At 40.5% G+C, this 71,746-nt stretch overlaps 3 protein-coding genes across 8 annotated transcripts in view; 2 read left to right on the forward strand and 1 right to left on the reverse strand.

Moving 5' to 3' along the window:
• Positions 1 to 4,380: 4,380 nt before the first annotated feature.
• Positions 4,381 to 29,884, forward strand: Cd244 (CD244 molecule). Its single transcript, XM_047559357.1, has 9 exons — positions 4,381 to 4,552; positions 18,296 to 18,631; positions 18,720 to 18,995; positions 20,508 to 20,612; positions 21,068 to 21,135; positions 23,410 to 23,463; positions 25,533 to 25,598; positions 26,937 to 26,993; positions 28,159 to 29,884. The coding sequence occupies exons 1-9, from the start codon at positions 4,492 to 4,494 to the stop codon at positions 28,237 to 28,239; spliced, it is 1,104 nt and encodes a 367-aa protein (XP_047415313.1). The 5' UTR covers positions 4,381 to 4,491; the 3' UTR covers positions 28,240 to 29,884.
• A 1,211-nt stretch (positions 29,885 to 31,095) lies between these two features.
• Ly9 (lymphocyte antigen 9) lies at positions 31,096 to 55,841 on the reverse strand. Of its 5 annotated transcripts, none has more exons than XM_047529869.1 (10): positions 55,704 to 55,841; positions 52,339 to 52,665; positions 47,537 to 47,812; positions 46,710 to 47,045; positions 44,991 to 45,260; positions 43,471 to 43,572; positions 42,496 to 42,549; positions 38,855 to 39,141; positions 38,425 to 38,496; positions 31,096 to 31,258 (listed from the first exon to the last, which is right to left on the reverse strand). In XM_047529869.1, the coding sequence occupies exons 1-10, from the start codon at positions 55,828 to 55,830 to the stop codon at positions 31,190 to 31,192; spliced, it is 1,920 nt and encodes a 639-aa protein (XP_047385825.1). In that variant the 5' UTR covers positions 55,831 to 55,841; the 3' UTR covers positions 31,096 to 31,189. The 5 variants fall into 5 exon arrangements, with proteins under 5 accessions (XP_047385825.1, XP_047385815.1, XP_047385843.1 ...); XM_047529859.1 differs by having other exon boundaries at positions 38,855 to 39,183; XM_047529887.1 differs by lacking the exon at positions 43,471 to 43,572.
• Positions 55,842 to 68,357: 12,516 nt separating this feature from the next.
• The window catches only part of LOC124960237 (T-lymphocyte surface antigen Ly-9-like), a 12,775-nt gene continuing 9,386 nt past the window's right edge, over positions 68,358 to 71,746 (forward strand). For both annotated transcript variants that reach the window (XM_047518929.1, XM_047518939.1), the window contains exon 1: positions 68,358 to 68,459. In XM_047518929.1, coding sequence (XP_047374885.1) covers positions 68,411 to 68,459 — 49 coding nt within the window. In that variant the 5' untranslated portion in view covers positions 68,358 to 68,410. The remainder of the gene's footprint in view (positions 68,460 to 71,746) is intronic.

Genomic DNA, 71,746 nt, shown 5'->3' on the forward strand with positions numbered 1-71,746 from the left:
AAAGACAGACACAAAATAGTACCGCTGCTCCCAGTTCCATTTCGAGGGAGAGGTGGGTCATCCACCTGCTTGGAGGGGAGGATGGAGATAGAATTGGGGTCAGGATTGGTGAAGCAGATTCCTAATTCATGTTGTTTATTAGTGGCTTCCGATAGTTGGACCTTGCCGTTCATTGTCATGCGAGGAAATTTACCTTCCTTTCATCAGGTCCTTGGCACCCTTTCTCAATAGCAAGGGCATTTCCATATCAACTCTGAGAACTCCCGTGGGTTGGGGGTTGTCCTTTGGGAAGAGATCATAGCCATTAGATTAAATAGAACAAGTGTGTAGACTGTGTTCAACAATGCTGTTTGGGCTGCTAAAAGAAAATACCAAAACCTGATCAGCTTATAAACAACATGAATTTAGGGTTGGGATTGTAGCTCAGTGGTAGAGCACTTGCCTAGCATGCACAGGGTCTGGGTTCCAACCCCTGTACCTCAAAAATTAAATAAACAACAACAACACAAATATATTTCTCATAGTTCTGGAGGCTGGTAAGTCCAGATCAGAGTGCCAGTGTGACTGGATTCTGGTGAGGGCTCCCTTCTGGAATGCACACTGCTGGCTTCTTGCTGTGTCCTCACATGGAAAAAGGGAAGAGCAAGGTCCCTGGAGATTCATTTAGTGTCTGTGCTGAGAAATCTGCTGATATCCATATTGGTTTCCCCCTATACGTAATCTGATGTGTTTCTCTCACAGCCCTCAAAATCCTATCTTTTTTGTGTGTGTGTTTGTGTTTTGTTTTTTATTTAAAATTTATCAATATAACTGACAAAATTGTACATATTCAGGGTATAGAACTGATGTTTTGATACGCACAAACAGCCTGAAACGATCACTGTGGTCCAGTGAAGAGCACATCCAGCCTCTCACACCCTTACTCCCTGTGGATGTGGGGTGAGGCGCTTAGAACATATTCAGTCCATGACACAGTACTGCCAACGCCAGCGCCTCACTATGCATTAGCTCTCTGGAGCTTCATCCTGCAGGGCTGGAACTTGGCACCCTTGGGCCAGCATCTTCTCATTCCCTGCCCCTCTCCCCCAACCAACTTTTTTTTTTATTTAGCTTTTAATTTTTTACAGACTGCATTTTGATTCATTGTATACAAATGGGGTACATCATTTCGTTTCTATGGTTGTACGCAATGTAGATTCATACCATTCGTGTCCTATCTTTATTTTGTATGTTAGGCAATTTCATTATAATGTGCCTCGGTGTGTATCTGTTGTGATTTTGTGCATTTGGTGTTCTGTAAGCCTCTTGTATTTGATTTTCCATTTCATTCTTCAGGTTTGGGAAATTTTCTGCTATTATTTCATTGAATAGGTAGTTCATTCATTTGGTTTGTATCTCTGTGCCTTCCTCAGTCCCGATAATTCTTAAATTTGGTCTTTTCATGATGTTCCATAGTTCTTGGAGATTCTGTTCATGATTTCTTACCATCTTCTCTGTTTGGGCAACTTTATTTTCAAGATTAAATATTTTGTCTTCATTATCTGAGGTTCTGTCTTCCAAGTGATCTAGTCTGTTGGTGATGCTTTCCATTGAGTTTTTTATTTGGTTTATTGTTTCCTTCATTTCAAGGATTTCCATTTTTTTTTTGAGAATCTCTATCTCTTTGTTGAAATGATCTTTTGCTTCCTGCACTTGCTCTTTCAACTACTTATTGATATGATCATTCATTGCCTGCATTTGCTCTCTTATCTCATCCTTTGCCTCACGAATCATTTTAATTATGTATAATCTGAAGTCCTTTTCTGACATTTTTTCTACCATACTATCACTGGATTCTATTAATATAGAATCGAGATTTGTTTGGATCATTTTCTTCCCTTGTTTTTTCCTGTTGTTCATGTATCTTCCCCCTCTAGCAGTGCAGATCTGGGGTATTGCAGTTTCACCCCTATAGGCTTATAGTGACCCTATAGGTTTCCAAAACCTTTTCTTTAAGGGGGAGATCAATATTAGCAGTGCCCAGTTCAGACAGTATGCAACTCGAAACCAAATAGCCCCTATGAGGACATTAACAATATTGTCATAATAAACAGAATGAGTTCAATTATTATCTTCAGTATAACAAATAGATTTGCAATAAGGTCTGCTGTTTCTAATGGAGGACAAAGAGAATGTGGAGGGGTGTAGGATGTACCTGTTAATGGGCTGAGAAAAGAATATATAGAAGTTCTATATCATAGAAAGAGTGAGAGTGTAATCAGAAGAATTTGGTTGTTAGCATGGGAAAAAGGAGAAAGAGACTCTGAGGGAACAGGTAAACAAAAGGAAAAGAGAGTGAGAAAAGTAAAGAAATAAAAACTTAAAATTTTTCAATAAGGAGAAAAAGAAAATCTATGCTGTAACAGTCATATAGTATTCAAACTTCCCAGTCTTCAGTAGCCTGATGTATGAGAGGTACCTGACAATGAGCTTCAAGTCTCCCGCAGGCATCTCAGGATGGGATTTGCCCCACCTAAAGATCAGAGCTACAGCTTCCAGGATTATCCAAGATAATCCAGGCCACTCTGGCTTCCAAATGTGTTGGCAAATGGGGAGCTGCAACTTGGGGTGTGGGTGTGGTCGACTGAAGGTCCTGGAAGTGGGGTGCGGTTGGTCGGGCAGGAGTTCTGGAGGTGGGGTGCAATCAGTCAGTCTGGGGGTCCTGGCGATAGGGCACAGTCAGTTGTCTGGGGGTCCTGGTGGCGGGGAGCAGTCAGTCGATGTGAGGACCCCAGAGGCAGGGTTGATCGGTCGGGCTGAGGTATCCTCGAGACGGGGCTCAGTCAGTCTGCCCAGGGGTCCTACAGGGCCTGGCTGTTGTCTCAAAATGGCGGCAGCCACGTGTAACCAAACCTGCAGGTACAGTGACAGTGAACTTCCAGGCAATAGCAGGCAGCTGGCGCTCCACTGGCAGTCTGCGGTCAGTTTGCTGACTGCTGTCCGACAATTGGGAGGTGAACCTCAGGCGGTGGGTGATGGGTAGGTAGGTGAAAGGTAGGTGATGGACAGGCAAGAGGCAGGCAAATGGCTAGAGATTCATTTATAAGGGCATTAATCCTATTGAAGAGGAATCTGTTCTTAAGACTTAATCAGATCCCCAAAGACTCCACCTCCTAATACCATCACAATGGTAATTAGATCTTTGGATGTGAATTTTTAAGGGACACAAACATTCAGATCATTGCACCAGTTTTACATAATACTCTTAGGGATAGTTGTTAATTTGATTCTGAAAAGCATTTTGTGAGGAAGGGGAACCAAATATTGTGATTCTGAAGATTCAGAAAGTAACTTGACCAGGATCACACAGGTTATAAATTGCAGAACTGAGCCCGAAGTCCAAGTTTTTAACTCCAAATCCAGTGCTCTGTGCAGATCACCACAGCTGCTTCCACTGGCACCTGAGGGTCTCATTCTGCCTCCCTTTTGTCCAGCTTCAAACAGGGTGACTGGAAAAGAATCAAAGGATGGAAAAAGAGAAAGGAGGACTTGGTGGGGGGCACTTAAAGTATTTTTTTCTAAGGGGGATAAAGAAGAAAGATGCATTAACCTTGGGAGATGGCTTTGAAGCAAAGTGCTCTGGGGGAGATTAGGATGTCACTCTCCCCATCCCTCCACAGAAGCCCAAAGAAATCCAGAGATGTCTGGTCTTTGTGGAGGGTGAAATCACAATGTGGCTGGAGGGCAATAAAAATGAGCCCAGGTCCTTTCCAGGAGAACACAAGAGGAGGAAGAAAGAACTACTATAGGAAAGTAGAGAAAGAGAAAGGGAGGGAATACTGATGTATTGATAGGAGACTTGGAGCAAAAGCAGATTTTTCTGAAACAAATATAATTTGCATGTGCTTAAACTTGGGTACCAATTTTCATAGAATCCCTGGGTCTATTAGATCTTTCTCTTGCCCAAAAGCTTAGGTCTTTTCCTGTGTCACCCCAGTTACTCCTTCTCTCCTTCAACATTGACTTATCCAGGGCTCTGCTGCTCAGTCAGCATCCTCCCCCGAACCTCTTCCCTCCACCCCCACAATATCTCCTGACTGGCACAGGCTGGGATAATGGCTGTTTGGTCCCTCTGTAGGTCTCTCCATAGTGTCACTAGGATGAAGGGAATTGGAACATTTCTTGGGCATCTGCCTTTTGAATGAAGCAGCTGGGTTGGAGCAGAGCAAGGGATAAGATTTTGAAACTGGTTTTGTGAGTCAGACTGAACTCTGAGCACCCACCCATTTGAGGCAAACTTCACTAGCTTAGCTTGTGGGAACTTTCAGAGCAGATCTGTGGGCTGGGACGTGCTCAGTGGCTTCATCAACTCACAGCAGAAGTGAACAGTCTTGAGGAAATTGTGGCTGGACAGGCAGCCAGGCACTTCTGCTCTCCATTACCCTCCTGCCGACTGGCGACTGCTGAGCCCTGCACAGCTGAGTGTCTGAGGGAGAGAGGGGCCCTGTGGGGATGGTGGGGCAAGTCATCACCCTGCTGCTTCTCTTGTACCTCAAGGGGTATCAGAGCGAAGGTAAGGATCCCCAGCTTGGTATGAGGTGAGGGCTGGCATGGACTCAGGGCTGTGTCCCTCTGGAAGATTAGAACCCAGACGTTATGTGATCACCTAGAAAGAAGGAGAGAGGAAGGGGAGGTGGCTCTGGTCACACAGGTCATGTAGGCCTTTGGAAAACGCATGGCTTTTGCTATGCATGAAATGAGAAGTCTCTGGAAAACTTGTGCAAAGCTGAAGAGTGATATGTGTATTGAGGCTCCTTAGCCATGGTTTTCTCTCCCTGGGGTGCTGCTTCCTCTGTGGCCCTGGGCTTGTTCCTTCAGCCTCTCATGCTTTTGCTCAAACACTGTCTTCTCGATGATGTCTGCCTCTTCAGTCATACTATTTTGCAGCCCCTCATCTCTCGCGTCTCTTGATTTTTCTCCATACACCCATCTCCATTTTATAGTCTACACTGTTTACTTATTTCTTCAGTCCACTAGGGTGTCATTTGAGACCAGGGATTTTGCGTGTCGTTCATGCTGTACCCTCGGCATCTAGAACAGTATCTGACACAAGCAAGACCTTCAATAAACATTCGTTTCCACACACCACCACCCTCTCTGTTCTCATTCCCTCCCTGAGGGTTTTGAGTGGCTCTGTACCAGCCACTGGGCTAGGCATTGAGAATTCAGAGCTCAGTAAGTCCATGGACCCTTTGTTCATGGAGTCTACATTCTGCCACCAGAATGAATAGGAAACTACAGCTGTGATCAACACTGAGCAACGGGCCTAATTTAGTAGGTGCTCAAAACATGTTTGTTGATTGAGCAAGTGAATTATTTACAGGCATGTTAGAGGCAGACTGGAATGATTTTGGGGTGAGATAAGTAGGGGCGCAGGGACCTTCAAATCACTGCCCACAGGGGTGAGCCTGGGCCATAAGGTTCATTTTGGGCCCTAGAGGTAGGTTTTAGTTGTCCATTCTAAGGAAACCCCAAGGGACAGGGTGGAGGCTGTGAATCCTGAGGTGCTTTGGGTTCAGGGTGAGAGGATATGCTGGACCAAAAAAGCAGGGACAGTGTCTCTCCCATTAGCTCTGAGGGTTGCCGGCTATGCCGGTTATTTATCTAGATCGTGTGAAAACTTTCCCTTGTGAGGGAGTGTTCTCTAATTGTGGCTGCTCTGTTTGGGATCCAGGTAGGCTCTAGAAGGCTGGAGTCATTTTTCCTTTCTCTTCCTCATTGCACCTCCTCTCAAAGTATGAATGATGTCATAGCTAGGGGAGAGACTAGAAGCCATAGAACCCTGGCTTCAGAACCATCCTGAGGGAATTCAGCTGTAGAAATCACCGTAGGGGTCACCTGGCTCTTGTCTTTATACTTAAACCCTATTTTTTTTTTAATTTTTGCAGTAGTGGGGCTTGAACCCAGGGGATCTACCACTGAGATACACTCCCAGCCCCTTTTATTTTTCATTTGGAGGTTGACCTCAAACTTGCAATCCTCCTTCCTCAGCTTCTTGATTAGTTGAAATTATAGGCTGTGCCAATAATCCCTACAGAAACCCTTCCTATCACGGTGTAAGATATGTACAGAAAACTACAAAATTATAAAAGTACATCTCAGTGAGTTATTATTAAATGGACATACCCTTGGAACTATTACACGTTCTTTCCCTTTGATTATCCACTTCCTCTTCTACAAATAAAACCATTGTTCTGAATTCTAGCATCACAGGTCAGTTTTACCTAGATACAAATGGAATCATATGGCATTCCTGTGCATTCCTGTGTCTAGCTTCTTTTGCTCAATATCTTGTAAAATTTATCTATGTTACTACTTGTAACTGATTATTTTCATGGTGGCCTAGTGTTTCATTATATGACTGTACCATAGTTCGTTCATTCTCTCCCTTTAATGAACATTTGAGTTGTTTCCATTTTTTTTTTTTCTGTTTTAATGATGCTGCTATAAATCCTTTTATACAGGCATGTCTGTTGGGAATACTCCCAGGGTGGAATTGTGGGGTATGTGTATATACCTGCAGCAGATGCTGTCAAACTACTTTCTTAAGTGGTTGAATCAAGAAGTGTGTGGGAGTTCCATGCCACTTCAGGGTCACTTTTTCTTTGTTCTGTAGGCCTGTGAATGGGGAGTGAAATTGCAGGGATATGGTGCCTACAAGGTGAGAGACCAAAGCTAAGGGAACCACATCTCTGTGGTTTCTCTGATATTATGTGTGAAATACCTACATTAGAGTCACTTTGGGGAGTTAAATGGAGAGTCACTCTTTTTTTTTTTTTTTTTTTTTTTTTTTGGGTACTGGGGATTGAACTCAGTGGCACTCAACCACTGAAGCACATACCCAGCCCTATTTTGTATTTTATTTAGAGAGAGGGTCTCACTGAGTTGCTTAAGGCCTCTCTGTTGCTGAGGCTGGCTTTGAATTCCTGATCCTCCTGCCTCAGCTTCCCCAGTCCCTGGGATTATAGACACTGGGCCTGGCTGGAGAGTCACTCTTGAATGAATTAAATGAACAGATTCATGAAACCCTAACAATGCTCCAGGAGCTGTGTGAGCTTTTGTGAGGAAGCAAATGAAGCATGTTAATTCTACTCAAGAGAATCTTTTGGACAGAGGAAAATAGGTGTGCACAATAACAGCTATGCAGGAAAACAGAAAATGCTAAGTGTCCCTGACAGGCAGGATCCATTCAGAGTGAAATGGCAGTTGAGAAGATGGAGAGTGCTTCCAGTAGGGACATGGGGAATTGGCCTTAGAAGATGAGGGTCTAGGTGGAAGGGACAAGGTAGACAATCTAAGCAGAGGAATCAGTCTAAACAAAAGTAAGGAAATCACAGGGTTTGAATGGGAAGCATGAAAGGCAAATGCAAAAGTTACCTGGAGAAAGATAGTTCTGCATTATAGATAAGATAATTCAGTTAACTAGGTCATGGGCTAGGCCAATTTAGATAGAGGGGAGGGAGTTGCTTTGTGTGAGAAGAGCAGTTTATGTGGTCAGTCTGAAGTTAAGTTGAGAGGAAGAGAGAAGTGGGCTGCAGGTCGTGGAGGATCCTTTGGGATATTATGAGTTTGGCTTGACTAGGGCTGGTCCTGCTCTGGCACTTTGAGATCTCACTGGACTCTATTCACTTAGTCCCCAGCAGAGACCTCTGTTTCCTCTCCCCCAAGCCTGGGAGCCCAAGCCCAATCTGAGAAAACCTCAACATCCTTGTGTCGGCTGGTGGAAGCTATGCTCCCTGTGAGTGAGACCTTCCTTTGCTTTTTGTCTGGGGACCTCGGGCCTCACACCTTCCTCTAATCAACAGGTCCAGGTTAGAGGAAGTTGAGCTGATTCTGGCTCCTGTCCAACTTTGGAGGCTGCAGGGCTGAGTGGGACTCACTGCGAGTCACATGGTCTCCTTGACCTCATCTGTATGTGCTGCCCACTTCTTCCGGGGGCTGTACTAGAGTTCATCACCTGAACCCTGCCCTTTCTTTGCACAGTTTCCATTTCAACTCTTCCTTTCCTAACCACTGGAAAAGGCCCCCCAAGGCTGCTGAGCAGTAGCAACGGCAGTGGCTGTGGCCCTGAGACCTTCTCGGTCATCCCAATCTGCTATGGCCTTTCTCTTCTGAACAACCAATCCTCAATGCCAATTCCTTTCATCTTTTGCTTCAAACACATGAGAACTTGTCTTGGAGTTACCTTTTCCTATTGGTATTTCCTGTCTCCTCACTTGGCATGAACTCCCCTCTGGGACAGGGACTGAGGTGTTTTTGCATGAGTCCTGACACTTGCCTTTCTACTATATCTGCCTTATATTCTGGCCCCTGTTCCCTTCCAGTCTATTCACAGAAGCTCAGTCCAGCCATCTTTCTTCTTCCTATACTGTATTGTTGAGAGCTTCAGGGGAAAATTCAGCATCAAAGAGCAGACACAGAGTCGCAGTCTCCAACCTTAGCTGGGCCCTCAGGGTCCTGGAATTCTTGTGTCTAATCCATGGCTTCTTCCATTCCCCAAAAGGTGATACCATCTTTTCAGGGCCCAGTTTCACCATCATAGCCTCTACCAGCTGACAACCTCCTTTTTTAAGAAAACAGGACCATGAGTCAGGGGTTCATACCTCCACCCCTGCCCAACTATTCCCCAAGTTAGCCTACCTCATCTGCTCCTGCAAATGGCCACATTTGCCTCTGCTCAGGGGAAGGGTGCTCTTGTCCTGGTCAAACCAAACCAATTGCAAGTTCAAAGTAACCTCAGTAACTTAGTGAGAACCTGTCTCAAAATAAAAAATAAAAAATAAAAAAGGGCTGAGGGTATAGCTCAGTGGTATAGTGCCTCTGGGTTTAATCCCCAGTATTAAAAAAAAAGAAAAGAAAAGAAAAGAAAGAACTAGACAAAACCAAAATGACACCTGGTCATCTTCCTAGCTCATTTTTTATTTGTAGAAAAAACTCATCTGATGTGTGTAAAGTAATTAATTATATAAAAAAATGGTATAATAAAAAAAATGAGTCCCAAGGCAGCATATCATTAGGACTCTAGATCACAAACTCAATTCTTTAAGTATTTAGCAGTTTAATTAATAACTTAACCATTTCCATGTATAATCCACACTTAGTTTTGTGATAGTAGAGAATTATATTTCTCTATGTATGACTGTATGTTCTAGTCTTTTGTTGGTAATATAGAGGTATACTTTATAATTTTTTTGGTAGATTTATATATTAAGTACCTTTTAATATTTGTGCTATCTCTTGCAAATATGTAAGGTAAAAATAAAATACCCTCCCACCCCCTTATGTCATTATCATACTTTGGGCGTACTTCAAGGCACATCTTATATCACATCTTGGCTGTTTTAGATTTTAAGAACATCAAATCAAGGATTAAAACATTTCCTTTATGTCTTGACTTGGTGCCCTTAATAACACCATCTTTAAAATATGAGTGAAGTTAAAAATATCTGCCTGTTGGTGCAGCGTGAGCAACAACCGATGCCGCCTCTGAGCAACATGGATGGCCTTACTGACGGGCATCGGTTGAACTTTGGCTCCACCTTTGAGCCAACATGGTGCACTCATGTGTGCTCCAGTGATGCTGGCTGTTCATAGTTCTTGGCTGTTACCCTTCCATGGCTTCTGGTTGGTTCTACTCCTCTCCTGTTAGTCTGGCTTCTATTTCTTACTTAAAACCCTGCCTGCCCTATGGGTTTTGGTTTAGTAACTAGCACTTCTGGCTTCTTTACTGGAGCCTGTGGACTTGCTTGTCTTGCTCTTGGTGTCTCTGCCTGTGAAATACTCAGGATCCATCTGTGGTCTCAGACCATGAATGCGTTAGGTGGGGTGGAGAAATGGATACCCAATCATTTGGCCTGCAGCCTGGCTCATGCGCTGTATATCCACTGAGGTGGCTCCCTTTCTATGAGGCCTTACTCTTGACCCCCCTGCATGCGACTGACACTGCAATTGCCAGTTAACCAGGGTTGGTTGTTTCATCTCCTCCTTTACCACTTGCTAGTTGTATATAAGGAGCATCTTTCTGGGTACCATTCTATTAAAAACTCTCCCTGCCTGGGTTAGTCTCTTAAATGCAATTTTGTTTAAAAAAAAAGAAATTTAAAAAAAATTCCCCAATACATTAAAATAACAATTAAATAATTAAACAATAATAAATTTATAAAGTAACTTGGTTGTTTTATTTTTCCTTTTCATAGACTTCAGAGGTGATGTCCTGTTTCTGGAAAATGAAGTCTTATGATACTTTATTTCTTTGCAAATGGTGCCAATCACTAAGCCTCCTATTCTTAGTCCTTCTATTCTTAATACTCTGCATAAGGTTTGTGGCTTCTGCTTGGTTGCCTACCCTCAGAGGGCCCTAAGGGGGCTGATCCACCTACCTACCTCTAGCTCCTCCCCTGACTGGAACCTTCATGTCTTCCATTTCTGAGTCCACACGTCCAGCTCCTTAGGAAGGTCTTTCTGATCTTGAATCTAAAGAAATCCCCGTGCTTCACCTGTTACTCTGTTATGTCACCTTTAAAAACTCTATCCACAGCGCTTACGCCTCTCTGAAAGAATCTTGCTTATTTTTCACTAATTTATGGTGTGTGCTCAACATGGGCCTGTAAACGCCACAAGAGCAGGGACCTGGTTTCTCTTGCTCACCCCTATGCCCTAATGCCCAGCACAGGGATTGGCAACTGGGACATTTCCCCAATCCCCAGGGGACATTTGACAATGGAGACATTTTGTTTGTCAGGACAGGAAAAGGGTTCTCCTGGAGTCTAGTGGGTAGAGGACAGGGATGCTGTTAAACATCCTTACAGCACAATGAAGAATTATCAGGCCCTGAATGTCAAGTGCCAGGGTTAAGAAATCCGACCCAAGAGCAATGCCTGACTCAGAGTGAGCATTAAAAAATACTATTGAATACAGGGCATTTCCTTATTAATCTGTGAATTTGCCTGGTGTACTTTCTTGTTTGTTTTCCTTAAATCAGCCTTCTGATTTAATGATTTCTATCTGCCATTTTAGTAACAGCATCAAGATGACTTTTCTGATATTTTTCTAAGAGATGGGTTTAGTTTGAAATCTTTTCTATCTCTGATTTTGCTGTGGCAATGTTTTCATAGTTACAACATCACACTGTGTTCTTATCAAAGTATGTCTTAGTTTAATGATCAGAACAACTTTATGAGAGATAGCCAATACTCCTTTTTATTTTTTTGTAATTTTTATCAAGATATAACAGTGTTGTGCGCAAAATTTAAGTGAACAGCTTAATGAACTTTTATACATGTGTACATATAAACTACCACCCACATCAAGGTGTAAAATATTTCTAGCACCCAGCAGGATCCTTTGTGCTTTTTCCAAGTTGTCAATAACCCCAAAGTAAGCAACATTCTAATCTTACTCACTATAGATTAGCTTTTCCTAATTTTAAATGTCACATAAATGGAATAATTCAATAGGAATTCTTTCGTGCCTGACTTCCTTACTAATCATCATTCAGGTGAGAGTCATTCACAAGTTTGCCTTAGAAATAGCTTATTTCTTTTTCATTGCTGTGCAATATTCCCTTATAAGAATATAGCATGATCTCTTTATTGATTTTCTGATGATAGATATTTGGGTTGTTTCTCATTTTGAATTATTATAAATAAAGTCATTATGAACATTCTTGCTCATTTATAGTGAAAAGAAAAAGTTTTCATGACTAGGTACAATTCTCCTGGATAATAGGGTACATGTAAATTTAGTTTTAGAAAATATTGTCAGTTTTCCAAAATACTCATACAAATTTATATTCTTTCTAGCAATAAATGAAAGTCTCATTTATTCCTTAATTTACAGAATTTTCAGTCCTTTAAATTCTAGCCATTTTGGTAAGGATGGGGTAGAATCTCATTGTTCTCTGATGACTAATGATGTTGGGCACTGTGTGTGTGTGTGTGTGTGTGTGTGTGTGTGTGTGTGCGTGTGATACTGAGTATTGAACCCTGGAGTGCTCTACCACTGACTTTCATTCCCAGTACGTTTTATTTTTTATTATGAGACAGGGTATGTAGTCTGTCCTTGAACTTGGGATACTCCTTCTTCAGTCTCCCAAGTTGCTGGGATTATAGGAATGTGTCACTACAACTGGCATATTGGACACTGTTTTTTTTTTTTTTTTGGTATGCTTATTGGCAATTTGGATATCCTGTTTTGTAAAGTGTTTGTCCAAATCTTTTGCCATTTTGGGAGGTGGAGTTATCAGTTTATTTCCTATTGATTTGTATCAAATATATGTTTTGAAAACATTTTCTTACAGTCTGTGGTTTGATTTTTTTTTTTTTTTTTGCAATGCTGGGGATTGAACTCAGGTCCTTGTGCTTGTGAGGCAAGCACTCTACCATCTGAACTATATCCCCAGCCCAATTTTTCACTTTTAATGTCCTCTTTTTATCAAACAGAAGTTCTAAGTTATAATGAAATCCAATTTATCAATCTTCTTTTATGGTTAGTTTTTTTTTTTGTTAAGTTAAAGAAATATTTGTCTTCTTCAAGTTGTAGAACATATTTTTCTATGCTTTTTTCTATATACTTTATAGTTTTAACTTCCACATTAAATTTGTCATCTATTTTGAATTAATTTTTTACATGTGGTATGAAGATGGCAAAGTTTATTTTTAAGATATTCAATTTACCCAACACAATTTATTGAAAAGATCATATGTGTGTCTATTTCTATTATATTATATTTCTTTGACTCTTTGTCTATTCTCATAATAATGGTATACTATCTTAATTTCTGGAATTTCACAATATTTCTTAATATTGGGTGGTGAAAAGGCTTTGGTCTTTCTAACTTTTTTCTTCAAGATTGCTTTAGACTTGGGCTGGGGATATAACTCAGTTGGTAGAGTGCTTGCTTGCCTTGCATGCATCAGGCCCTGGGTTTAATCCCCAGCACCAAAAAAAAAAAAAAAAAAAAAAAAAAAAAAAAAAAAAAAAAGATTGATTTAGGCCTTTTTCACATTTACATTAATTTTAGATTTAATTCACCAATTTCTGCAAAAGTAACTTTCTAGATTTTTTTTGTTGGAATTCTGTTGAATCTGTAGATTAATTTAGGGAGAATTGAAATCTTAATAATATAAGTCTTCAAGTTAAAAATGCATGCTATATCCCTCCCTTTACTTAGCTTTTTTCATCTTTCTTAGATGTCTTTTGTTACCTTGGGTGTCTAGGTCTTAAATATTTCTTGCTGAATTTTTTCTAGATATTTTAATTTTTTGTAGTGTTTTAATTATATTGTTTCAAATTTGATTTTTTGGTGTTTTCTTTAATATATAGAAATACATGATTTTTTATATACTGGTCTTATATCTAGCAACTTTTCTAAACTGGTTTATACATTTAACTGGTTTTTCATATATTCCTCTGTGCTTCCTATGTACACAATTATATTGTCTGTGAATACTCACAGTTTTATATATTCATTTCCAATTTTATTTTTTTTTCATTTATTTTTCTTGCTTTGTTGAATTAGCCATGACCTCTAGTAGGATGTTGATTCAAAGAGGTAATTATAGAATCCTTGTTTTAATCCTGAACTTAAGGGGAAAGCATTTTATTGGTTTCTATTCTTTATCAGATTGAAAAAAGTTTTACTATTGGTTGAAATTTTTAAAAAAATTATGAATGAGTGTTTTCACAATAAAGAAATGACAAATGTCAAAGAAAGTAAGATATTTAACTTGATTTAAACATGTATCAAAACATCCTTCCCCTCCCCACCAACCCCACCCCTCTGTACAATCCAGAGTTCCTTCATTCTTCCCCGGCTATGGATCAGCATCTGCTTATCAGAGAAAACATTTGGGCTTTGGTTTTATGGGACTGGCTTATTTCACATAGAATGATACTCTCCAGTTCCATCCATTTACCTGAAAATGCCATAATTTTATTCTTTGTATGTTGACTTTTGATATCCTGCAACTTTTCTCAATTCATTTGTCAGTTTTTGTAGTTTTTATCCCTGGAGTTTTTGGGGTTTTCTATATAGAAGATCTTGTCATCAGCAAAGAGTGACAATTCAACTTTCTCTTTTCCAATTTAAATGCTCTTTTTTTCTCTTGCCTGATTGCTGTGGCTGGGACTTCTAGCACCATGTTGAGTAGAAGTGGTAAAAATGGGCATCCTTGTTGTGTTCTGGATCTTAGAAAACTTTTGGGTTTTCCCCATTCAGTATAATTTTAGCTATTGGCTTTCATAAATGACTTTTATTATGTTGAGGTATGTTTCCTCTATACCTATTTTATTTAGCCTTTTTATGAAAGGAAATTGAATTTTATCAAATGCCTTTTTTGAATCTGTTGAGGTGATCATGTGACCTATGTCCTTTATTCTGTTGACATGATGTGTCATGTTTATGATTTGCATATATTGAATCATTCTTGCATTCCTGGGATGAATCTCACTTGATCATGATGAATAATCTCTTAAATGTGTTTTTGGATTCAGATTTCTAGGGGTGTGTGTGTGTGTGTGTGTGTGTGTGTGTGTGTGTGTAGTGTTGGTGATAAAATCCAGGACCTTGTGTATGGTAGGCAAGCACTTTACTACTGAGCTACATTCCTAGCTGATGTTGGTATTTTGTTGAGGATTTTTGCAACTATGTTCATCAAGGATATTGGTAGTTTTTGTTTTTTTCTTTATTGTGCCTTTATCTGATTTTGGTATAAGGGTGATGCTGGCCTCATAGAATTTTTTTGGAAGAATTCTTTCCTCTTTTATTTTTTGGAATAACTTAAGGAGAATTAATATTAATTCTTTAAATGTTTGATTGAATCCAGCAGTGAAGTTCTCTGGTCTTGGGCTTTTCTTTTTCTTTTTCTTTTTTCTTTTTTGCTGTGCTTTTGATCAAACACTGGGCCTAATGCATGCTCAGCAAGCAATCTACACTGTGCTGCATACCCAGCCCCCCTGGGTAATTTTTTTCCCAAATGGGAAACTTTTTTTTTTTATTACTGATTCAATTCAACATCATTACTTGTTATATTGTTCTGTTCATATTTTCTGTTTCTTCATGACTCAATATTGTTGTAGTCTATACACAAAAGCTAAGAATTTTTCCATTTTTTTCTAGATTATCAAATTTGTTGGCAATTTTTTATAAGAATCTTGAATAATCCTTTGTATTTCTGTGGTGTTGATTGTAATCTCTCCCTTTTTATCTCTGCCTTTTTAAAATTTTAAAAAATTTTTAGTTGTGGGTGGACACAATACCTTTATTTTATTTTTTTACGTGGTGCTGAGGATCGAACTCAGTGCCTCATGCATTCAAGGCAAGTGTTCTATCACTGAGCTACAACCCCAGCCCCCTCTACTTTTATTTATTTGATTTTTTTCTCTCTTTTTCTTAGTCTAGTAAAAGGTTTGTCTATTATCTTTGTCTTAAAAAAGAGCTCCTTGTTTCATTAACAAGATTAAGTTGCTTGTATTTCTTTTTCAGTTTCTGTGTTAGAATATTGACATGCTTTTCTCTGTTTTCTTCAAACTCATTGCGTTTCCTTAAAACAGTTATAAGTTCTTTGAGCATTCTTCTGTACTGATTGCCACCTGGTCAGTTTCTGACACCTTATTTTCACTATTAGGTGAGGTCATCATTTTCTGAAAGCCCTTATGCTTGCTGGCATGTGGCATTATCTGGTCATTGTCTAGTCATTATCTGGGCATTAGGTATTTATTCTAGTCTTCCTAATCTGGTTTATTTGTGCCTGTCTTTCCAAAAATTCTAAGCAGGCTGCTTATTTTCTTTGAGTCTCTAGTCACTTCCATTATTTCAATACTGAACAACATGCAGGTCCAGGTTTGCTGGGAGTCTGCTGTTGGTGCATTGTCACTGTTTTGAGTACTAATGGGTGACCAAGCTCAATGTACACCAAATATGCTGCTGATGTGCTATTCAGAACAGACCAGGAGAGTACCTAGAGAGTGTGGTTTTTCCCACAAGCCTCACCTAGCACTGGCCCAAGGACACATCCACAATTGCCCACCTACGGTCAGGCACTGTAGATTTTTACTGGTTCTGGACAGAGTCACCATGCAGCAGTAGTCTCCCATATCATGCCTGTGACCACTGATGTCACCAAGTTGTTTCATATCCTGAGCTCATAGCTCACCAAGATCAGAAGAGCACTGTGATAGAACCAAGGCCTATACTGACTGCCATGGGCTTTCTATTACTTGGTTAGACTCATGGCTGCCATCAGGCCCAGCTGATGCTAGCTGGAATAGAAGGCCATTAGGCTGGGGTCAATGTCTTTCCTCAGCACTGGAGCTGTTCTAGAGGCTCCTTCCACAGGCTAACTTTTGGGTGGGGTTTGTGAGGATCTGCCCAGTAACAGGCTTCACCAGCCCAGCACTTATTTCCAAGGCAAAGTCCTGTACTTACCATCCTGTCCTATCCTCAGTAAAGGGAGTCTTACTCCACACTAGGCTGCCCAAGGTTGGGGTTGTGTTGGTGAAGGCAGTTCCTTAACCACCTAGACTGATGATAACCTGGGACATGCTTGAGTGTCACAGCCTCAAGGTTCTGCACAGCCTCAGGGTTGCATCAAGGCCCAGCCACAGCTGGAGATGATGTAGGTGATAATGTAGGACTCTGTCCCACTGGTGCATGGGTCTGAACCTGATGCTGGGACTGGCTAAACTCTCCATTTGTGAACTCTGGCCTGCATAGGGGACTTTGGTTTCTACCGAATGCTGCTCTTGCCACTGCAGACCTGGTACTGAACTCTAAGACCAAGTCCCATGTTAGATTTGTGCCCTGTTCCCAGCAGATGGTGCTTTGATCCCCACTCTGCCTCCCAAGGTTGGAGTAGGCATGGGGGAGACAGTCAGACACCTGGATTAATTCAGTTGCCCCTTAATCTGTTGGTATTGGCCTGGTGGTAGGGGTCATGGGGCTCTGTCTGGCAGTGGTTTTCAAGTCTAAGGCATGAACTTAACTTGCTCACTACCGCAAGCAGGCAGTCTCTCTCCACACTGGACTGGGGGTAGGGGAGACATGGGCTACTCATTCCTCTCTGCCTTTTTCAATACTTCTTTCATTTCATCATAAGGAGGTACTATGTTCTCACCTCATTTCCTTAACTCTTGTGAAGGTAGTTTAGGCGGGGGGCGGGGGAATAGCTGTTCAACTTGCTGTGCCCGTGGGGAAATGATTCAAATACCATCTCTCTCTGCCTCCATTTCCTCCATTTTAACACAGCCATTTGTATAACTATCCCCATCTCCTATTTTTTATTTTAAATTCTCCCTGACTCTCCCCAATCCAGGCAGACTGATTTTCTTATTTCCTTCATTCAGTGGGCCTGTGCCACAGAGTTTCCCTGCCAAAAATGGTTACAGGAATTTGTGCTTTTCTCCACTGACAGTACTCAGCTTCTCTGGACTTTCATACCCCCATATTTATTTATTTATTTGTTTGTTTTGCAGTACTGGAGATTTGAAGCCAGGGCCTTGCTCCCATATTTATTAGCTCTTGTCTTGATATCTAGGGAGAAAAGTGCTGTGATATACCTAGGAAGTGTAATTTTATTTTTGTCTTTCTAATTGCTCTAATTGTAGGGAGTAATCTTTGTGGATAATTTCTGGTCACTAAAAGATTGATAAACATTAATGAATAAGGCCCACAAACCAACGTGCCAAATAAGAGAGGATTATGAATTCAACTCTATGGGAGGAGAGAGGAGGAGAAGCTTGGAGGGTTTGTCTCACTGGGCCTGGCTATTATCATCACTGGTCACTAGTGGTTGCCTCAATACTGCTGTGAGGGAGTTGCATTAGACATGGTGTTTATAGCATCTTGGTTAAAAATTCATCCCCTGAAGCCAAAGCAACTGGATTTCAAGCTCATCATTCTCACTGTGTAACTTGGGCAAGTTAATTAAGTCCTTCCTAACTCAGTTTTCTCACCCATAAAATAAGGATAAGACCTTCACAGGGTCCTTGTGAAATTAAGTAGTTAAAACATGTAAATGTTTGAAACCTGCCTGTCACATGGTAAGTACTTGAGAGATCCTAATTATGGTTATTGGTTTGTGGGTTCCTTCAGACTAGAGGACATACCTTGGGGAGAAGCAGATAAAGGAAGTATACTTTCAGATTCTCTTTGACTCTGGATTCCATCCTCTTAGCTTAAGGGAAATCACATCCAACTGCCCACACTACTCAGGCTTCAGACTCTTCCTGTTAACATCATCTGGTTTTTCTTTCCTAGAATGCACAGATTCTACTCACCATGTGGTTGGTCTCTCGGGAGTGCCGCTCTGTCTACGGCCTTCTATCATACAGACAGAGATACATTCCGTTAAATGGAAGATGAAGCTACTCTCACTTCCAGAAATATACGTGATACTGACTTGGAAGAATAGTACTGGTCTGAAATATGAAGCTTTAGCTCTGAAGCATTTCAACAAAACGCTTGATTTTCAGATTGAGGACTTAACCCTTCTCATCAAGGTCGCTAAGCCAGAGGACAGTGGTCATTATCAACTCGAGGTGACCAAGGAGTCTGGAGAAGTGTTCACAGTCCAGTTCAAAGTTTTTGTATTTGGTGAGTCTCCAGGACTCCTCACCCTGTCCCCTGATTCCTGTAGGACATGTATTTCCAGAACCTTTCTGATCAGAATCTCTGTTTCCAGATCATGTTGAGCAGCCTCTCCTGCAGGGGCAGTGGAAAGCCCTGGATGAAAGGAATTGTCAAGTGACTCTTTACTGCTTGGTCTCCAGGAATAGCAATGTGAGCTACACTTGGTACAGAAGCAATGAACTGATCCCAACACTGAGGAACATCACGTATCTGGAACTGCAGATCGATGCCAATGACCTGCACATATATTCCTGCAATGTTAGCAACCCTGTTAGCTGGGCAAGCCACACTCTCAACCTGAGCCAGGGATGTCTACATGTCCTTCTGAGTAAGTGGAGCACTTTAGGCTATAACAAGGGCTGAAGGTATTGGACCCCATGACCAGGCTCACATGCAAGAGAGATGTGGATATGTGATTCCTGGGTTTCCTCCCCCAGTGTCTTTTAGCCCCTCTTCAAAAAGGGCCTGGCTTTTAGGCACATATTTCCTATAAGCCGGGTCTGTCTGAGTCTCAGAAGATTTTAACTCCATATCCTTCTTGAGATGCAAGTTTTCCCTATACAGAGGGAATGCATGGTTGTTTGGTGAGTACAGCAATGGCTCCTGATCATTATCTTCATCCTCTGAAAGACATATGGAGACCCGCTTCCTCCTCCTGAGTGGTGGCTTACTATGCAGCTCTCCAGGAGGTAATGACACTGTACAATATTACCTTGGGTCAGCAGTAGCATCAGGAGAATTGCAGGGTGCCTGGAAGAGTTCTGGGTTTATTGCTTATCCTAAGAGTCACCTGAGTTAAGTTTGCATCTGTTTTATTAGATAAACAAAGACTTAATGTGTCATCAGCTTTGGCATTATGGAAGAAACCAAAACCCAAACCCAAACCATATAGTCTCTGTTCTTAAGAACCTTACAGGGGCTGGGGAGATAACTCAGTCGGTAGAGTGCTTGCCTTGCAAGCACAAGGCCCTGGGTTTGATTCCCAGCACCAAAAAAAAAAAAAAAAAAAAAAAAAAAAAAAAAAAAAAACTTACAATAAAATTGGGGCAACAAAACTAAGTACTTGGGGGCAAAATAGAAACAAACAAGATTGAGGCAATATGCAGTGAGAAGGATGCTGGCTCTTGGACTTTACATTAGCTGACTCTGTGATCTCAGGCAGATTCATTAGCCTCTGTGAGTTTCAGTTGTTCTCTAGGATAAAATGTGGATAATAATAACAAGTGCCTCATAGGATTGCTGCTATGATTTAGTGAGATAATGTTTGTGAAGATCTAATCAGTTGGCCCCTGAAACACTTAATTCCTCTTCCTTCTCATGTTGGCTGGATTATATATCAGGCTACATGTTAAATGTAGAAGTTAGGATGAGGGAGAGCAGTGTAGGTAGGAGTAGCAGGAAGGTGAAGTGGAAGATTTGCCTGGAACAACGTGATGTGCAATAAATATTTGTTCAATGATAAACAATGAATAGATGAGACATTTGCTGTGCCAAATGCTTTACATATATCAGATCATGTAATTAACCCCTAGATATATAGCTTTAGATCCTTTTTATAGGTGAGAAAGTTGAAGCTCAGAGAGTTAAATAAGTGACACTGAGCTTATAGAATTACAGTTTGGACCAGATCTGTCAGATATTAATGCCTGAACTCTTGGCATCACTTAGGGGAAGTTACCCAATTGAACAGAGAGACAACTTTGGTGGGGAATTCACAGGGCAGGAGGAGACCAGTCACACTGGGGAGGAGAGTGGAGTTTGAAATAGCTGCTGTAGCTGGCAGGTGGGAAGCAAGAAGAGGTGGAGCAAGTTCAGCCCTTGTACCTTCTGTATCTCTCAGGACCCAGATTTCTGCCCTTTTTGGTGATTGTCATGATTCTGGTCACACTGTTTCTTGTCACCCTCACTTGCTTCTGTGTGTGGAAGAGGAAGAGGAAGCAGTCACGTAAGTGGATGGAACTTGAGGGGTGCTGTCGCTGGACACATCAGATTCATTGACTTGGGCCTGTGTTTAGTGGGATGTGCCTGGGTGCATAGCATCTTTTCCCTCAGAGAGTGTTGGGATATGTGTGCACATGGTTGAGGGAGGGCAACCAGTGGCAGCAAGACTTCTGTGTTGGCTGCCAGATGTTTGCAGTCTGATCTTCAATGTGCAGATTTATCTGTAGTTTGCCTGGTTTGATTGGGGACTGCCCATCTTGATAGAGAAGGCATGTCAGGGGTGGTTACACCATTGTGCTCTTTAGATAAAACGGGAAGAACACTAACCCGCCTCTTTTCTAGAGCCATTCTTAAGGTCTGGGCCACCTGAGGGAGAGGTGGGACCATCAGAAGTTGAAGCCTGGACAGGAAGCCCTCTGGAGATTTCTGAAGCTCTGTTCTTTTCTTACTTCCTCCCAGAGACCAGCCCACAGGCACTTCTGACAATTTATGAAGATGTCAAAGACCCACAAATGAGGAGGAATGAAGTATGACATTCTACGGGTTGGAGGTCTCTCTCAATTGGTCTGGAGCATGCTCTTTGGAGGATGGCCATTCAGAGCAGGGAGACAAAGAGAAATGGACATTTATCCTTTCAAAGTTATCCTCCGCCCTCCCCCATCTCTTTTCTCCACCAGTTTCCTAGCTCTGACCATAGAGGAAAATGGGGAGAACGAAGGGAGCAGAGAAAACGAAAGGGAGGCAGAAGCAGCTCCACAGTGTAGAATTGCACCTGCTGAGCAGGGATGAAGTACAACAGAAATCCACAGAGGGCGGAAGGCTGCTGCTTCCTCCTCAAACTGCATCATGGTGTTCTCATTTCTGCCCAGTCTCCAGCTGGGCTGAGTGCCAAGAGGAGTGACACCTTCCTATATTTTTTTGTGTCTGGCCACAGATTCTTGTTTCTTTAGCAGTTAAGAGCTTTGGTGGGCCCCTTAACTGTCACCCTGGTCTGGGGAGCGTGACCAGCCAAAGAATAACGGTTCTGTAACTGGCTCATTGATCTATGTTCACAGCCTTTTTGGGAAAAGAAGAGGCCCAAGTCTGGCTGAAGTGTTAGAGAGAGTAATCAGCTTGGTTTAAAACTGATGGGTCCAAGGTATCTCCCCTGGACCTCTCTCACCAGCTCTCTGCAGGGTGGCAGCCAACTCTTCCTGTCATCCAGGGATGTAGAAGAGAAGCTGCAGAGGGGCTGAAGTGCCCCCATTACCACAGGCAGGATGTGGTGACAGGCCTGGGGAAAGGCCATGATGGATCAGGCAGTGCCTACTGAACTTTGCAGCAGCAGGTGGGAGTGGGGCGGAAGGGCCCATTTCCCACCGCTGTTTTGGTTGACTAGAGGAGGCACAGGTGGAATTCTTCTGCTCTTCACACAGATGAGGCCCTATGAGGCCTCACAGAACCATCAAGCAGTGCTGGCGATATAGCCCATCACGTAGAGTGCTTGCCTCTCAAGCTCGAGACCCAGGTTCGAGTCCCCAGCACTGTTGGATTGTAGAAATTCGAAACAAACCAAATCAGAACCATCAAGCAGACTCCCTAAGGTCTATTTCCTTTAGTGGGAATGAGGGCAGCTCCCTTGCCTGTTTCTTTGCCCTCACAGTGGAATATTGGGGTGTGAAAATTAGAAAGGAGATTTTTACTACTGCCAGACTCAGGTACAAATTCCTAAGTGCACATATATCTATCTTTAGCCATTTATCTTCTAACCCCCCTCCCCCCAATGAGGATGACTTTAGAGAAATAAGGAGAATCTGGAAGAAAATAACAATTTAGAGTTAAACCTACTGGGGACTCAGGTTTGTTACACTGCTTCTGACTCAGAGGTTCCTCCCTGCCTGGCCTCAGCTTTCTGTGCAGTCTCCCTCCTGTCTCCAGGTCCCAGCTTGAAGGCCTAAATCCCAAGTTTCATGTGGTCTCACTTTGGAGACAATCCATATGGGTCTGAACAAGAGAGGAAAAAAAGCAACAAACTCCTGTTTCTTGACAAATGCCTCTGACTCTCCAGTCTCCAAAGATGGCCGACATTTCTCTTCCTCTTAGCTTTTTGCTTTTGGGGAGTTCAGCTTCCATCTTGTCTAATGAACCCTGCTGGCCTTCTTTGGCTTCCCACTAGAACCTCAAATGGAAATATGTGCAGGATTAAACACCCCCACGCCTAACCTTCTGTGGGACAAGCATGAGAGGAGGGAAGTCAGAAGGGTTGTGTTCCCCCTGCCTTTAGCCTTGGGACCAGGGCTCCATCCAGCATGAAGCTACCCAGAGGACAAGGGCAAGCTGGTTATGAAGTCTAGATTATGAGGGAGGGGATGTTAAAAATGCTGAGTCTTTAAAATGTTTAAACCTTCTGAATTTCAGTGCCCTGAGGTATGGCTCAGATCATAGCACTACCTAGAGTTCTGCCCATTATCAGTGGCTATGTGAAAAATTTAGCCCACAAGTCAGCAAAGGCAAGGAGGGGTTTCTAAGTTATCAAAGTGAAGGGATGGACAGGGATGCTCATTGGATAGGATTGCCTGAATCCAATCATACCCGAGTGAGTCCTTGTTCCTGACACTAATTGCTCCACTGTAAGCTCCTGGAACTCCTACCTCTCCCCATCTGGGGTGTCCAATGATGAGGCTTTCCCCAGTCCTGCTACTCCTTCCAAGGCTCCTGGAAGCCCCTCTTCTTTGTTTTGCCTTTCCCTATTTAATTCAAACCTGGACAGATCCCACTGTCTACTCATGTTATCTCATGTTCCTTTACTGTTTCTTATACAGAAGCAGAAATTCCTTGAAGAAGGAAGCACCATTTACTCTATGATCGAGTTCCAGGTACCACTCCAGTTTCTCTAATACATTCCATTTCTATCTTTGGGGCTCCCTAATGCCCCCATCCCCAGTTTCACCTTGAATGGCAGGATCTCAGTGCTCCTGGGACTCAGAGCATAGCCTGACTTCAGATACATTAATAAGTTGTTTGAAAAGATCAGTATGTTCTGGAGTATCATTTTTTACATATATATTTTTATGGGTACATGATAATTATACATAATAATGGAATTTGTTATATGTTTGTACATGCACAATATTATTTGATTAGTATTGTTCCCCAGTATTTTCCCCTGTCCTTTTCTCCTTCCTCTCCTGGTCCCTTCCTCTTCTCTACTGATCTCCCTTCTTTTTTTGTAAGATTTTCCCCTATGCCACATCTTTCTTTTCCTATTTCCTCTCAAGATTTCACATATGAGAGAAAAATACAACCCTTAATTTTCTGAGTTTGGCTAATTTTGTTTAACATAATGCTTCAAGTTCATAATTTCATTTTCCTTTGTGACTGAATAAAACTCCATTGTGTATACAGGTTACATTTTCTTTATCTATTCATACACTGATGGACACCAAGGTTGGTTTCATAATTTGGTATTGTGAATTGTGCTCTTATAAGCATGAGTATGCATTATTGGTATAGTACACTGACTTTAATTCTTTAGGATAAATACTGAGGAGTGATATAGCTGGATCATATGGTAGTTCCATTCCTAGTCTTTTGAGGAATCTCTGGAATGTCTTAACAGAGCTGGAAAGTCCAATGCAGACATTCTTCCTTTTTCCATGGTTGGCAGAAGGCCTAGCCTAGATAATCTATAGGAAGGGGAACCTTGTTAGGAGATTCAACTTTTCTCTCTTCCTGTTGATTCCAATCACTGGGGGCCTTCATACAAGTTATCCTCATTACCCCTTATATCTGTTTTCAGGAAATAATACATCTGTGTTGGTCCCTTTTATCTTATTTAGATTTAACAGTAAAATCCATTTTCTTAATAAATCTCCCACAATGGCCTCATGAAATGTTCTTAATGCTTTAGATATAATTTGAACCCCACATCACAGATGAGCAAATAGACTAATATGCTCAAGGTCACATAGCTGGGTAGTAGCAGAGCCAAACCAAGGTCTTTGGATCTCCATTCCACCTCCTCCTACCTCACCTTTAATAGCCTGGGGTTGTAGAAATTTACCCATGGACAGGAAACGCATCTAATATTGGCTAATTATTGATAATCCAGTCTGGGAGATCTCTCCCAAGGGAAACACTGCCTCTTTGTGGCCAGGGATGCAAAGTTTCTGATAAAAATGACTCTTTCTAGTGTTTTTTAAAAAAAATTATTTTATTGGTTCTTCTCGATTATACATGACACTAAAATCCATTTTCATAAAATACAAGCATAGGTGTAGCAATGTCTTAGACTTGTTGGCTAAGCTGTGGGGCACAGAAAATCCATTTGAATAATGATCAATGTCTGTCAGTTCTCTGGCTTTATTAACACTGAAATTCAAGGACAGGGATTGGATAAATTCAAGGAAGAGCTCCTCTCATTTTAAGGTACTGGGTGAGAATGAGATCCCTCCTCTGGAGCAACTTAAAAGGAGGATGGTTACCTGTCTTGAAGGACTGTAGTTTCAGGTCCTGAGACTGAAGGCATGTTGCCAACAGGAGGTATTGATTTGATGAGGAAAAATCCCTGGAGCATCTTGGGTTTGAATCCTGATCCTATAGTTTATATTGTCTGATCTGGACTTTTTACCCTTTTGTAGCCTCATCTGTGGCAGGGTCAAATTTATGATTATTCCTAAATTATAGGAGTGGTAGAATTAGGGGAGAATACATATATAAAATAAATACATATATAAATACATATATAAAATAGTAGTTACCCTATTAACAGAGTGGAACTAGCATTCAGGTTGACTCATGTCCTTCTGGTTAATCCAGGGTTCTTTTTATGAATGTGTAAAGCTTCCATCTAAGCAGGGTAGAGACAGAGGGATAGAAGTGATCACCCCTCTAGGGTTGTGCTGAATCTATGCTTCTGAAACGCTCTTATTTCTCTTCTCATTAGCCATCTTCTTCCACATCAAAAGAAACTGCAAATACATTGTATTCGTTTATACAACCTTCTCAGAAGGTAAGTCTCTTCCTCTGTGGAATGTGATTGATGCAGATGTGTATTTTGCATGTGCATATGCATGGCATGTATTTGCAAGAGTGTACTGTGTGTATCTGTGTAGCTTTAGTTCAATGACTGTGTTTAAATGTTAATAGGCCAATGAGGAAAAATGCCTTTCTGGTTCTGCCTGGAGAATAAGAACATCTCTGAGATTCAGAATAGTGGATTATAGGATTTTCCATGACTTTTTGTGGGATCCAAGGGACGAGGACAGAAAGAAGGTGCTTTGTGCAGAAGGACCGCAGGATCCTTAGTAGACCAACTGAGGCTATGGTGAAAGATACTGGAGATGTTTGCAAAGCAAGGATTTAGGGCCTGGAGCTGGAGGACTGGCCTAGAGGGACACAATGCTGACTTTCTGGCCAGTCACCTGCTGGTGGAAGACTCTGCACTGAGGTAGTCGTGTTCCACTCAAATCCTGCTCCAAGCTGAGCTCATAGCTCTCACATGCACCTAGAACATTGAAGTTGAGTTTCCTGATGCTCTGCTCATCCTTTTTACCTGGTATGGGAGACGATGGGAAGAGTAATGTTTTCATGGCTGGAATTGCAGTATGAATCCATGAGCTGCTACATGATACAATAGGGAAATGGGAATCCACAGAACTGTAGAAGTCTATGCAAGTCAGGAACTATGTATTTGAAGGAATTTACTATGGGTGTTCAGACTTCTCATTCAATCTCCTTTCAATACATCATTCAGCCAACTTGGACCCACCATGAGAGATTTTTAATTATGTGCTACACCCAAGGGTATATAGATGGCTCATAGGTATTCTGTTTATATGCTTTAGTATTACATTCTGAAAACTACATACCACTTAAAGTGCTTGTTAATTCCAATGATTCACAAAACCACTATGTTCAGGATATGTGCTCAGGGCTGGCCTTTACATTTGTGTCAGAATTGTTTACATTAGGGGAGAGTGCGTTGAAGAGATACATGGTATGGGACAATGATTGCATTAGGACTGCCTGAGGGATGTGTGTGTGTGTGCGTGTGCACGTGCATGCACCCTGGGAATGTGTGTTTGTGTGGGTCTTAGGGGTATGTGGGTATGGGATACTAAACTCTGACTTTGGTTCAGAAATGTCATATCATAGGCAGAATGTATTGTGCTTCCTAGGAGACCATGAACACTATTGTTTATTTCTGAGATAGATTTTTTTAACTTTCTTGTTGAGGAAAGCTCAGAAGATTTCTGGGCTTTGAGTCTGTTTTGGAACTTATCATGTTTGTCAGGAATAAGATACCTCTTATCTTGAATGCATAATTCTTTACTCTTTGAATTTCTAGTCTGGATTCAAGGACAGGAACCATGACCCTTCCTCCAATTGCTCCATCTATGAAGAGGTAAGATTCTGGAACTCCTCCTGAGTGGGTTTAGTGTTTATATCATAGCCCTGAAGACAAGTCATGAAAGGCGTACTTATGAAAAGGTCATCCATATAGTCTCATAGTTGTAGAGATTTTAGGGATTCTTTAATCCAAATCTTCATTTTAGAGATAAAGACACAGAGGCCCAAAGAGAGTGAGGGCCTCACCCAATGTCACATCAGATGTTCATGTTTGACTTCCAGCTTGTGTTCTAAATTAGGACTGTCCCCAAGCTAGTTCCCAGACTTTGGAGTACAAATTAGTCATCTCCACTTAAAGAGTGTATGTGGGGGAAAACCAGAGAAGGGAATGAAAGGAAATCTAAGTAATTTTCTAAATTATCATGGCATTGGGAACCATGGCATTGGGAACCATGGCATTGGGATGTGTGTGATTGTAAGCTTCTGCTGAGGTGGACACTGTTTGAAGGTGACCAGTGAGCCTGGTAGCTGAATTGATTCCCATCAGGTCATTTAGGGAGGATGGAGGATTAAGTCAACATTTATTGGGGGATTATTGTATATAAGACAACCTGCCATTATCTTCACATGAATTATCTGATTTAATAATAATTTAATGCTCACAGAATGCTATAAGTTAGATTTTTTTTTGGTAGTGTTAGTGGTTGGTTGCATATACTAGGCAAGTGTTCTACCACTGAGCTATATCCTAAGCCCCCTACATTCATATTTATACCCGAAGAAATTCAGGCATGGAGAGCACCCCTTCTATTAGAATCATACCCAAACCTCCATCCATGGTCCAATAAAGACATTGTCTTTGGTCACAATGGAGATGGCAGGTGGGTACTCTCTGAGATTCCTGGCCCTTCAGCTATAGTTTTATATTAAAACCAACTGGACAGGTAGTCCAGGGGTGTAGAGGACACTGTGTGGACCCAAAGTAGTGAGGGTTTACAAAGAAACACAGTGTAGTTAAAAGAGCATTGGAATTGGAGAAAAAAAATTGGATTCAGGTCCCTTCTTTACTTCGTGCTAGTCTTTGACCCTGAATAATTTATTTTACCACTCTGAGCTTTATTTTCTTAATCTGTAAAATGGGGATAATAATTCATACTCCATAGAATTATCACAAGGATCTTCTATCGGGGGAGTCTGAAATTTCTCTTTTTCTTCTGCAGGTTGGAATGAGACAATCCAGAGCCCATAACTCTGCCCGACTGAGCCGCAAAGAGCTAGAGAACTTTGATATTTATTCCTAGATGTTGTAGCTGTTTTTGCCTCTCTTATATATCTGTTTTTTCATTGGGAATCAGCAGAATAGATGTTGCCGCAGGAGTCTTTTTGGAAGAGTTCTAGTCTGGAGAAGATAGGGAAGTCTAATCATGGTCTTTTGTTTTGAAAATGATTTCTAACAACCACGATATAAGCAAGATTGTGAAATAATATGTCTCAACTTAGATACCAACAAGAATGGGTGGAGAGGTTGGGTTGACCACATTCTAAGTTCTTGTAACCTATAAAGTGCTATGTAAATGGAGACTTGAGATTTCCTTGCCCTGGTTTTCTAACCTGTTACTTGTCTCTCCTCCTCCCTGATCTGGGATGCTAGTCTAGACTGCATTTCTAGGCCCTCACCTCCTCCAGGCCCACCTTCCCAATTGAGAGCAAGAACAAGGCAACAGTGACTCAGGGGAAGAGGAAGCAGCCTCGTCTGGGGCTGTGCTTTCTGTTTGCTGGTTATCAGGTTCTCACAGGTGGATCAGCGCCTTGGCTGCAACTTGAATGCAGGGGAAAAAATTTCCCCCATGACCCAACACATTTACCACTGGCTGGTTGGTCATAAAGGAAGTGGGCAGAAACAAGAATAGATGGTGGTGCAAAGGAAGCCCCTCTCTGAAAAGAAAAAGCACCGGAAGCTTGAGAACTGAGTGGTTAGACCAGCTTTGTTCATAGCGTGAAGTTTGATTTACAAAGACATATTATTAGAAATCTATTTTGACTCCTTTGTGGAAGAGGTCTGCCTTTCTTCTTGGAAACCCCGTTCTATTTCATTGGAGTCCGGATTTATGCTTCCCCTGGTATACCCTGGAGGGAGGGCTTGGGTAGTTGAATGCTAAAGATGAGGCATTTGGGAACCAGATACTGTGCTGGCTGCCCTGAGTCTTCAGGCCAGCCATTAACAGGGCCAGGACTCTGGTTGAGTCCAGGAAAGGGATGAGGGTGAACTGGGAGGGAACTCAGAGACTCTAGCAGATGATACTACTCAGAGTCTTATTCTTCAATTGCCCCATCTTGCATTTAAAATAGGGATTTAATATAAAAATTTGGTGTTACACAGAGGCAGCCTAAATCCTTTGCCTGAATTAAATCTATGTTTCTTCTCCACAGTCTGCATTTTTACACTGTATAGCAGTCAAAGGGTACTCATGGGCCATACACAAACACATTTCTGTTTAAATTATGTTGGAGAGGGGTCTGACTTTCTGGTGAGCTGTCAGTGTCCCTTAGCTTTATTCACACTGGGATAGCAGTGAACCAGGTACCTGGGGCCATTCAGTGTCACAAAGGATAGCTGAAGCATGCAGTTGCTCAGGCCCTGCCTGATCCCTCTTCCCTGGGAGCTGTAGCCAGCCTGGCTCCTTCCTAGAGGGAAGCATGTTGAAGTAAGCATCAAGGGTAGAAGTCAGAGAAATATATTCAAAAGAAGTCGGGGCTCCTGAGGCAGGTATTGGGAGCTGAGTTGTAGAATCTAGGAGTTGGGTGAGAGGCAGCAAGAAATGATGAGATCAGAGCAGTCCAGATGAACACCAGAGACATTGATCATTGACTGCTGTTGGCTTTTCAAGTGACTTGAACTGTGTAGAGCTTGTACTGGTTAAATGTATCTAAGGAGCAGAAGAAACTCTGTGGGCCCTGGACTTTTGGGGATGCGGTACTCTGGAGTATGATATGTATAGCATCGTATTGTGTGCCAGACTGTTAAGCTTCCATGATAACACCTCATAATAATCCATGCAATGAGCCGATGAATAAGCAGTAATTAAGTCGCTGCTGAATATGAAGCACTGCCTGAACCCCTGGGAGGACCCATTGAAGGCCCTAGAAGACATACTGATTCCAAGGCCCATGAGCAGGAGGGTATGGCAGCAGAAACACAACATTAAAGGACATAAGTGTGCTGCAAGGTGTATGTAACACAAATGTAACACTACAGAATTGTGAACATGTCAAGTATACTGCATCTTACAGGCAGGGGGACAGGACTGCCATCATAATTTGGGAAGAGGAGAGATGCTGTGACTGTTCTATATCTGGATTGACAGTAAAGAGGGAAACTCTTTGAATAAATATGGGTATCATATTAAAGAATCACATACATAGTTTTTGAGAACTATCGATAGAGTAATACACACAGGTTTTTAAAAAATCCAACAGTACAAAAAAAGTATGCAGAAAAAAATGTGTCTCTTTCTTGTCTTGGGATTCCTAGTTCCTCCCCAGGAGGTGGCCACTGGTAAGATATTTTTATTTTCTTCCTGAACTTCTTTATGCCTAACTAAGCATATAGACATGTTTTCTAATCCAACTGGTAGTGTACAATATGCTCCGTCCTGGAGTTTGTTCTTTGCAGTCAACAGTGCTCATTCCATATTAGCATATTAGTCTTTGCTTTTCTTTACAAGTAGTAGGGTTTATCACTGCTTGTGTATATTATCATATATTTAACAAGACTCTCACAAAATGGACATTTAGGTTATTTCTCACTCTTTATTTTAAATACTATTGTAAATACTATTTTATGAAGATCTAAGAAGCCTGTATCTGAAATATTAATGGGCTTAGGAGGCTGGGCATGGTTGTGCATGCCTATAATCCTAGCAATCTGGGAGCCTGGGGCAGGAGGATTGAGAGTTCAAAGTCAGCCTCAGCAAAAGTGAGGTGTTAAGCAACTCAGTGAGATCCTGTCTCTAAATAAAATACAAAATAGGGCTGGGGTTGTGACTGAGTGGTCGAGTGCCCCTGAGTTAAATTGCTGGTACCAAAAAAAAACAAAAACAAAAACAAAAACCAAAAAGGAGGCCACAGGGGAGGGGTCAAATTAAGGCATGTCTGATGCGCTTCTATCTGCAGGAGCACTTCACTTTCATGAGGTCCAGTTGCTTTTCCAACCACAGGGCTGCAGGAGAGAGGTAGAAACTGCTTTTCTTTTCAGGTGAAATTTTCATAGGTAGGGATTTCAGAAGACTCAAGATCATCCTGTTGTGGCGGTGGCACCACCTGGGAGTCAAAAGAACACACAAGAATATGGTTAATAAATCCGTGCAAGACTTGGGTTCTCTTAGCCCTGTGCTGGTGAGACAGAGAAAGGCAAGGTCAGACTATGGCTATTCCATGCTGTAGGAGTAGGGTCATATGGAATGGTCTAGGGATTGAACAATCAATCAAGCTGATGATAAGCATTTATGGAGATTCCTTTAATGGTAAATGCTGTGAGATGGACTCTCTGCAAGGGTAATACTAGACATTTTAGTAACCAAAAATCCAGGAGATTAAAAAATGACAATAGGGGCTGGGGTTGTGGCTCAGTGGTATAGTCCTTGCCTAGCATGTGTGAGGCACTGGGTTCGTTTCTCAGCACCACATATAAATAAATGAATAAAGGTCTATCAGCATCTAAAAAAATTTTAAAAAATGACAATAAGATGCCTTGTCTTCAAGAAGCTACCCAATCTATGCACTAGCTGGAGAAACAAGGAAGACATTTATGTACAGATAATTCAGATGGTAGAGGTTAAGTTCCAAAGTAATGGTCAAGACCATTAGATCTCCAGGTTCCAAGGGTTCTGAATCCTTTGTCTGAGAGGGTCCAAGGAAGGCTCTGAAGAATAGATGAAATCTGAGGAGAGGAAGTTAGGTACCAGTCACTGCTTGGGAATAGCATAGAACTTCTTTGAGATACTGTGCAGAGGAATGTGTCAGAAAACTAAAATAGGTTTAAGAATTTTCTTGATCAAGTAGGCAATAATGGCCTTAGTAGACTAAGAACTAGAATTCCTGGTCCTTAAAATTCTGAAGACAGAAACATATTCTTTCAAGAACTTGGACAAGAAAATACATAGATTGCTATTTACACTGCAAGTGAGAGTGGATTTAGGAGATCTAAGTCTCTGGGATGGTGTCAGTACCATACAGGAATGAACAAACTTGGCAACTCATGGTCATTCGAAAATTCAGGAGGGACTAATATCCATGACCTTCAGTTTAACTGATTTTGACCTAAACATAAAAGACCAGACCAGAGTAGAAAGCAGCTCTGGGAATGCAGAGAGTAGTACAGATTTGGTCTCAAAGACAAAGGTGAAGTCCTTAGCATCACAATCTTAAAGTCAGGATGAGGCAAGTGATGGGTGAACTGAAACGTACATCTGAACAAGTGTTTACTGAGTACATTGGATCCATCTTTAAAAGTCTGGTCCAAATTTCTTTTTCATGAAACCTTTTTGCAGTAATATCCCCCACTTCTAATGTCTGAAAAATTCTTGAAACTCCACATATAATTTACTAAGTAGTCATATAGTGTGTTCTCTCCCTTTTCAGTTGACTGAATCAACTTTTTTCTTAAAACTTTTTCTATATTTTTAGTTGTAGATGCACACAATACCTTTATTTTATTTATTTATTTTTATGTGGTGCTGAGCATCAAACCCAGTGCCTCACATGTGCCAGGGAAGTGCTCTGCCACTAAGCTACAGCCCCAGTCCAAATCTATCTGTCTTCTACCAAAAGATAGATAACAAGTTGTCAATGATGGTGTTTTAAACATGTCTGAATCCCCATAGCACTTGACCAGTTCTGGGCCGACAGAACAGACTCAATAAATACTTACTGATTGATTCATGAATTACAGATAAGTAGAATAATTAAAAAGCTTTTAAAGTTTTATTTTTAAAAATCTTTTTAGACATGGTGCTTGCTGGTAATCCCAGCAGTTTGGGAGGCTGAGTCAGGATTGAGAATTTAAAGCCAGCCTCAAGCAAAAGTGAGGCACTAAGCAACTCATTGAGACTCTGTTTCTAAATAAAAATACAAAATAGGTTTGGGGATATGGTTCAATGGTTGAGTGCTCCTGAGTTCAATCCCTGGTACAAAAAAAAAAAAAAAAAAAAAAAAAAAAGAAAGAAAGAAAGAAAAGAAAAGTAAAGTAAAGAAAAATCTTTTTTGAATGTGTTACAAGGAGAGAATTTGGAGGTGGGGGAAATTTGGAAGCAAAAACACGAATGTACACCATTTTTTCAGGAAGGTGAAAATTCAGTGGCTAGCCAGATGTGGATCAAAGTGAACTGTTAAGGATTATACAAGATTTTTCTTAAACTCCTTGCGGTTCTTAGTACTGGCCCATCACTATGTGTGTGACTGTAGGCCAAATGAGCTTCTCTGAATCTCAGCTCCTTTAGCTCTCAAATGTGGATGACAACACATTTCTAGAGGTGTTACAAGGATCAGAGGTTGCAGTGTTTATTGCTATTTTGACAACTGTACAGATTAATATGAAAGTTATTATCATTATTATTTAATAGTAAATTCTACCTTGAGGGATCTTTTTTAACACTCTAATAAAACCTATGTATTATATTTTACAGTACATTTTGTTGACATAAAATTGTTGACTAAATCAACAATGTAGGTCAGCAAAGGAAGGAACTATCTTAGAGAAAAACCCACTCAAAGGAGAATCCAAGCCAACTTAAAAACCAAAAATAAGCCAAATGACTGGGAATACAAATCATATCTCAATAATAACCCTGAACGTTAATGGCCTAAACTCATCAATCAAAAGACATAGTCTGGCAGAATGAATTAAAAAGAAAGACCCAACAATATGATGCCTGCAAGAGACTCATCTCATAGAAAAAGACATCCACAGACTAAAGTTGAAAGGATGGGAAAAAACCTACCACGAACATGGACTCAGCAAAAAAGTGGGGGTTTCCATCCTTATATCAGATAAAGTGGACTTCAAGCCAAAGTTAGTCAGAAGGGATAAAGAAGGACATTTCATACTGCTTAAGGGAACCATAAATTAGGAAGACATAACGATAGTAAACATTTATGCCCCAAACAATGGTGCATCCCTGTACATCAAACAAATCCTTCTCAATTTCAGGAATCACATAGACCACAACACAATAATTCTGGGTGACTTTAATGCACCGCTGTCACCACTAGATAGATCTTCCAAACAAAAACCAACCAAAGATACCATAGAACTCAATAACACAATCAATAACCTAGACTTAATAGACATATAGAATATTTCATCCATCAACGAGCGGATTCACTTTCTTCTCAGCAGCACATGGAACCTTCTCGAAAATAGACCATATTGTATGCCACAAAGCAGCCCTCAGGAAAAGCAAAAAAATAAAGATACTTCCTTCTATCAGATCATAATGGACCGAGAATAGAAATCAATGACAAAATAAAAACAGAAATTACTCCAACACATGGAGACTAAATAATATGCTATTGAATGAAACATGGATAATAGAAAACATCAGGGAGGAGATAAAGAAATTCTTAGAGGTCAAGGAGAACGACGATACAACATATCGAAATCTCTGGAACACTCTGAAAGCGGTACTAAGAGGAAAATTCATTGCATGGAGCGTATTCAAGCAAAGAATAAAAAGTCAACAACTAAATGACCTAACATTACAGCTCAAAGCCCAAGAAAAAGAAGAACAGAATAACAGCAAAAGTAGTAGAAGACAGGAAATAAATAAAAACAGCTGAAATCAATGAAATTGAAACAAAAGAAACAATTCCAAAAATTGACAAAACAAAAAGTTGGTTCTTTGAAAAAGTAAACAAAATAGACAAACCCTTAGCCACACTAACAAATAGAAGGAGAGAGAAAACTCAAATTACTAAACTTTGTGATGAAAAAGGAAATAGCATGACAGACACCACTGAGATACAGAACATAATGAGAAGCTACTTTGAAAATCTGTATTCCGACATAATAGAAACTACCAAAGACATTGACAAATTTCTAGAGACATATGCTCCTCCCAAGCTGAACCAGGAGGAAATATACAATTTAAACAGATCAATATCAAGCAATGAAATAGAAGAAGCCATTAAAAACCTACCATCCAAGAAAAGCCCAGGACCAGACAGATTTTCAGCTGAGTTCTACAAGACTTTCAAAGAAAACCTCATTCCAATACTTCTCAAAGTACTCCAGGAAATAGAAAAGGAGGGTACCCTACCGAACTCATTTTATGAAGCTAATCTCACCCTCATACCCAAACCAGGCAAAGACACATCAAGGAAAGAAAATTTTAGACCAATATCCTTGATGAATATAGATGCAAAGATCCTTAACAAAAATCCATATCCAAAAACTTATTAAGAAAATTGTGCACCACGATCAAGTGGGGTTCATCCCTGTAATGCAAAGATGGTTTAACATCCATAAATCAATAAACGTAATCCATCATGTGGTTATTTCAATTGATGCAGAAAAAGTGTTCGACAAAATGCAACACCCCTTCATGCTCAAAACACTAGAAAAAATAGGGATAGTAGGAACATACCTGAACATTGTAAAGGCTATTTATGCTAAGCCCATGGCCAACATCATTCTTAATGGAGAAAAATTGAAAGCAGTCCCTTTAAAAACGGGAACAAGACAGGGATGTCCTCTTTCACCACTTCTATTCAACATTATCCTCAAAACTCTAGCCAGAGCAATTAGACAGACTAAAGAAATTAAAGGGATACGAATAGGAAAAGAGGAACTTAAGCTGTCACTATTTGCTGATGACATGATTCTATATTTAGAGGATCCAAAAAACTCCTCCAGAAAACTTCTAGACCTCATCAATGAATTCAGCAAAATAGCAGGCTATAAAATCAACATGCATAAATCTAAAGCATTTTTATACGCAAGTGATGAAACATCTGAAAGGGAAATGAGGAAAACAACTCCATTTGCAATAGCCTCAAAAAAAATAAAATCTTGGGAATCAATCTAACCAAAGAGGTAAAAGATCTCTACAATGAAAACCACAAAACATTGAAGAAAGAAATTGAGGAAGACCTTAGAAGATGGAAAGATCTCCCATGTTCTTGGATAGGCAGAATTAATATTGTCAAAATGGCCATACCACCAAAAGTGCTATACACATTCAATGCAATTCCAATTAAAATCCCAATGATGAACCTTACAGAAATAGAGCAAGCAATCATGAAGTTCATCTGAAAAAATAAGAAACCCAGAATAGCTAAAGCAATCCTTAGTAGGAAGAGTGAAACAGGGGGTATCGCAATACCAGAACTTCAACTCTACTACAAAGCAATAGTAACAAAAACAGCATGGTATTGGCACTAAAATAGACAGGTACATCAATGGTACAGAATAGAGGACATGGACACAAACTCAAATAAATACAATTTTCTCATACTAGACAAAGGGGTCAAAAGTATGCAATGAAGAAAAGATAACCTCTTCAACAAATGGTGCTGGGAAAACTGAAAATCCATATGCAGTAGAATGAAACTAAACCCCTATCTCTCACCCTCACAAAACTCAACTCAAAATGGATCAAGGACCTTGGAATCAGACCAGAGACCCTTCATCTTATAGAAGAAAGAGTAGGTCCAAATCTTTAACATGTTGGCTTAGGATCAGACTTCCTTAACAGGACTCCCATAGCACAAGAAATAAAAGCAAGAATCAATAACTGGGATAGATTCAAACTAAAAAGCTTTCTCTCAGCAAAGGAAACTATCAGCAATGTGAAGAAAGAGCCTTCAGAGTGGGAGAAAATCTTTGCCACTCATACTTCAGATAAATCACTAATTTCCAGAATATATAAAGAGCTCAAAAAACTCTACACCAAGAATGCAAATAATCCAATCAACAAATGGGCTAAGGAAATGAACAGACACTTCACAGAAGAAGATCTATAAGCAGTCAATAGATAAATGAAAAAATTTTCAACATCTCTAGTAATAAAAGAAATGCAAATAAAAACTACCCTAAGATTCTATCTCACCCCAATTAGAATGACGATTATCAAGAACACAAGCAACAATAGGTGTTGGCGAGGATGTGGGGAAAAAGGTACACTCATACATTGCTGGTGGGGTTGCAAATTAGTGCAGTCACTCTGGAAAGCAGTGTGGAGATTCCTCAGAAAGCTTGGAATGGAATCACCATTTGACCCAGCTATCCCACTCCTTGGTCTATACCCAAAGGACTTAAAATCAGCATACTACAGAGATACAGCCACATCAATGTTCATAGCTGCTCAATTTACAATAGCCAGACTGTGGAACCAACCTAGATGTCCTTCAACTGATAAATGGATAAAGAAACTGTGGTATATATATATATATATATATATATATATATATATATATATACAATAGAATATTACTCAACTATAAAGAATAATAAAATTATGGCATTTGCAGGCAAGTGGATGAAGTTGGAGAATATCATGCTAAGTGAGATAAGCCAATCTCAAAAAACCAAAGGACGAATGATCTCGCTGATAAGCGGATGATGACACATAATGGGGGGTGGGAGGGGGGCAAGAATGTAGGAAGAAGGGACTGTATAGAAAGATAAGAGGAGTGGGAGGGGTGGGGGGGGAAGGAAAAAATAACAGAATGAATCAAACACCATTACCCTATGTAGATGTATGATTACACAAATGGTATGCCTTTACTCCATGTACAAACAGAAACAACATGTATCCCATTTGTTTACAATAAAAATAAATTAAAAAAAATTGTTGACTAATTTCTAGTTGTTTTGGAAACTCACTGTTTTGTTGGATTAAGATTAGGGTAGAGAAAGATTTTATATATATATATATATCTCATAAAATCATATTATATAGGATATATATTTATACAGACATGTGTGTACACACATATATAAAACAGTGTTTGAGTTTATAGTCTCTCATTCTGGTCAATGTGAAGAATAATGAACATATCAAGATATTATTAAATTGGTTGGAAATGTCCAGACTTTGGTCACATAGCTACAAATCAGGAGTATTTGTTTAAGCATCTTTGTTGCCTCTGGAATGTATCAGAGGGGTATCTAGTTGGGTAGAACCTGAGCTCTTCAGTCACAGAAATCTACAACTTTTAGTTCAAAAGATCTGAGAAATAGTTTCCTGCCTTTTTTTTTTTTTTTTTTTTTTTGAACTGGGGATTGGAATTGAACCCAGGGACACTTCACCATCCAGCCACATTCCCAGCCCTTTTTATTTTTATTTTGAAACAGGGTCTCACCAAGTTGCTGAGTCTGGCTTTGAATTTACAATCCTCCTGCCTCAATCTCCCGAGATGCTGGTATTATAGGCATGTGACACCACCCCTGGCTTTATGGACTTTGGAAGACAGAAAATTGTTCTCACCTTCTGAGGTTTCTGTATAGAGCAATAGATTGTGACTGAGCTCTCTTTCTTCTGAGGAGCCGAGTTCTTTTCCTATAATTAAACAATATCAGGCTAGTTTTAATTTCCAAATGAGAGAGAGTTTCACTCTCAACCATGGAGGAGAGAGGACATCCCACCAGGTTCTGGTCTATGGTGCAGTGGACAGAGCTTCTGGTTCTCCAACTCTTCCCTCATTAATGTCCCAAGAATGGAAACTGAGGAATGAGTTTCTCCATTCCAAGGAACCCCAAAGTTGGGTAAACATAGATAGAGCCATGAGTCTCTGTCTATATGTTTCTGGTCCCACTCCCAGCCTTGGTCCCCCAGTTTGGAGGAACTCATCATCCTGAATATCAGATGGTCCTAGAAGTGGGAGGAGAAGACGTGTGCATTGCTCAGAAGGGCTTACCTGCAGATTAAGGACCACTTGCATGTACTCCAAATCCCCTTCAACCACAGATCCAACTGCTGTGTCATCTAGAATGACATACTCTGTTTGCCCCTCAGGGGCTGAGTCTTGTCTAACGTCCTGAGTGACCCAGTCATACACCTCATCTTTTCCGTTGACAGAACTGTGCATCGGGGTTCTCTCCTCATCCTCCTCTTCAGTTGTGATGTTGCTGCTGGAGCTGGTGTCAGAGGTGGGCCTAGACCAGTGGTTGGCAGTCTTAGGGAGGATGTCCAGCTTCTCATACCCTTGGGAGATCATAGTGTATACAGTGTGGCCAGACGTGGGTTCTGGAACACATAAATTCACCAACTCCCAATGCTCTCTTGCTGCAAGGACTCAACCTCTCTGTCCAGATGAGGCTGAGTGAATTAAAGATTTTTCTTTTGTCTTCATTTAGGTGTTTCCATTCTGTTCTCTCTTCCTCATTCCTTTCAAGCACTCATTTACTTACTCATCTGCTATCCATTCATCCAGTATGACATATGATGGATTCAGCAATTCTTAGCAGAACTTCCTCAGTTGGATAAACCATGTCAGTCAGTGGGGAGACACTAAGGTAAACTACGACTGGTTTTGGAGATGTTAACTGTCTAGTTGGCGGGGGGTCAGATCAACATATAAGTCAATTAATGTGAGGGCAGTTTTCTGACATGATTATGGAAAGTATAAAAGTGCAGAAGGGAGAGGAATGGTTTGTGTTTAGGAGAGCCGTGAGGAACTCTTGAATAGGTAGAATTAAGTTGGCTTTGAAGTATGAACAGGATTTTGCTGAGTGAAATGGTATTCTTGATGGAGGGAGCAACATAATTATAGTAGGAGTGAATCTTGGAGCACCTTCACTTTTGGAAAGGAATGATATTCAAAATACTTAATGACTGCAATTGCCTGGGCAGAGTACAATCAGAAGGGGCACCTGCTGTGAGCAACTAGCATGTCACATCCAGTGAAATATCAGCCTTGCCTCTGGGCACATGGAGAAGCTCATTTGAACTTAGTATGGAATAAACATGGTTCACTTTTACTAAATGTCTATTTTGCATCAGGTGCTGTTTTAAATGCTTTTCATGAAAAACTTAAATAAAACGCCATGAGGTACAGACAAGAGCTATGCTTATTTATTATTTGCAGATGAGAAATCTGGAGTAAATAGAGGTTAAGTGTGTGCCCAAGTAAGTGGTGGAGCCAGGATTTGAACGCAAGTAGTCAGGTCTCTGATGTTCTTAACCACTACTCAATATTGCTCCCTAGGGGATTTGTGTGGGAAAAAATAGACAAAGGGTGGCATGTCCCAATACTTAACAATAATAGTGATTACCACCTATAGAGTGACCAACATGAGCATCACTCCACTTAATCCTCAAAGCAACTCTGGGAGGTAGGCGCCTCCATTATGCTAGGTAAAGAAACTCAAGTTTGGAGAAGGAACTTCCCAAGATCACATCACTGGTAAAGAAGAGAGGTAGGGCCTAAATATTGGATTCTCTGATCTCAGAACCCATAAACTTGACCTCTAGGTTATGTTGCCTTTAAACAACCAACAGAGGACATGAGGAATCATGGATTGTTTTACAGTAGGTCAGAATTGAGCTTTCCAAAGTGGGGAGGAAAAAGTGTAGAGAGGAGGGGCTGGGTGCAGTGAATTTGTAATCCCAGTGACTTACAAGGCTGAGGCAGGAGGATTGCAAGTTCAAAGACAGCCTCAGCAATTTAGTGAAGCCCTGAGCAACTTAGCAAGACCCTGTCTCAAAATGAAAAATTAAAAAAGGACTAGGGATGTTGCTCAGTGGTTAAGCACCCTGGGTTCAGTCCTCAGTACTGGGAAAAAAAAAAAGTGTAGAGAGGACAAATTTGAGAGAGAATAGTCAGTTAGGAAACCATTACAATATTTTAGGGAAGAAGTAATAAGGAAGGGTAGGAATGTCTGTTATTAAGAACTGGTTAAATAAATGGGATAATTTGGGTCAGTTTTAATCTACCTGTGTGAATATTGCTAAGAAACACTGTTAAAGCTAAACAAGCACGGTTTAGAAAAGTGTTACAGATTGCTCCTACATGTGGAAAGAAAGAACACACATGCACATACACAAATATATATATATATATATATACACACACACACACACACACACACACGTATACATATAAAATATATATTGCCTATAAATACATTAAGAACATCTTAAAGGTTTTAGATATACATCATGCTTAGCAGTTGTCTCTGGAAAGAAGAGACTTGGAAACTTGGGGTTGAGATTCAGATTCACTTTTACCAGTATACCATGTGAATATATGACTTTTAAATTAAAAAAAAAAAAAACCTATTCAAGGAAATAAAAAAATTGGTGGCAGCATGAACTAAGGCAGTGACAATAAATGTAGAGAAGTAGACCTTGGAGAGAGTGGAAAGGTTGAAGAAGCAAGACTTGGGGGTTGAAGAGAGGTGCAGGATTCAAGGAGGGAGGGGCCCAGACTGGGTTGGGGATGAGGGTTCTGTCCTGGCAGATGTGAGGAAAGAGTCAGCGGGAAGATCTATGGTCTAACGCCTCATTTGCACTTCTTGACCCCATTGATTTGGTTACACTTTCCAACAGGAAAGCCTGCATTGTCTGACAACTTGAACCCCCAGTGTCCAATCCCTCTTCTGATTGCATCTTCTTGGGGATATCCACCATGAAGACAAAAGCAGGGTTTGATTTTGTGGGCAGATTTTGGGGGTTCCTTAGTACTCCAGAGCTCTGGAGTTCAAGTTGGAAATTGAGGACCTTGTGGGATGGGAGTGGGGGACTAAGAGCAGACATCTCAGCTCTCCACCTCAACATCCATCAGAACAGCTCCACTTTCACACGTTTTATACTATTGGGGTGGTGCACAGTAGTTTGTTTAGAGAAAGCATTGCTCAGATTTTTCTATCTTCTTTTCTTTTCTCCCCTTTCTTCCTTCTTTCTTTGCTGGGGATCAAACCCAGGGCTTCAGGTTATAGAAGGTCTCTATCACCGAGCTAAACCTCAAGCCTCATTCCTTAACTTTTATAACTGGAAAACCTCTGCCTCAGTGATAAGAATAACAAGTGGGTAACAGGTGTCTACATAGTCTCATGCGGTTTTAATTTTAATTAAGTTTTAACTTTGCTTCTGCCACAAATTCACTATTCCATCTGACCTTTGTTTCTCTACTCTCAGAGTGGAGAAAATAACGATCCTCAAGGTAGCCCACTTTCAAGTGATACCAGTCAATGCTCAAAGAACCTGAGTATGGAATAAACATGGTTCACTTTTACTAAATGTAAAACCCCAGAGTGATCTTCCTAGCTCCAGTGACCATTTCAAAGGGGTCCATTGTGTTTGAGGCTTTTGTTTCCAAACCACCCTACTGTAGCATATCCCTTCTTAAACGTTAGTGGGCATATGAATCACCTGTGGATCTTGCTAAAATGCAGATTTGTTTTCTGTATTCTTGGGTAGTACCCAAGACTCTGCACTTCCAACAAACTCCTGGGTGATGCTCATGTTGCTGGTTGGCAGGTCACACTCCCAGCAACTAGACTTCAGAGAATCCATCTGGATCAGGGGCCCCATAACCTGTGTCATTGATGACATTACCTGGTGTGTCAGCTGGGACCTCAGCTTGGCTGTAACCGAAGGCTGGCACTGAACCTGGGAAACCAAGTTAAAGAAGGTTATCAAGATGGCTGTGTGGAGAGAGATTTCTAAGATTCTGTGAGAGTCAATGGAGAGGGAAGAGGCTTCTGGGGACACAGAAAGGAAAAAACTCTAAGGAAGAGGATGAATTCTGACATGAGCACAGGACCACGGCAAGATCTGACCAGAGTCTAGGGTCATCTGTGCAGTTTCCTGCCATACTCTGGAAAAGGAGAGCTTTAACTCCTCTGTCGTAGCCACTAATAGTAGTTTGCCTGCTGAAAGTAATTTTTTCAGGGGTCTTCCTGTTCGTTTTTGGAAACTCCTTCATTCCCATTTTAATACTAAGATTCTAGAGGGAACTGGCAACTATAATAGTTCATCCCCTTGACTATAGTGATTGGTCCAAGCAGCACACATGAACTTAGCCTGGCCAATCAGAAATATTTCTGACAATTTTCAAATTGGAAATTTTCTGTGTGAATCTGGAAACACCAGTTGATGTGTTATAGTAAATCTCTGCCCTTCACCTCCACCTTTGCCCTTCAGCTGGCTGTAGTAGGAGAGGTAAGTGAGATGAAAAGGAAAATAGAGATGAGATATGAACTCTGGTAATTTTTGAGCCTCTGATAACATTGGTTCATAAAGGCCAACTCCATCTTTCTCTTCTCCACAGATTGATTATGTGAGTCCTGGCTTAATAAATCATGTCCCCTACCTGTTCCCCACACCCTTTTAAAATTTTAAGCTAATTTTAGTTGGGTTTCAGTTATCCTTAACTAAGGAGTCTCAACTAAAACCCATCTCCACATCCCTTGGAGAAGTGAGGTCTTGGGATGGAAGGGATAAAAGGGACTATGTGAGGACAGAGGAGCCTCCAAAGGTCCTAGGGAAATAGCCTTAGGTTGGTGGATGCCATTAATCTCAGAAACCTACACCATCTTCTTTTCTTCCACATGTACCAGCTGAAGATGCCCAACAATGGAAGGATGAAACCTGGGGAGAGCCAAATCCAAAGCAGTTTGTTTTCCTTAGGCCCTTTGAAGAGGAAATAAGTGATATTAATAAAAATAATGACAAGAGAGATTGGAGCAAACAATGGACAGAACATAGTAGCCATCCTACCTGCCTCTGAAAATCCTATGACATTGCCTGAAATGTTTCTATTCATTCCTCTGTAACAATTTTTTAAAGTAAACATCAATCTAGGTCAGTATTACAGCAGTACATAAGGCAGATATGCTCCCTTGGTATAAAGATTTATGGCTTTCCCAGTGTCACAGTTTTAAGTATCTGACCTGGGATTTGAAGGCAGGCTGTCTGTCTCGAAGCATCCTCAACCACCTCACTCAACTGCTCACTCTCTGTAAAGGAGATGAGAGGAATTCAAGGCAGAAAGAGCCCAGATTCCTACTGAGCTGAACTCTGGGTTTGTCTGCCAGATATAGCCTGACCCAGTCTTCTTAGACTGGTAGATCTTAAATTTTTTCTGCTTCCCTCTAGGGAACAGCAGAGGATAGAGCTCAGGGTTCCAACCTGAGCTTTACTGTGTTACCTTCATCAAGTACCTTAACCTTTTCTGAGTCTCAGTTTCTTTGAATATATAATGGGGAATAATAAGACTATCTGCTCTCTTTCATTGTTATAAAGATTGTGCAGAATCTCAGAGATCTAGAATAGTGCCTGGCATTTAATAAGAGCTACCAGGGTTTCCTTTCTAGTTCCACTCATACAGCCTGTGTTCCTTTATTCTGTCCCACATCAGTTTCTCATCAAAATCAAACTTTCTGCTGTCTAATAGGGTAGACATAAGCCAAATATGAGCCTTTGAAATGTGGCTAGTGTGACTGAAAAACTAAGTTGCTTATTTAATTTAATTTAAATTAATTTAAATTAAAATATTAAAATGGCTACTCAATTCCTTCTTGAAAAACTGATCAGTATGTTTGGAACTACTGGTGTATGTAAGATTGTTTCTTCCACTGTAAATCTTTCGAAAATCTGAAAACGGATCCAAAAATTCTGCTGAAAATAGCACCTGATTTGTGCTGAAAGGCATACTGCCTTTAAAAAACTTAATACAAAGTAAAAATACAGTAAACTGTTTCATAAATAATTTGTCTTGAATAAACATGAAATGATAATATTTGGGTTTGGGGTTAAATTGAAAACATTATTAAAAATTATTTTACCACTAACCAATTAGAATGGATTAAAAAAAAAGAAAAAAATAACTGCAACACTTAAAATTATTGTACCTGTTTCTTTTTGCTTTTTCTAATGTGGGTATTAGAATATTAGAATATTACATACATGCATCCCTTATATTTCAATTGAAATGTGCTGCTCTGGAGGAGCATTCCCTCACTGATTTTCATAAAGAACAACTTGGAACACAAACTCTCTTGGATCTGAGGTTACAGGGCCTGGGACCAGAGTAAACAGAGGGCAAGTACCTGAACAGATGTTCCTGGAAAGAAACTGGTGGGAGCTGCTGCTGACAGGGTTTCTGGCTGTGCATGTGAGGTTGGGGTGATTTTCATTACTTCTCCAGGAGACATTGAGATGCGATCCCTCTTGGGACACAATAGCTCCCTTCTGCATGGGGCTCCATGTGTATGTCACATTGTTACCACTATCCTCCACGGAGCAGGTCAGGCTGAGCCTGCAGATGCCATCTTCGGTGTGCATGAGCCTCCAGGTGACATTTGGCTTCCTCAGCCTCCCTGTGTGGGGAGAAAGGCAGAGCCAAGCGGAGTTAGGCCTACAGCTTCATTCATTCAAAACCTATTCATGAAGTTGTATGTTGACACTGTGGAGACAGTGCCATAGGAGTCACAGGTATTTTAGAGTATACCAAGCCTCTTTCTGACCACCTGTAAAATCACAGGCACTTCATTTCCCCTCTGTGGTCTTTGATGCTCAGGTGTGAAATAAGGCAATTAACTTTTGTTAATTAGGGGAAAAAGAAAGAAACCATCTTATTCGTACACTTTACCTGTGGAAAGTGAGCAAACCAATCAACAAGAATAAGTCAATGCTTCCACTCACTGTGAAGGCCCTTTAAGGGTCGCATTTGAGGTTCTATCATGTAACTTGTCTGCTTACATGAGAGAAAGGATATAGAGAGATGAGCATAGTGCCTAAATCAGAGCAAGTGCTCAATAAACAATAGCACATTTTAAATGCTTCTTTTAAATATTATTTAAGGCTGGGTGTGGTGGCGTACACCTGTAATCTCAGTCACTTGGTAGGCTGAGGCAGGAGGATCACAAGTTTGAGGCCAGCCTCAGCAATTTAGTGAGATCCTCAACAACTTAGGGAGACCCTGTCAGACTGGGAATGTAACTCTGTGGTAAAATATATCAAAAAAAAAAAAAAAAAGAAAAAAGTAAAAATGTTATTTTAAAAATAAATTTTATTAAAGATTAAATTAAATTTCATTTTTAAATAAAATTATTGTTAAAAGAAATAGTTTGACTTAGTTCTTAGTCTATTATTATTTATATTTAATCTTGTTGGTTCTTTTATCATTTGAATATATGCAACGAACATAGATTTGACCAACTTGTTGCATATTTTAACAGGACAATGGATAGATGGTGATTCTTTTTACAGGTACTAAAACACCAATAAACTCGGATGGGTGCTCTGTTGACCATATCTGAATGGTACGGAAGAATTAAACCATGCAAAATGTCACAACAAGGTCGGGGAGGAAGAATGTACCTCTGTCTTTCACACTCAGGGGGGCCGAGTGGCCCATATTCTGGAGATATGTCTTTGGACACTTAGGGTTTCTCCACAGACTCCTCGAATTCATTCTATCCCAGTCAGCTCCATCCTTATTCAAAATGATAATGGTTGGTAAAAGTGCTGGTTGGAAAGTTTCTGGTCCCATCTGAGAACCAGTGCAGGAGGACAAGGCAATCAATGAAGGTCGAGGGCTAATGTGAAGCCTAGAGCAAGGGGCACCTTAACAGGTAGGTTTTGTTCTGCTACTGGTTGTAATTTTCTCCTCTTGTGAATTCACTGGTGTGAACTGAATAGCTGTCCTAATAGTCTGAGGCATTTTGTACAAAGAGAGCCCTAAGAGAAGAGCGGGGGGGAGGACAGCAGAGGAGGAACTTTTCAGGGAGAGAATCTAAAGATGGGTGCTCTATCCAGAGACTCACGGTAGACGAGCAGGATGACATGTCTCATACTGGTGACTCTGGAGGCCTCTGAGCACCCATAGGCATGGTAGGGGCCAGCATCCTCCATCTTCAGCTGGCTGATCTTCAGGGAGTAGTCTTGACTGGAGACCCACACCCTGCTCTCATCAGAACCGTTGGGCTTAATAAGTGGATCTGCCATTGCTGCTCCTTTCCACTCCTTGCTGATCAGAGATGTGTTAAACTTCCAGACAATGTTTTCTGTGTCTTGACTGACTGGGAGTGCCAGAGGCAGGGTGAATGGCTCTCCCAGGGTCCCTACCACTGTCTCCCCCATTGTGTTTATGCTGGAGGTTCCTGAAATTGCAGTCAGAGAAGAGATATTGCAGCTTCAGCCACTGCCCCCACCTTCCTTGACCCTCAGTCATCCTGAGGGGGACTGGAGGTCCTCCTCCTCTACCTCTTCCCCCAGCTCCTCCTGTGATATGGCATCCCTGCTGCTCTCCCACAACCACTTGTCTGGCCTGGCTCTGCCCACTGAATATTTGACTTATCTAGCTCTCTTGGCCTAGGAGACCCCAGGGGATCCTCCACTCAGGCAAAGATCAATCTGGACCCCTCTATCCACACTCCCTTCTCCCTTGCTCTATTCTCAGAGTTTCAGTGTCCTGAGCGCTCCTAAGTCCTGGTAACCTCTTTGAGGCCCTGAGAGTAGAGAACAAAGAGTCTTTGGACCTGTCTTCTTCCTTCTCCATCCCATTTGAGTTCTCCCAGAACCCTGAGGTTTAGCCCCACAGTTTCTCAGACTGTTTCTGGAACTCCCTGAAAGACCTAAGTGGAGCTGTTACCTGTACAGAAGTGCCAGGCCTGCACAGGGCGAGAGCTGCTCTGGCTGACTGGATTCCGGGCTGTGCAGGTGTATGACAGGTCTGGATCGCAGAGCTTTGGGGAGATAGTGAGGATAGAGCCCGTATAGGATTCAGAAGTGTTGGTGTCCCTCTGGGTCCAGCTGTACAGGACACCGTTTTCTGACCCCTTCACAGAACACATCAGGGTGATGTTACAGGAAGCATTCTCAGACATGATTATGGATTTCACGGTGACTTGAGGCTCCTGTACATGCTCTGCAAGGACAATCACATTGAGGAGACACTCCAATCCCTTCCCCAGCAGGAAAGGACTGACAGGAGGAGATGGGAGAAGGGAGGCCAGCATTACCTGTTCCAGAGAAGTGTTCTCTGCAGCTTAGATTGGGTCCTATGTGCTTCCACAATATCCTCTACAGGTGTTTTCATCATGGCTCAACATAAATAGTAGCTCATTATTTTTTTTCTCTCCCCCACAAGTATGCAGACTCCTTAAGGATAGGAACTATGCCTGCATCTGAACACTTATCACCCAACCTGGTCCTTGAAAAATGTTTTCATTTTCATGAATGTTTGTTGAATTAATGGATGAATGACCCAGCCCCAAACCCTAGAGAGTGGGGTTTAATCTCTAGAATTTGAATTGTCCATGCCTTTTGGTCTGAATTTAGGACCTAATGTGTCTCCAGACCTTTGTTCTGATCTTCTCCTTCCCATTTATTTCATCTCCTCTGTTCAATTCATGTGTGCATATATGTGCATGTGTGTGTGTGTGCATGTGTGTGTGTGTGTGTGTGTGTGTATGTATGTTTTATTTCTTTTTCTTTGAACAGGTAATACATACATAAAATTGAAAAGATAGAAAATGGTAAATAATGAAAGAAAAGTAAGTTCTTTTTTGCCTTCATTCACCTATTTCTTCTAAAAAATTTTCTGTTTCTGGAAGTAGTTATTGTTAGTTTCTTGTTGCTCTCTATGGAGAATATATATATATATATATATATATATACATATGTATGTATATATATGTATATATACACATATGTGTATATATGTATATATACACATACACACAATATAATATATTGTATTATTACACATTATAAAATACTTATTATATAAATGCATATTATATAATACATACATGTATAAATATATATTACATATATAAATAAAATAGTGTACTATAACACTGCTTGGAACTCTTTAAAAATTTAATAATAAGTTGGGTGCGGTGGCACTTTTTTGTAATCCTAGCTACCTAGAAGGCTGAAGCAGGAGAATTGCAAATTGGAGGTCAGCCTAGGCAACTAAGTTGCAAGACCCTGTCTAAAACAAACTGAATACAAAAATTTTAAAGAGCTTGGGGTGGGGGAGAGTAGCTAGGTAGTAGCATGCCTGAGGTCCAGGGTTCAATCCCAAGTACTGAGAAAAAAATAATACATCTTGGAAATTGTTGTATGTCAATACATAATGAATTGGTTCATTCTAATTCTATTAGCTGCATATAATTCTATTTCCTGAATATATGAAGAGTATCCTACAAATCAATATTTTATTGATGGTCAGCTACCTGATAGAAAGTTTTGTGACATGAATCATGTACCTTCAAAGTCCATATGTTGAAATCCTAAACTTCAGTACCTCAGAATATGACTATATTTGGAACTAGGTCTGTACCTAGTGAGGTGATTCAATTAAAATGGGCCTTTAGGGTCGGCCCAAATGCAGTATGACTGTTTACTTATAAGAAGGGGAAATTGGAGCAAGAGGATAGAGGACAGTCATATGGGGGCATAGAGCAAAGATGGCCATCTTCAAGCTAAGGAGAGACTTCAGAAGAAATTAAGCCTGCTGACACCTTGACTGGTCTCCAGAATTATAGGAAAATGCATTTCTGTTATTTAAGCTACTCAGTTTGTAGTATGTTGTTTTGGAAGCCCTAGAAAAACAATACAGATTTGGATACTGGAAGTGGGGTGCTGGTGTAACAAACACACAAAAATATAGGAAGTGACTACAGACCTGGTTAATGGTAAAGACTGAAAGAATTTTGAGGGTCATGTTAGAGAAAGCCTGGATTGTATTAAAGAGACTTTTGGTAGAAATATAGATGTTAAAGCAATTCCACTGAGGGCCCAGAAAATAAATAGGAGAGTTGTAGGAAGATCTTCTATTTTAGAGCTATACATATGTCATCATGAACAGATTGTTGGTGGGAATATAAACATTTAAGGTGTTTCTGGTGAATCTCAGACAGAAATAAGGAATATGTTTGTGGAAACTGGAGGACTTAAAGTGGCCTATGCCATTTGGCTGAATTGTGTTTTAGTGTTTTGTGGGAAAAGAAAGTTTAAGTGATTAACATGGGTATTTAGCTGAGGAGATTTCTAAGTAAAATCTTGAAGATATTGCCTTGTGTCAGTGCTTACTACTTACACAAAATATCAAAGGAAAGAGATACATTGAAGAGGCAATTATTAAGTAAGATGAAATCAGAACTTGAAGATTTGGAAAATTTTCAGCTATTCATATTGCAAAAATTAATACAGTGTTTCTGGAGAAAACAGCAACACATTGTGACTGTACAATGTCTGCTTAATAGATTATGAGAGTGACTCACAGATCCAATCAATTATATCAAGAGAAATGTTGTTATATTTTGGATCTGGAATGTACCCCAAAATCTCATGTGCTGGAGGTTTGTTCCTCAGCGGGTCATGCTACTGGGAAGTGGTGGAAAATTTAGGCGGTAGGGCTTGATTGGAAGAGGTGGATCACTGGGGTGTTTGTCTCTGAAGAGTTTCTTTTGTTCCTGGATTCTTCCCCCCATCCCTTCTCTGTTCCCTGGTCAGAATGAGGAGAGCAACCACTGTAGCCTCCTTGTCATGATGTTCTGCTTCACCACAAGCTTACAGCAATAGGGCCAAGTGACTATGAACTGAAATCTCTGAAACCATGAGTCAAAATAAACCTTTCCTCCTTCAAGTTATTTTTCTTGGTATTTTGGCATGTGCTACATGCTTGGACTGAGGGGACAGAGATAGGACAAAATTAAGAAAGGCTGTCAGACATCTGACCTTAGCCAATAAAGCTCTACTGCAGTGAGCACAAGCTATCTTTCAAGAAAAGAAAACAATAACACCAAAGACAGTTCATAGATTGTCAGAGTTGCCACTGTCACCATGGGCCTACAGGATACAGGCCTGGGGTAGGGTTGGGCAGCTCTCCTCTGGATGCTCAGGGTCAAGGAGTGCGGCTGTTACCCCGGTGGGCCTAGAAATTAGAACTTGGAGCCAAAGAAGATTGCTCTTGAGACTTAAAATTTAATGGAAATTGCCCTGTTAGATTTCAGACTTGCTTGGGACCAGTAATCCCTTTCTTCTTTCCATTTTTTTCTCTTTTGAAATGGTACTGTGGGTCCTATGACGTCCCAACATTTGTTTTTGGAAGTAGTTAACTTGTTTCACAGGTTCACAACCAGAGAGGAATTTTGCCTCAGGATGAATTGTACCTCAAGTCTCATTCATACCTGATTTTGATGACATTTAGATGAGATTTTGGATTTAGAGTTGATGCTGGAATGGTTAAGCTTTAAGGGGCTGGTTGTTAGGATGGGGTGTATGTATTTTGCATATGAGGAGGACTGAATTTTAGGAGACCAGAGGCAAAGTTGTTAGGGCTGAATCTGTTATTCCTAACTTCATGTTGAAGTCCTAATACCATTACCTCAGAATGTGACTACATTTGAACATGGGACCTTTTAAAAGGCAATTATGTTAAAATGAGGTTGTTAGGGTGAGCCTTAATATAATACATGTCCTTATGTGAAAAAGAGATTAGGACACAGACAACACAGAAGAATGACTATATGAGAACACAGTGAAAGGGCAGTCATCTAAGAGCAACATAAAATATATATAAATATATATATTTGTATACATATATATATATATATATATATATATAGCAACATAAAAAATACATATGATTTTTAACTCAGCAGCTTACCTCCATCCTTGTTTTAGTTAGTTTTTTTGTTGGATGACCAAAATACACAAGAAGAACAACTTATAGCAGGAAAAGTTTATTTGGGTTTCAGAGATCTCAGTCCATAGATGGGAGTCTCCCTTGCTCTGGGCCTGAGGGGAGGCAGCACATCATGCAGGAAGGCCCAGTGGGGACCAGTGGAGGAGAGTGGCTCAGCTCAAGGTGCAGTCAGCAAGCAGAAAGAGCGGGAGGTGGAGTAGGGGATGCATCCTCACAGGTGCACCCCAATGATTCACCTCCTCTAGCCACAAACCACCTGCCTACAGTTACCAACCAGTCAGTTCCTTCAAACTAGGATGGACTGATTAGATTACAGCTCTCATATTTTAATTATTTCACCACTGAATATTTCTGCATGAACAGTGGTATTTAGGGGACACTTATGTCCAAACTGTAGCAATCCTATAGATTTTCTTTCAGAATATAACCCACTCACATAAGCATGAAAAGATAGGTACACAGGGATATTCATTAAAACAGTATTTGTCAGAGAAACTGTTGGAAATGACCTAAATGTTTACAAGTAAGAGATTGGTTACACATATTATGGCAATTATATAACAAGTAAGGATTTTATGGTTGTTTTTCACTCTTGATATCAGTGTCTATGGAATTGGGTTAAAATAACCAATATAGGGTCATATTTATTCTAGAGAAACAAATTCTTAAAGAAAAAAGAAAATATCTTTTTAAAAACAAAAGATCAAAATCCACACAAGCTCTCTAGGACTCACCATAGACATGCAGGATGAATTCCTTCTTAGCAGTGACTTCAGAATTCTTTTGGTTTACTTGGGCTTTGTAGGATCCTGCATCTTTCTGAGTTAGGTTTCTGATGTACAAGGAGTAGTTCCCACTGATGTTTATTCGATTCTCATAGCTTTTGACCAAAAAGGTTAGATCTCCTTTGGGACGTGCTAAAACAAGAGCTTCATTAAGGCCAGTCCAGGCAACATTCTCAATCTCTGTGTCTACTGAGATGTTTAGGGGGAGAGTTACGGAACCTCCTAAGATCCCTGACACCACCATTGGAGTTGAGTCTTTTTCAGAGGATCCTAGTCCTGTAGAGACAGAAGAAGGACTTAGTGGAGCAGTTGGACTCCTCAAGTCAGCCTTCATTCATTCGCTCACTCAATAAATATGTGTTAGACAAAAATGCCAGATGCTGAGAAATGAAATGAGATTCCTTTTAGGTCCATTGCCTAGCAAAGTCATTCATTCATTCATTCATTCATTCACCAAACCCTTTCCCCCATGAAAGTAGCTACTACAACAACCAGAAAAACAGATCTTTTAGGTTTCTGTTCCAACTGGGGAATTAGCCTTGTAACTTTGGGTACATTTCAGAATTTTTCTGAGAATCAGTTTATCTATCTACAGGATTGAAGTGCTCAGGTCTGCATCACCTTCCTCAAGGACTATGGTAAAAATTCACAGGTTGCTGTGAATTGGAAAGAATGGGTAAAGTTCTTTTAAAAACAAAATGAGTAGATGGACGCCTGGTGGGATGGAGAGATGAATGGGTGAGTGATACAATGGTAGAATCTAGGCGGGAGGCATGTGAGTGCTCATTGCAAAATTCTTTTAATTTATCTGAGTGTTTGACAGTTTTAATAACCAAGTGTTGGAAATAAAAGGAGTCTCTCCACTCTGTCTCAACCTACCTCTCCCCTCACTGTCCATGGGATATCAGACTGACTTTGGCTTAGCCAGGTTTGGGGTAAGGAATAGTAAGTAGCATTGATTCAGCCCCTGATTTTATCATTTCAGAGAAGATCTTGATAAAACCTGAAAAAAACCTTGTTTCAAAAGCTTAGAGGAGCCTGTCCTTTGGTTAGTGCAACTCATTTTCTTATAGGGAACTTTTGGACGTCTGCTGTGTGGCTTACCCCTGGGTTCCCAGACCCCTGCATTTCTCAGCTCTGCAGAGTACTCTGGAAATTGTAGACCAAATTAGTTGGGTTCAAGACCCAGGATATTCCATGAATTCTAAAAGGAAAAATACACAGAAAATAGAGAAAGAGAAAGAGGAGAGGCACAAATAAAACCTGGAGAGGTGGCAGGAGGCTGAGATAAGCTCTGAAAACTCAGAGACTTCAGAATATATCTTTATCTACAGATATGGAGCTGAAATTTAAAGAATTTAAGCCACTTGCCTGAAATTAAAGAATGGATCAGCTGCAGAGTTCAGATTCTATTACATGGTGCCCCTGGAGTATGGAGGTCAGGAGTATTGATCACTCCTATCCCAGAAGCCCAGAAGATGCTGGGTCTTGGCTGGGTGCATATAACCTATTTTGAATTCAGATCTTCTCACATCAAAGATAAACAAAGCCTCACAACTGTCAGTGGAAGGAGCAGGTTGTGGATTTCACAAAATAGTGCCATGTAGCTCCCAGCATAGTGACAGTATCTCAGTCATCTTATTTTGAATGGTACCATTTGATAAATACTTAAGGAGGGTTTGAAGATCATAATAAGTACATTTGAATTACCCATCCCTTAATACCTTTCAAAGAATGTACAAAAAGTAATTATCACAACAAAAATCATAATCTCCACCAAGCACTTTATATATATCATCATTTAGCTATAAAAGAACCCTGCATGATACATTTTATTAACTACATTTTGCATTTAAGGAATAGAGGCTCACACAACTAATAAATGATGGAGCAAGAATTTAATTTCCAGTGTCCTGTTGCTAAAGTGTATGGAACACATTTCCTGAAATGACTCTTGGGGACACAAAAGCATCAACATTTTACACAAAAGGAGTGAGATTTAATATCACACCAATTGGTAGAGTTAGACTGAGGGAAATGCTTGTTTTCTTTCAGCTGTTTGAAATTCACTAAATTGGTCATTTGGAAAATATTGGATGTAGTTTATTTCAGGTTCACACAACACAACAGGTGTGGACATAAATGGCCTCATTGGTTTCTGTGTTTTGTGGTGAGCAAGGATGGAATTGAAATAAAGAGAGGTCAGACTAGACCTCAGTACTGAGATCTAAGCTGCTGGTCTGCATATACCTGTATCTAGAAATTTTTCTAAAAATCCCCTCACAACTCCCCCCACTCAGTCACAGTGCTCTCAGGTCTTTAAATGCTACCTGCACCATCCTCCCTATGGCTCCAGGGAAAGCAGGATCACAGAGGAACAGTCACTGCTAGTCCCGGCTGCCTGAGATCCTCAGATGCTTCAATTTTCACTGGGGTGCTGATTAACTCTGCTGGACAGTAGAGGTCTGGGCTATACAAACTGGGAGATGTTTCCCCTAAACTAGCAGGAGCTGTTTTTTTTTTTTTTTTTTTTTTTTTTTTTTTTTTTTTTTTTTTTGGTACTGGGGATTGAACCCAGGGGTGCTTTTACCACTGAAATATATCCCCAGTTTCCACGCCCCCCAGTTTTAAGACAGTCTCACTAAGTTGTAGGGGCAGGACTCAAACTTTCAGTCCTCCTGCCTCAGCTTCCTGAGTTGCTGGGATTATAGGCATGTACCACCATGCCCAACCCAAGAGTTGGGTTTTGATGGAGAGGAAGAATGTGGGGGAGAAAGAGTTATCCAGATAGAGCCCACGTTGCCCAGGGTCTCCAACCACCTCCAGATTCTCAGTGAAGTCTTAGTACTCCAGGATAAGTGGAAAATAAAGCAGGAAGTGGAAATAAGCTCTAGCAGTGGTATCCCTCCTTAGGAAATTGCTAGGAGGTCTTTGGTCAGCAGAATTTTCCTGGATCTTTCGGTGGATATATCCACATTGTACAAGAAACAAACTCATAACTTAGCATTTCTTAGCAGGAAATGTGATGGTGAGAACATAGTTTGAGCCCAGAGTTGTCTGAGACTGGGGCTAGAAACATCACCTCTTCATGGTGTGTGAATGTGTGTGCACGCACACACACACACACACACACACACACATGCACACACACACATACACATGCACAGAACTCAAAATAAAGTGGAATCTGCAGAGTAATTACCACAAGGAGGTGAGTTTCCTGATTTTGTCAACAAGAATTTTCCAGGCAAGAAGCATGACAAGTCTCCGAGGAACACTGGTAGCAATTGACGGTTGCCATAAGGTGGACTTACCCATGAACAGGAAGAAGAGAGAGGTCCATAGAACAGAACGCATTTGTGGCTGACTCTCTTGTGGTTTATTGAAGAAAACTCCTACAGCCCAGTTATCTGCATGGTTCTTTGGGCCCTCCATGATCATCTGTTTTCAGATCTGAGGTTGAAGGAGGAAGTACCACAGTTTCCGGAGTTGTGTGGGTATGTGTGCATGCGCACATGCACGTTTGTGCATGCGTGGGTATGTGTGTTCCCGGGAGGGTTGTCTGTACTAGCACCACAGATCTCCCCAACTCCTTAGGCTGGGGTAGAAATTCCAGATTTATTAACAGCTTTCATGGGATTTGCAAACCAAAGTTGAGCATTACTTGCTGTGGCACCAAGGAACTGGATTCTAAACTTGATTCCTAAAAAATGACCACTGAAGATCTGTACCTCCTGGCATTCATGCCCTTGTGTAATCCCCTTTTCTTTAGTGTGGGCTGGATTTAGTGACTTGCTTATAGTGAACATAATGTGAATGTCACTTCTAGCGAGGTGATGGAATGACACTGATACTGGTCTTGGAAAACAGGATCAGGTGCTTGTTCCCCCACTGTTGAAGATTAAACACCCAAGAAAAGCTGAAGAAAGTGTAGAAAGTAAGTTTTATTTGAGAAAGAGGCAGAACAGAGATAGTAAGCTCCTCCAGAGAGGAGCCAGGATTCAGAGTGGATAACCCCGGGGAATGGGGGTGTCTTGCTTTTTCAGGGACGCCCACCTCCTTTCTTCTCTGCAGACATGCCCAAAGAAAGGAAAGAGGAGACCCAGGGAGTAATTGCTTGTGTTGGACCTTGTGATCCTTCCCCTCCCAGGGAGGTGTTAGCAACTGGTTGAGCCTGGGAAGTGCTATCTGGAGGTTAGCTGTTAGCAATTCATTTCCTTTTCTTTGATAATTAGCCCCAGTCTTTCCAACCAGATCATTCATTATCTATGCTGACTATCTGTCCTTTTCCCTGTCTCATCACTTCTGAGATTAGGTTACAGAAAGGCTGAATGTTCCATTTTGGGTTCTCTTTCTTTCCCTCCATCTTTTCCCTCTACTTTCTTTCTCTTTCCTCCTAGCTCGCTTTGAAGGGAGGCAGATATTATGTTGTGAGTTATCTTATGGAGAAGGCTTCAAGACAAGGAACTGATGAAATCTTCCAGCCAACATTCTGTGAGGAACTGATTTCTCTGGCCAGCAGCAGGTGAGGACTTGAGGCCTTCCAGGAGTCACATGAATGAGATTGAAAATTGATCTTCCCCAGGAGGGCCTGAGCTGACTGCAGCCCTGGATCACATCTTGCTCTGCAGCTTCTGAGAGACTTGAAACCAGAGAGGCACCCACCTAAGCCATGCTGGCTTCCTAATCCACAGAAATTGTGAGATAATAAATGCTTTTTATTTTAAGCTGCTACATTTTGGGGTATTTTGTTACACAGCAATAGATGACTGATGAAATGGCCCAGTAAATTCCCTGTGTTGCTGAAACTAGTTTGTGTTAGCTTCCTGTCACATGCAACAAAAAAAATTTTTAGTTGACAGGGAAAAATGTGCTAGTAACACCACACTGGGGGCAGATGCTCAAAGTGGTGGTGCAGACTTGAGTGAGTTGAAAAGGTAGGCTTGGGGAGTAATGATTTCCTTTATCCTGTCTTTGGAAACTGACCCAATTTGCATTTCCTCCAACTTTTTGTACCTTTCATGCCCCCAACAGATTAGATGATGACCACTCTCATTGGTGAGGGTCATCTTCTTTACTTGGTGCCTTGATTCAAATGCAAATCTCTCCTGGAGACACCATCACAGACACACTTAGAAATAATATTTTATCAGCTATCTGAGCATCCTTTAGCTCAGTGAAGTTGACACATAAGATTCACTATCACAAGTTCACCCCTTGTCAACTTGGCACTGATACCCATCTTTTAAAACATAGTTAAGGGCTGGGGTTATAGCTGTAGTTCAGTGATAGAGTTCTTGCCTGGCGTGTGAAAGGCCCTGGCCCAATCCCCAGTACTTAAAAAAAGAAATCCCCACACAAAGACAATAGCAAGATAATAATTTAGTCTAACATGACATAACAATCTTTCAAAATGCATCAACTCATTCACCAGAAGAGGAGGGCCCTTAGGTGATGTTTACTCTTCTCCTGATATCCTGTAGCCATAGTATAATGTAAAATTCATAATGTTTAAATTCTGACATAAAGTTAATTACATTACATGATAAGGGAATTAGGATATAAAACAATGATATTTTCTTTTTAAAAATATTTTTTAGTTGTCAATGGACTTTAATTTATTTATTTATATGCAGTGCTGAGATTCAAACCCAGTGCCTCACACATGCTAGGCAAGTGCTCTACCACTTGCTCTACAACCCCAGCCAGTGATATTTTCTTAATATATGTATATATACACAAAACCATATTCACTGTAAAATTAGAATGAAATATTCATGACAATTACTGTTCTTATTTCTGTAACTGATCATGTTGGTCATAGCCAGTATTTCTAACTACTATCTTTCATTAACCATTCTGTATTCCCTTTGCCTTCACTAAGTTTCTCATCTGGTTGTCATTCTTCAGTGGTGGGATAGTCCAAATCTTCATTCTCAATGGGTTTAGACCAATAGAGGTCCTGCCTGGAGTGGTTTGTTGTAGTTTTCCATTGACCTTAATTATAGGGCATGATGATACTAAATGACATCCTAAGGGATTTTTTATATTCCAGTCCTATCATCCTTGGAATAGTAGTCTGATATCTCCTTGATAGTCAGGATCAATTAACCTATCTAACATTTAGTTCTTTAGTTCATTAAAAAAACGCAATCTGCCTGCACGCATATACCAGTTACTTTATATACAATATAGGAAAGGGGCAATCGAAGTTATATAGAGAGTTAGGCTACCATATTTGAGATGTGGTGGAACGAAATTGCAGTTTTCTAATTGAGAATGTTCTCTTTGTCTGAAAGAACAGAATTCTGGAGAAAAAATAACAGGTCCCCTTTTAGTAGATGCCTCATCTTTGTTGCTAGAAAACATCAATTATATCTTCACCCTCCAGTTCCAACTGTGAAGGTGTGTCTTTTTCATTTATTAGCCAATTAGCATGTCAAAGTGGAATCTGATCTGCCTCATTGACAAACTGTCATTCACAGTTGACTTTCATTAGTTTACTAAGTGGGATATGCCCTTAATCTTTCTTTCTTTCTTTTGGTACCAGTGATTGAATCCAGGGGAACTTAACCACTGATTCACATCCCCAGTCCTTTTTTATTTTTTGAGACAGGATCTCGCTAATTTTCTTAGGACCTTGCTAAGTTGCTGAGGCTGGCTTTGAACTTGCAATCTTGTCTGCTTTAGCTTCCCAAGCTCCTGGGATTTCAGTCTTGTGCTACCACATTGGGTTTATGCCTATTACACAACAGAATCATCCTGCTCCACCACCTTCAAATTATCATGATCATTATTCTCAGTCTTAACTCCTTTCTTGAACTTCCTGTAGGCCAAGGCTAGTGCTGGAGTCTCCTTAGTTACTCCTTCACAAAACAGTAGAGTTCACATTGAAGGAGCACACATCATCACCAGTAGTGGCAAAAGGCAGTGACATTGGTAGACAGGGAAGAGCCTAGTGAGGTATCTTATAGAAGGGAAAAGTGATCAAAATCCTGAGAACTAAATTACATAGTGTCAGAGAGTTGATATATCTATGAGAAAGGCCAGTGAAGGTGTGTTACTGGCCCTGTCAGAAGAAAGCAAATTGCTTCTGGTGAGCCTGTGGATGAAACATGGAAAAAAATAAAGTCTGTTCAATGGTTGCATAGGCTCTAGGGGAATGTGGCTTGCTCAAGCAATAAAATCACATCCAGTATAGCAGCTTTAATTTGAGTCACCAGCAGGTCAAACTTATGATAAATCAATGCCATTGTTCAGATTCATGTCTTCTTTACAGGCCAAATAAGATAGTTGAAAGAGAATAGGTGGTCATCACCTACCACCTCTCTATCTTTAAGTCTTTGATGGTGATAACTTATGTCTGCAATTTCTCCAGGGATGCAGTATTGCTTTTGTTGTTGTTGTTATTTGATTTTGTTTTTGTTTTTGTTTTTTGTTTCAAGAGTTTTTTTTAAATTTATTTTTATTGTAAACAAATGGGATACATGTTGTTTCTGTTTGTACATGGAGTAACAGCATACAATTTGCATAATCATACATTTACATAGGGTAATGATGTTTGAATCATTCTGTTATTTTTTCCTTCCCCCCACCCCTCCCACCCCTCTTTTCCCACTATACAGTCCCTCCTTCCTCCATTCTTGCACCCCTCCCACCCCCCATTATGTGTCATCATCCGCTTATCAGTGAGATCATTCGTCCTTTGGTTTTTTGAGATTGGCTTATCTCACTTAGCATGATGTTCTCCAATTTCATCCATTTACCTGCAAATACCATAATTTTATTATTCTTTATAGCTGAGTAATATTCCATTATATATATATATATATATATATATATATATATATATACACACCACAGTTTCTTTATCCATTCATCAATTGAAGGACATCTAGGTTGGTTCCACAGTCTGGCTATTATGAATTGAGCACTATGTTCCATTCCAAGTTTTCTAAGGAATCTCCACACTGCTTTCCAGAGTGGCTGCACTAATTTGCAACCACACCAGCAATGTATGAGTGTACCTTTTTCCCCACATCCTCGCCAAAACTTATTGTTGCTTGTATTCTTGATAATCACCATTCTAATTGGGGTGAGATGGAATCTTAGTGTGGTTTTGATTTGCATTTCTCTTATTACTAAAGATGGTGAACATTTTTTCATATGTTTGTTGATTGCTTGTAGATCTTCTTCTATGAAGCGTCTGTTCATATCCTTAGCCCATTTGTTGATTGGGTTATTTGTATTCTTGGTGTAGAGTTTTTTGAGTTCTTTATATATTTTAGAAATTAGTGCTCTATCTGAAATATGATTGGCAAAGATTTTCTCCTGCTTTGTAGGCTCTCTCTTCGCATTGCTGATAGTTTCCTTTGCTGAGAGAAAGCTTTTTAGTTTGAATCTGTCCCAGTTATTGATTCTTGCTTTTATTTCTTGTGCTATGGGAGTCCTGTTAAGGAAGTCTGATCCTAAGCCAACAAGTTGAAGAGTTGGACCTACTTTTTCTTCTATAAGATGCAGGGTCTCTGGTCTGATTTAAAGGTCCTTGATCCATTGTGAGTTGATTTTTGAGCAGGGTGAGAGATAGGGGTTTAGTTTCATTCTGTTGCATATGAATTTCCAGTTTTCCCAGCACCATTTGTTGAAGAGGTTATCTTTTCTCCATTGCATATTTTTGGCCCCTTTGTCTAGTATGAGAAAATTGTATTTATTTGGGTTTGTGTCCATGTCCTCTGTTCTGTACCATTGATCTACCTGTCTATTTTGGTGCCAATACCATGCCGTTTTTGTTACTATTGCTTTGTAGTATAATTGAAGTTCTGGTATTGCGATACCCCCAGCTTCATTTTTCCTGCGAAGGATTGCTTTAGCTATTCTGGGTTTCTTATTCTTCCAGATGAATTTCATGATTCCTTGCTCTATTTCTGTGAGGTTCATCATTGGGATTTTAATTGGAAGTGCTTTGAATCTGTATAGCACTTTTGGTAGTATGGCCATTTTGACAATGTTAATTCTACCTATCCAAGAACATGGGAGATCTTTCCATCTCCTAAGGTCTTCCTCAATTTATTTCTTCATTGTTTTGTAGTTTTCATTGTAGAGATCTTTTACCTCTTTGGTTAGATTGATTCCCAAGTATTTTATTTTTTTTTTGAAGTATTGCAAATGGAGTTGTTTTCCTCATTTCCCTTTCAGCTGTTTCATCGCTTGCATATAAAAATGCTTTAGATTTATGCGTGTTGATTTTATAGCCTGCTATTTTGCTGAATTCATTGATGAGGTCTAGAAGTTTTCTGGAGGAGTTCTTTGGATCCTCTAAATATAGAATCATGTCATCAGCAAATAGTGACAGCTTAAGTTCCTCTTTTCCTATTTGTATCCCTTTAATTTCTTTAGTCTGCCTAATTGCTCTCGCTAGAGTTTCGAGGACAATGTTGAATAGAAAAGGTAAAAGAGGATATCCCTGTCTTGTTCCCATTTTCATAGGGAATTGTTTCAGTTTTTCTCCATTAAGAATGATGTTGGCCATGGGCTTAGCATAAATAGCCTTTACAATGTTCAGGTATGTTCCTACTAACCCTATTTTTTCTAGTGTTTTGAGCATGAAGGGGTGTTGTATTTTGTTGAACGCTTTTTCTGTGTCAATTGAAATAACCATGTGATTCTTACCCTTAAGTCTATTGACATGATGGATTACATTTATTGATTTATGGATGTTAAACCATCCTTGCATTACAGGGATGAACCCCACCTAATTGTGGTGCACAATTTTCTTAATATGTTTTTGGATATGGATTTTTGTTAAGGATCTTTGCATCTATATTCATCAAGGATATTGGTCTAAAATTTTCTTTCCTTGATGTGTCTTTGCCTGGTTTGGGTATGAGGGTGAGATTAGCTTCATAAAATGAGTTCAGTAGGGTACCCTCCTTTTCTATTTCCTGGAATACTTTGAGAAGAATTGGAATGGGTTTTTCTTTGAAGGTCTTGTAGAACTCAGCTGAGAATCTGTCTGGTCCTGGGCTTTTCTTGGATGGTAGATTTTTAATGGCTTCTTCTATTTCATTGCTTGATATTGATCTGTTTAAATTGTGTATGTCCTCCTGGTTCAGTTCGGGAGGAGCATATGTCTCTAGAAATTTGTCAATGTCTTCGGTAGTTTCTATTTTGTTGGAATACAGATTTTCAAAGTAGCTTCTCATTATGTTCTGTATCTCAGTGGTGTCTGTCGTGATATTTCCTTTTTCATCACGAATTTTAGTAATTTGAGTTTTCTCTCTCTTTCTCTTTGTTAGTGTGGCTAAAGGTTTGTCTATTTTGTTTACTTTCTCAAAGAACCAACTTTTTGTTTTGTCAACTTTTGGAATTGTTTCTTTTGTTTCAATTTCATTGATTTCAGCTCTGTTTTTAATTATTTCCTGTCTTCTACTACTTTTGCTGTTATTCTGTTCTTCTTTTTCTCGGGCTTTGAGCTGTAATGTTAGGTCATTTAGTTGTTGACTTTTCATTCTTTGCTTGAATGTGCTCCATGCAATGAATTTTCCTCTTAGTACTGCTTTCATAGTGTCCCAGAGATTTCGATATGTTGTATCGTCGTTCTCATTGACCTCTAAGAATTTCTTTATCTCCTCCCTAATGTTTTCTGTTATCCATGTTTCATTCAATAGCATATTATTTAGTATCCATATGTTGGAGTAATTTCTGTTTTTTATTTTGTCATTGATTTCTATTCTCAGTCCATTATGATCTGATAGAACACAAGGCAGTATCTTTATTTTTTTGCTTTTCCTGAGGGCTGCTTTGTGGCATACCATATGGTCTATTTTCGAGAAGGTTCCATGTGCTGCTGAGAAGAAAGTGAATCCGCTCGTTGATGGATGGAATATTCTATATATGTCTATTAAAGTCTAGGTTATTGATTGTGTTATTGAATTCTATGGTTTCTTTGGTTGGTTTTTGTTTGGAAGATCTATCTAGTGGTGACAGCAGTGCATTAAAGTCACCCAGAATTATTGTGGTCTATGTGATTCCTAAAATTGAGAAGGACTTTGATGTACAAGGATGCACCATTGTTTGGGGCATAAATATTTACTATCGTTATGTCTTCCTGATTTATGGTCCCCTTAAGCATTATGAAATGTCATTCTTTATCCCTTCTGACTAACTCTGGCTTGAAGTCCACTTTATCTGATATAAGGATGGAAACCCCCGCTTTTTTGCTGAGTCCATGTTCATGGTAGGTGTTTTCCCCATCCTTTCACCTTTAGTCTGTGGATGTCTTTTTCTATGAGATGAGTCTCTTGCAGGCAGCATATTGTTGGGTCTTTCTTTTTAATCCATTCTGCCAGTCTATGTCTTTTGATTGATAAGTTTAGGACATTAACTTTCAGGGTTATTATTGAGATATGATTTGTATTCCCAGTCATTTGGCTTATTTTTGGTTTTTAAGTTGGCTTGGTTTCTCCTTTGAGTGGTTTTTCTTTAAGGTAGTTCCTCCCTTTGCTGACCTCCATTGTTGTTTTTCATTTCCTCCTCATGGAATATTTTGTTGAGAACATTGTGTAGTGCAGGCTTTCTATTTGTAAATTCTTTTAACTTTTGTTTATCATGGAAGGATTTTATTTCATCTTCAAATCTGAAGGTAAATTCTGCTGGGTATAGGATTCTTGGTTGGCAACCATGTTCTTTCAGTGCTTGAAATACATTGTTCCAGGCCCATCTAGCTTTTAGAGTTTGGATTGAGAAGTCGGCTGCTATCTGTATTGGTCTCCCCCTAAATGTAATCTGATGCTTTTCTCTAGCGGCCTTCAAAATCCTATCTTTATTTTGAATGTGAGGCATTTTCATTATAATGTGCCTTGGTGTGGATCTGTTGTGATTCTGTGCATTTGGTGTTCTGTAGCCTCTTGTATTTGATTTTCCATTTCATTCTTCAGGTTTGGGAACTTTTCTGCTATTATTTCATTGAATAGGTAGTTCATTCGTTTGGTTTGTATTTCTGTGCCTTCCTCAATCCCGATAATTCTTAAATTTGGTCTTTTCATGATGTCCCATAGTTCTTGGAGATTCTGTTCATGATTTCTTACCATCTTCTCTGTTTGGGCAACTTTATTTTGAAGATTAAATATTTTGTCTTCATTGTCTGAGGTTCTGTCTTTCAAGTGATCTAGTCTGTTGGTGATGTTTTCCATTGAGTTTTTTATTTGGTTTATTGTTTCCTTCATTTCAAGGATTTCCATTTGGTTTTTTTTTTGAATCTCTATCTCTTTGTTGAAATGATCTTTTGCTTCCTGCAGGTGCTCTTTCAGCTTATTGGTATTATCATTCATTGTCTGCATTTGCTCTCTTATCTCATCCTTTGCTTCATGAATCATTTTAATTATGTATAATCTGAAGTCATTTTCTGACATTTCTTCTAACATACTGTCATTGGATTCTATTAATATAGAATTGAGATTTGTTTGGATCATTTTCTTCCCTTGTTTTTTCATGTTGTTCATGTATCTTCCCCTCTAGCAGTGCAGATCTGGGGTATTGCAGATTTCCCCATATAGGTTTATAGTGGCCCTATAGGTTTCCAAAACCCTTTCTTTAAGGGGAGATCAATATTAGCAGTGCCCAATTCAGACACTCAGTAAAACAAACAGATTTGCAATAAGGTCTGCAGTTTCAAATGGAGGACAAAGAGGATGCAGAGGGATGTAGAATGTGGCTGTTAATGGGATAAGAAAAGAATATACATAAGTTCTAGATAATAGAAAGGGTGAGAGTGTAATCAAAAGAAATTGGATGTTAGCATGCAAAAAAGGGAGAAAGAGACTCTGAGGTAAACAAAAGGAAAAGAGAGCAAGAAAAGTGAAGAAATAAAAACTTAAACTTTTTCAATAAGGAGAAAAAAGAAAATCTACAGTATAACAGTCATATAGTAATGAAACCTCCCAGAGTTCAGTAGCCTGATGCAGGAGAGGTACCTGACAATGAGCTTCAAGCCTCCAGCAGGTGTCTCAGGATGGGTTTTGCCCCACCTAAAGATCAGAGCTACGGCTTCCAGGATTATCCAAGATGGCTGCTCTGGCTTCGAAATGTGTTGGCAAATGGGGAGCTGCAGCTCAGGGTGTGGCCGTGGTCAGCTGGAGGTCCTGGAGGCAGGATGCGGTTGGTCAGGCAGGGGTCCTGGAGGTCGGGTGTGTTTGGTGTGGTTGTGGGATCCTGGAGGCTGGTTGCAATCTGTTGGTCTGGGGTCCAGGTGATAGGGCGCAGTCAGTTGGTCTGGGGCAGGGAGCAGTCAGTCTATGTGAGGGCCCCAGAGGCAGGGAGTGATCGATCGGGCTGAGGGATCCTGTAGGTACTGTAACAGTAAACTTCCAGGCAACAGCAGGCAGCTGGTGCTCCACTGGCGGTTGGCGATCAGTTTGCTGACTATAGTTGGACGATCGGGAGGTGAACCTGGTGGGTTGGGTGATGGATAGGTGTAAGGGCAGGTGATGGACAGGAGAGAGGCAGGCAAATGGCGGATGATAGGTGCCTGACAGTGAGCAATCAGGAAACAGATATCCTCTGCTTGAAACCGGAGTCACGGAGCGACAAGGAATGCAGCCTCCCTCTAGTCTGCTATCTTGGATCTCTCTGTTTCTGTTTTTTTGTTTTGAATAGATTTTTGAGTTTTATTGAATTCTTACATGAACAAGAATTTGGAATTAACAATCACATCAAAGAAAAAATTGTCACAGCTTTGATGTTTAAGCCAAGCAATTTTTGTAGGGCAAGTTTCAAAAAAAGTGTGAAGTTAAAATAATTGAAAAACACAACTAACCTACTTCTACAAATGCAAAACATACAATCATAGGTTATTTTCAATAGAAGAAAACTTAAATTTGTTTGCTTTAATTTCTTAAAACTACTAAGACAAAACACTAGCTTGTATTCTTATTTACATCATACTTCATACTCCTATGCATTCTATCCCAGATCAAAAAAAAAAAATTTAAAACTGTCCAAATCAAAGGTTCTGTAAAAATTATGATTTAATGGCTTGTTCTTAAGCTAAAATGAAGTCTGAAATGATAAAAGCATTGTAATCCCCATAATAAGGGAAGTCTGCAAGTCCAATAATGTCCAAGAGTATTTATGAAAAGAAGAAAAATAAAAAGACTTGAGTATATACGCAATAATGAGTTCTTAAGCACAAAATAAATGGCAGCAAATTGCTACTGAAAGATGAAACTGTTAAGCCAATTACTTTTTTTGAAGAATGTATTAGATGTAGAGTCAATCATATCTTTTATTATTTACTTACTTATTTATTTAGTTTTTATGTGGTGCTGATTATTGAACCCAGTGACTCACATGTGATAGGTGAGTACTCTACCACTGAGCCACAACCCCAGCCCCCAATTGTATATTTAAAAAAATTTTTTTTTTAGTTGTAGATGGACACAATACCTTTATTTTATTTCTTTATTTTTAGATGGTACTAAGGATCAAACCCAATGCCTCACACATGCTAGCAACTCAGGAGGCTGAGGTGGGAGGGTTGAGTTCAAGGCCAGCTTGGGCAACATAATGAAAACCCATCTAAAAACAAAACAAAGCTCTGTTCTTGCAGAACCACTCTCAGTAATAAAATACATACTAAAGTTGTCTAGAGAAGCGGGAGATTTCATACATATTTATATGAAATATATATATATATATATCCATCTGAGATATATGAGAGAGCGAGAAAGACTATTTTTGGAATTGACTGAAGCAATTATGGAGGGTGAGGTCCTATGATTTGTCTTCTGCAAGCTTAAAAATGGGAAAAGTTAGTGGTATAATGTAATCTGAGTCTGAAGGACTGATAAATAAACAAGGATGTTGATGGTGTAAGTCCCAGTACAAATCCAAAGGCCTGAGAATTGGGAGGTGGGGTGGTGGTGGTAGAAGTTTCCCATTCCACAACTGAAGGCTGTATAAAAGCTTATTTTGGTACCTGGTTTCAGAGGTTCAGTTCATGATTGGCTAGTCCCCTCACTCTGTGCCTGAGGTGAGGCAGAATATCATAGTAGGGGACAGCTGCTCAACTCATTACAGCTGGGAGGGGAGAGAGAGTAAAAAGAGGGTGAAGAGAGAGAGATAGGTGAGAGAGAGAGAGAGAGAGAGAGAGAGATAGGTGAGAGAGAGAGAGAGAGAAACACTGCAGGGAAGATGAACCTTCCAAGGCATGCACCCATTGACCTCCCTCCTACAGCATGCCCCACCTGCCTACAGTTACTACCCAGTCTATTCAAGTAGGATGAACTGGTTAGGTTATAATTCTTGCAATAAAATCCTTTCTTCTCTGAAAATTCCTTCATGAGCACAGGAGCTTTTGGGGTACACCTCACATCCAAACCCATAACAAAGGAGGTACCAAAATCCAGGAGCAGGAGAAGATGAAAGTCTTTGCACCAAGACAGGCAGGAACTAGGATAATCCTGTAAATGAAATTGCACGAGGGCTGGGCTTGTAGCTCAGAGGTTGAATGCTTGCCTAGCACGTGTGAGGCACAGAGTTTGATCCTCAGCACCACATAAAAATAAAGGTATTGTGTTCATGTACAACTTAAAATTATTTTAAAAAATTGCATGAATAAGTATAATTGAACTTGCTATTAAAGTGAAAAAGCATGTGGGGAATGCTTTAGAAGCAGTCTGCAGTGACTGGAGTTCAAGGGATGAAATTTGATGAGAGAACATGAAGCTGGGATCGTGGGCAAGATGAAAGCCTTGCCCACCAGGATTTTGATTCTGGACATTTTTTTAGTCTGTAAGGGATAGTAGAAGGGTTTAAAGTAAGTCTGTGACATCATTAGTTTTGTTTTTTAAATAGCTCACCCTGGTGATTCTCACCCTTCCTTCTTTTGTGTCCTCTCATCTTCATATCTTGTGACTTGAAAACTACACATGATTAAAGTAGTGACACCAAAAACAGGAAATGTTTGTGGACTCACATTCATGCATGCACAGTCCTGTAGCTGCTGCAAGGTTGACCCATCCTTATGGGGTTTTCTCTACCATGGTCTTTGCTCCTCCTTAGTCTTCTCATGGGTAAGTGCATCCCTCCCACCTCCCAGGTTCTTCCACCTACCCTGCACAATGGTTTAGTCAAAGAATGGGCAATTTTCACTGAAGGTGCTGCCTCTGTGGGGACCTGAAGGTGCTGTCTCTGTGGGGACCTGAAGGTGCTGCCTCTGTGGGGACCTGAAAGTGCTGTCTCTGTGGGGACCAGACTCTGTGTGTGTGTGTGTGTGTGTGTGTGTGTGTGTGTTTGTCTGTGTATGTGTGTGCGTGCCTCTGCAAATAATCTCAGGTCATGCAGGCCCAGATCATGACTGTCATCCTCACATTTCTTCTACTGATGTTACACAAGAACCCTGGACATTTCTAGGGAGGCTGAATGATGCGGATCACATCCACTTCCAGAACTCGCCTTTTCTGCATCTTGTCATCTCAAGTGTGTTTCCTGAGATGTTCAGGTTTTTAGGGACCCAGAGGGATGTAGCTTGGGATTCGTGTTCTGTATTTGGTGCTTGGTGTCTTGTTCTACCTTCTTCTCCTACTAGTCCCTGACAGTCACCCCTCATCATGGATTCGAACTTCCATGTCCCCAAAATGACTTCAGTAGAGGATCTCAAGCTCAACCCATGGTTGGTGTTCCTGCCCCTCTGAATTCTCACTGCTTGCCCTCAAGGATCTGAGTGATGGCAGGAGATGGCTTGACCTGAGGGTTAAAAGAGGATAACTTTTGAGAAATTTGCAGTGTGGGGCTGGGTTCTGGTCTATCTCCTGAGTACCAAGTTTTCACTTTTGTTCCCCCTCCAGGGTGAATGGGATGGGGTGGAGTGGGTGGGGAGAGAGTAGAGCCAGATTATACTGTCTATCAGAGTCACCTGCCTTCAAGGTTGTCCCTAATCCCACCTTAGCGTTGTCCTTTAACACATTGATGAACTTCTTTAATGTGTTTAAAATTTGCAGATGATAAAGACTTTCACTTATGTTTAAAAAAGTTTGATCTCTATGACAACACTGGGATGTGGATAAGGCAGATGGTATTACACCAGTTTTTCAGATGATAGACAAGGCTGAGCCTCAGTAACCATGTGCTGGCACAGGAAGTTGATCTGTGAAACCGAAAGTCACAGCAACAAGAAGAGTCTCAGAGAAACACAGTGTCCCTGACTAAAGAGACAGAACTGAAACCAAGAAGCTGGATTCTTGTAACGCTCCTCCTAGCCCCTCTCCTCACGCGCTACAGAACATATATGGGAGCTTTCTCCACTTCATTGTTTCTGGTTAGGTCTTTCCTTGGTGGTCACTGCCACAGGGGCATCTCTTGTGCCCAGAGTGACAGAACTGGTAAGACAGGTCTGACATTATAAAGTGTTTACAGTGCAGTTCTAGAGACACCTTTTGAGGCCTCTTGTGTGTCACGTCCTTTACTGTGTGTGTGTTTTAGAAAAAGGGTGTCAGTGTGACATGGGGAGGAATTCAGTGTGGGAAATTCTGCTGCTGACAGTACAGTATAGCACACAAAACATTAATTTTAGGGTCAGAAGCACCTAGGTTTTAGTTTGAACTGTACCCTCTCTAGCTGAGGAGTATGGGCGAGTTAAGTTCTTTGACTCTCATGATCTCCATCTGTAAAAGGGGAACAAGAATACCTACTTTACAAGTTTTCTGGGAAGATTAAATGAAATATGTGTACAAAGTGCTCGACCAACTGTCTGATTGTTGGGATTTGTGTCCCGAATCTGACTTCTTTGTATCATTTTCCTTTCACTGGAGTCATTCACACTAGGGAGCTTGACATACACCCCACCACACCTAACCATAATCAGCCTGACTTGCTTTATTAGTCAGGCATTAATCCCTTCCACCTTCTTTTCTCCTTGGGGAGCTATGGATTCTGGGGAAAGACACACTACACAGTTATTTGTGTGAGGCAGAATGAAGTGCATGTTTAAAACAAAATTAGCCAATAGAAGGTCAGAAACTAGGGGAAGGTGTGGCTGAACTGCAAGTACAGAGTTTGGACAAGGTTGCAGCAAGGGAGTAGAACCTGAACTGAGTCCAGGGAGTTATTGTGCTTGAGGGCGCAAGGGTGCACAAAACTGCTTGTCCCTGGTAGGATTCCCCCAGGCTAAATTTCAGGCCTAGGGCCCAGTTTGGGGACAGGAAGGTCTATCTGTTCAGCATCACCCTGCTGAAGGATGCTTCCCACCAGCTTGCTCCAGATAGAGCCAGAAGAGCTCCATGGAGGATGTGAGCATTGGGCTGTCCAGTGGATTCTGTGGTGAATACACCAGGATGCTACAGTCTCCCAGCATGGTGTGCATCCTCCCACTCATTGTGACCACAGAACTTCTTGGTTCTACTTTTAGCAAGGAGACTCGTCATCTGGCCTAAGCTACAGTGATGTGACCAGTACTTCCAAATCCCAAGTTTGAATCAGAACCCAGATCCCTCCCTGAGCCATGCTGCCTTTTCTCTCTAAATAACTGTGGCAGACCTTGGTCAGCTTCAGATTTTTCTGCCTCCTGGGATTGCATGTGTGTGTGGCAAAAATACTCTAACAGAAATGGGTTGTGCTGCTGAGAAATGGCATCTCCATAATTTCATAGCAGGATAATTCACAATAACCAAGTTATGGAACCACCCTGGATATTTCTCAACAGATGAATGGATAAAGAAAATGTGCTATATAAACTCAAAGGCGTTTTACTCAGCCATAAAGAAGAATGAAATTATGTAATTTGAGGAAAAATGGATGGAACTGGAGAGCATCATGTTAAGTGAAAGAAACCAGTCTCAGAATGTCCAGGGTCAGATGTTTTCTCTCATACATGGGAGTTGGAGAGAAAAAAAATTAAAAAGGAACTTCCACGAAAATAGAAAGGAGACCATTAGAGTTGAGGAAGGGAATCAGGGGGAGGGAGTAGGGGAGGGAAAGGAAAGGTACTGGGGAATGAAATTGATTATGTTATGTGCAGGTACAAATACATCACAATGAATCCCACTATTATATATAATCACAATGCACCAATAAAAATTTTTTAAAAATCTTTAAAAAATGTTCTACAAGTGTACAAATAAGGTGCATTCACTAATTTATTCCAATGATGTTATATATCTTTAAGATTACTAATAGTGCCAAGCACAGTGGTGCTTGCCTGTAATCCCAGTGATTGGGGAAACATAGTGAGAACTTGTCTTAAAGAAATACTAATAGTGTACTTGAGAGGCTGAGGCAGGAGGATAGTGCAAGTTTGAGGACAGCCTACGTAACCTAGTAAGACCTTGTCTCAAAACAAAAATTTAAAAGCTGGTAGAGCACT

The sequence above is a fragment of the Sciurus carolinensis genome, chromosome 1, assembly GCF_902686445.1.
Source record: "Sciurus carolinensis chromosome 1, mSciCar1.2, whole genome shotgun sequence".
Lineage (NCBI taxonomy): Eukaryota > Metazoa > Chordata > Mammalia > Rodentia > Sciuridae > Sciurus > Sciurus carolinensis.

Bases quoted from the DNA above. Each gene is read 5' to 3' on its own strand.
- Cd244 (XM_047559357.1), top strand. From the start codon at position 4,492: ATGGTGGGGCAAGTCATCACCCTGCTGCTTCTCTTGTACCTCAAGGGG. The intron at 23,464-25,532 runs GTACCACTCCAG...TCTTCTCATTAG, and splicing joins ACTCTATGATCGAGTTCCAG to CCATCTTCTTCCACATCAAA. The intron at 26,994-28,158 runs GTAAGATTCTGG...TTTCTTCTGCAG, and splicing joins ATTGCTCCATCTATGAAGAG to GTTGGAATGAGACAATCCAG.
- Ly9 (XM_047529859.1), bottom strand. From the start codon at position 55,830: ATGATCATGGAGGGCCCAAAGAACCATGCAGATAACTGGGCTGTAGGA. The intron at 43,573-44,990 runs GTACTTGCCCTC...TCCTCTTCAAAG, and splicing joins TTCCAGGAACATCTGTTCAG to GGCCTAAGGAAAACAAACTG. The intron at 38,497-38,854 runs GTAAGCCCTTCT...GTTTAATTATAG, and splicing joins AAGTGGTCCTTAATCTGCAG to GAAAAGAACTCGGCTCCTCA.